The 72,089-nt window shown below is 35.2% G+C and overlaps 3 protein-coding genes across 5 annotated transcripts in view; 1 reads left to right on the top strand and 2 right to left on the bottom strand.

Moving 5' to 3' along the window:
• Nucleotides 1-198, bottom strand: part of LOC120133777 (formin-like protein 14) — a 15,144-nt gene extending 14,946 nt beyond the window's left edge. The window contains 2 exon segments of the mRNA XM_039150295.1: nucleotides 1-31; nucleotides 126-198. The exon segment at nucleotides 1-31 is cut by the window's left edge and continues 673 nt beyond it. Coding sequence (XP_039006226.1) covers nucleotides 1-31; nucleotides 126-198 — 104 coding nt within the window.
• Nucleotides 199-25,338: 25,140 nt separating this feature from the next.
• Nucleotides 25,339-37,793, top strand: LOC120133805 (ATP-dependent DNA helicase Q-like 2). 3 transcript variants are annotated; one of them, XM_039150324.1, is made up of 21 exons: nucleotides 25,339-25,708; nucleotides 25,811-26,028; nucleotides 26,145-26,291; nucleotides 26,393-26,608; nucleotides 27,211-27,315; nucleotides 27,426-27,530; nucleotides 27,624-27,746; nucleotides 28,282-28,370; nucleotides 29,782-29,818; nucleotides 29,898-29,931; nucleotides 30,689-30,741; nucleotides 30,817-30,894; nucleotides 30,966-31,031; nucleotides 33,697-33,763; nucleotides 33,837-33,890; nucleotides 35,153-35,260; nucleotides 36,011-36,075; nucleotides 36,816-36,894; nucleotides 37,064-37,281; nucleotides 37,410-37,548; nucleotides 37,606-37,793. In XM_039150324.1, the coding sequence occupies exons 1-21, from the start codon at nucleotides 25,645-25,647 to the stop codon at nucleotides 37,683-37,685; spliced, it is 2,145 nt and encodes a 714-aa protein (XP_039006255.1). In that variant the 5' UTR covers nucleotides 25,339-25,644; the 3' UTR covers nucleotides 37,686-37,793. The 3 variants fall into 3 exon arrangements, with proteins under 3 accessions (XP_039006255.1, XP_039006253.1, XP_039006254.1); XM_039150322.1 differs by having other exon boundaries at nucleotides 25,347-25,708; nucleotides 37,410-37,494; nucleotides 37,558-37,792; XM_039150323.1 differs by lacking the exon at nucleotides 25,339-25,708 and having other exon boundaries at nucleotides 25,891-26,028; nucleotides 26,158-26,291; nucleotides 37,410-37,494; nucleotides 37,558-37,792.
• Nucleotides 37,794-62,480: 24,687 nt separating this feature from the next.
• LOC120133804 (CLP protease regulatory subunit CLPX1, mitochondrial-like) overlaps nucleotides 62,481-72,089 on the bottom strand; it is a 21,794-nt gene continuing 12,185 nt past the window's right edge. Inside the window, exons 2-16 of the mRNA XM_039150321.1 lie at nucleotides 68,243-69,038; nucleotides 68,101-68,162; nucleotides 67,878-67,972; nucleotides 67,704-67,783; nucleotides 67,236-67,286; nucleotides 66,541-66,615; nucleotides 66,331-66,408; nucleotides 65,283-65,339; nucleotides 64,959-65,029; nucleotides 64,762-64,861; nucleotides 64,534-64,638; nucleotides 63,710-63,772; nucleotides 63,411-63,533; nucleotides 62,968-63,129; nucleotides 62,481-62,797 (exon numbers count right to left, since the gene is read on the bottom strand). Coding sequence (XP_039006252.1) covers nucleotides 62,669-62,797; nucleotides 62,968-63,129; nucleotides 63,411-63,533; nucleotides 63,710-63,772; nucleotides 64,534-64,638; nucleotides 64,762-64,861; nucleotides 64,959-65,029; nucleotides 65,283-65,339; nucleotides 66,331-66,408; nucleotides 66,541-66,615; nucleotides 67,236-67,286; nucleotides 67,704-67,783; nucleotides 67,878-67,972; nucleotides 68,101-68,162; nucleotides 68,243-69,019 — 2,028 coding nt within the window. The 5' untranslated portion in view covers nucleotides 69,020-69,038 and the 3' untranslated portion in view covers nucleotides 62,481-62,668. The remainder of the gene's footprint in view (nucleotides 62,798-62,967; nucleotides 63,130-63,410; nucleotides 63,534-63,709; nucleotides 63,773-64,533; nucleotides 64,639-64,761; nucleotides 64,862-64,958; nucleotides 65,030-65,282; nucleotides 65,340-66,330; nucleotides 66,409-66,540; nucleotides 66,616-67,235; nucleotides 67,287-67,703; nucleotides 67,784-67,877; nucleotides 67,973-68,100; nucleotides 68,163-68,242; nucleotides 69,039-72,089) is intronic.

Below are 72,089 nucleotides of genomic sequence, written 5' to 3' on the forward strand. Positions count from 1 at the left end.
AAGACTTCAGTGGAGAAGCACGAATCAAAAACTACAATAATTTAGATTGAATTCATTCAATAATCAGGGAAAAACAAAGAAGCTAAGAATTGAACAAGTTGAGGTTAAAGAGTTCGAGCAACTACCGTATACTCTTTCAACAAATTCAAGCAATCCATCCGGGGGTCTCCTATAAAAGAATCTACTCAGAAGGGTCATATCCGCAGCTCCAATTTCACCCAATGAGCTAAAAACCCTGAAAACAAGAAGAAGAAGAACCCGCCATATCGTTCCAATTTGCTGCCACGTGCTTGCAATTTTACAGAGAAAAAACAAAGGCGAAATAAAAGGAAAAAGAAAACATAAGCAATTACTTAAAACAATTCCATCAGACAAAATAAAAAATAATGAAGAGTAGAGAGACGCTCAAAGGCATCGATTTGAAATAGTATAACCAACTAATTATTCCTAATAACAGATAACAGGAGAAAAATAGTTATGGGTTGAGGTCGGGAACACACCAGTAATTACAGGAAACGCAGATACGTTTGAGATTTGGTGAAAGCGAGTTCCGAGACTCCACTTCCGCTTTTTTATTTTCAAATCTTACAAGCCTTCTTCCATTTTTTAACTACAAATATTTGATTTTGTTTCTATTTCTTATTCCCAATAAGTTAACGGGCACGTAATTACAAATCTATCCTGTCCACGTCTCCCATGTCGTTACGCCCTAACCAAACCTTAAAGGAACGATTGGTTTACGAAATTTAAGATTATATTTGAAAGTAACATTACTAGAATGTAATATTACTATGAGAATATTGTATTACCTTATTTGGTATGCTTATAAAGAATGTAAGATTACAGTATTTGGTTGGAGGAATATAAGATTACTTAGATACATATTTTACTAAATTATCCTTGTGATATTTTTTAAGTTAAAAGTTAATATTAATTTATAAATATTTGAATAAAAATTCATAAAAATATTTTAATCGTTATACTATCTAACTTTTGAGGAGAAATTACATTTAATATATAATTAATATAATTATTATATTAATTTTATATTTTTAAATAATATTTATAAGTATCATATTTATTTATATAAAATATAATATAATATAAAAAATAATATTATGGTAGTAAAATATTATTTTAAATAATTATATTTTTACAATAATACTAGTTTTTCATCCCATAAAATTATAAATAGTAAAATATTGAATATTAAAAATATAAAATATTTAAAATTCTCAAAATTATTAATATTTTAGTAAATCAAACTCTTTGTATATTATTATTATTTTTATAATTTTGAGTAAAGTATAAAAAATAAAAATTTAAAACGATCATTATAAAAAGAATTCATTAGTTTAAGGGTATTCTTGTCCAAATTGGTAGGAATGTAAGATTACCTAAGGTGACGTTTGGTTCGTTGAAATCCTTAGAATTAGGGGAAATTGGAATCCAATTCCACTACTTTCTCATGTTTTGTTCAAGTTTTCAAAGAGAAATTGGAATTCAATTCTATCAAGTGATGGAAAGTAAATTTCATCCATAACATGATAGAATTGGAATCCTCTGGAGGATGGAATGTGAAATTTGATCATACTACCCTCATCAATCTTTTAGTATTCGGGTCGAATTTTTTAAAAAAAAAATCGGGATTGTGTCGCATTTTTTTATTTTTAATTTTGGGTTCGAGTTCGGGTCAGGGTTTTTTAAGTATAATATTCATGTCGGGTTCGGGTCGGGTTTTTTTAAAAACAATTTGGGATCATGTTGGGTTTTTTAAAAAAAAAATCAGGGTTCGGTCGGATTTTTTAAGTGTGATATTCGGGTTGGCCTTTTTTAAGTGTGATATTTGGGTTGGATCGGGATTTTTAAAGTGTGCTATTCGGGTGGAGTTCGGGTTTAGGGTGAAAAATATCCGACCTGAAAAAATATATTATTTTACCTTATATATTTAAGAATAATTACAATAATACCCCTCTATATAATTTTTTTCCCAATTAAGTCACTGTTTTTATTGAATAAAAAATATTTTTTTATTATTTTGGGTCGGGTCGAGTTTCTAATTCATATATTCGGGTCAGGTGAAATTTTATTTTGGCTGGGTCGGGTCTCGAGTGGAGGTTCCCTTGTTATCAAGTCGGATGGATAAAAAACATGACCCATGGCCATCCCTAATTGGGATGATTTTAACTTATGATGTTTATTAATATGTGTAGATGCTCGGTTTCGTCCGGGGACTCCTTTCGAGTTCTAGATCCAGTACGAGTTACAGTGTGGATCAGTGAGAGCCCAAATGAGCCCAAGACTGTTGGAGGCCCATCTCAAGACCAATGGACAGCAGCTGTGTGTAGAAAAAAGAGATGGACGTTGGCTTTTAGCAGTTGAAATAATCAAATAGTGGGGAATTAACTACCAGAAACGTGGGACATTTAACCACTGAAAATGAGAGCATTAGGGGGGCTACCGGGGATTAACCAGAGTGGGGGAACCATCACAAATTAAAGGGAGGGAGAAGGAAAAGAGAGGAGAATCAGAGACCATTTTTTTCCATTCATTACTTTGCTTGATACGACAGAGTAGCAAATACTGAATAGAGAGTGTAAACAATATTCTTTTCCCTTGTATAAAAAATCAAACAATGTAAAGACATCTTTTTTAGAAGGAAGCATTATAACAAGCAACACACCATTTTCTTTAGCAATCCAACAACAGAAGCAATCCAAGCAGTCCATAAACAGGTTATTATTATTTTTTTCCTTTCTAAATAATAAGCAATATCACATATTTTGAATCAAATAAAAGTAAAGTAGAAATAGGCTGTTAGATTTACCTTTTCACATGATCTCGTCGGCGGAGAAGGAGCTTGGGATTATGAGTTTAAGGTTAATTTGGGGTTAGTATTAATTCAATCTTGGAGGTTTTTCATGTAGATAGAGGTCTTATTTTGAGTGTAGAGGCTCGGTTTTGGGTTCGGCTGAAGGAATGAGCAGGTTCGGGAGAGTAACAGTGGAGTTGGGGTCACTGGCCTCTCATCGGAGTTTAATGATAAGGCCGATTCAAGGCATTTTGAGCGGTGGAGGGAGTGTTGTGTTTGGGTTCTAGTTGAACTTTTGTTAGAAGCGTGAATAATGTGAGGTTTTGTTCCTGTAGTGATTCGGTTTTAGGCGTTTTCGGTGAGGGTTTGTGGTGGTTCGGGTAAGGATAGCTACTTCCGAGGGTGGCCGGTGTTGTTCTGTTGGATTTTGAAGTGATGGTGGTCGTCGAACAGGGTGGCAGGCGAAGAGAGTTTCGTAACTCTCTATTGTAGGGAGAATGGAAGAGAAACGGCTGAGGGGGAGAGAGTTGGCTTAATGCAAAGGAAATTAGGGTTTATTTTTTCCTTAAATTAAATATATTGTATGTTCAAAACGGCGGCGCTTCATAAGTTAAGGAATTCATCGAATGATCCTTTAGGTTTCAAAAGCTCGTATTATGGTCCCTAAATTGATTTCTGAATTTGTTGTTTATAGCTCTTAAGTTGATGCGTGTTCCATTATAGTCCTAGATTTGGTTAATTTTAATTTTTACTTATTTACACATTGAACATGCAGTTTCAGAAACTTGGTGTTTTAACCCTATGTATGTGTATGGTTCTTTTTTTTTCCTTTTTCACTTACAAGGCTCATAATGTTATTTTGTTACATTTTAATCCTTTGTCTTTTAATAGACAAATTACAATCTTGGTGCTTGGAATATTATTTCTTTTGTGTCATGACTCAATGTTTGTACAGTTTGTTACTTTAGCCTCAGATTTGCAGTTCCCTTTTAATTTGGTCACACATCTTTAGGACCATTTGTTTTTCACCATTTTTTACAATAACATGCTATTTACCTCATTTATGTTTTAATCTTAAATTAATGTTCATTACGTTTTAATCCATATTTAAGTTTTTTATGTGTATGTATGTATAGTTATTTAGGGTTTGTTTCGAATGTATGCTTAATATGGTTGAATGATGATGATATGAATACATGTACACATATGTTGTTCATTAATTAGATATCATTATATATATATATATATATTAATTTTTGTTTAATTAATTTTTACATTACATTATTTTGCATAATATGCATGATAGCCTCACTTGCATAACTCGACATATTCATAATTGGATTAAGGGTAATATATTTTTAATTTAAAATTGTTGAAGTGGGCAGTCATAACTGATTTGAGGTTCGCTTTTAATGATTTTAAAATAAAAGTGTATCCCGAAAGTGAAACAAAAAAATTGATTCGTCACCTAAAATTTGGGAACGAGAGAAAAATAAATGTTTGTTTATTTAAATATATCGAGAAAATGTTGTTATATCTTTAAGATTTGGTCTTGATATTTGTAAATAATCGAACATTCTTTATCTTTCTAAAATGACTTGGTAATTTTAATTTAATTTGTTTGAGTGTTTTTGAATGTTTTAAATTTACATTTTTATTTTATGGGATCAAAAATCAAAATAAATTCGAATTTGTAAAGTTCATTGCAAAGACGTTAATTAATCGACTAGGTACCGATTTAGGGCGTTGTGGGGGTGCTAATCATTCCCCACACGTAACCGACTCCCGAACTCGGATTTTGGTAACGCATACCTCAATTTGTTGTTTTAATTAAAATTAATTTTTATTTAAAATGACAAAGCATTTTTGGGTGCCCAATCACACCCTAATCAAATATTGGTGGCGACTCTTCGAACCGTATTTTTCTATCGTAAAGGAAATTCAAATTTTTTCGAAACGAGAGGTCTTTTAAATCGCATATGTTTTTAAAATAAAAAGAGACAATTAAGAATTAATGTGGTTTTCAAAATCTCATTTTTTTTCTCACCTTTAAGAAAAAATCGTTTCGACAGCTTGGCGACTCCACTAGGGACCTTTTTTAGAGAGTTAAGCCGATGGTCGATTAATTAATTGTCTTTGCAATTGAAAATTACAAATTCGTTTTAATTTGATTTTTGGTCCCTTGTTTGGTTTTTAATAAGTTTAGTTTGTATTTTGATTTTCTTTTAACTTAATTCGATTAACAATTAAATAGTTGTACTAATTTGTTTGCTAATGATTTCAGATTAATTGTGTGAATTTAAGAAATTTTGAGTGTTTTTATTGTGTTTTTTCGCTTTTCCTCACACACTGCACAGTTGCATTTTCATGACATGAGCTAAAACCCCGCTCCGTCCTAATTAAGTAGGAGTGAGAGACTATGCCCTCGTGTGGTTTTCACCTCCGCATGGGATAGTGGATCGCTCCTGGAGCTCACGCCTTATGGTCCTCGTGATGGTAATCACCTCCGCATGGACATAAGGAGGTGTTTTCCCTCGAAATTGAACTCGATCCCCTAAAGCCTGTGATGGGCCAGGATTGAGGGTTCGACAGCCCAAGGGGGCACCGACAAGGACAATTCGAGAACCTTTTGCTTTAGAACCTAACCCGGCATATAGTGAACGTAGAGCCTGAACTTAGGTTGAACTAAACCCGAACCTTAAGAATCCCGTGAGGAGGGTACATAAGGAAAAGTTTTTTTTTTGAGTTATTTATTTTCGTTTTTCGAATAAATGCATGCGAACTAGATATTATGCGGTTAGGTTTATTTTTTGAATAAGCATGCGAATTAGATATCATGCGGTTAGGATTTATTTTTGTGAATAACAAAGCAGAGGGGTAGATATCATGTTGGGTAGGATCTGATAAAGCATGATTGGGTAGCCAGCATGTGGGTAGGATTCTTGAACAAATTATTATCCCGACTTAATTACTTTATGTTTGCTAACCGATCTCTTGTTGTCTTTGCCTTGTTTCTTTTCTGTTTTGCATTGCATGATCCTTTACATGGTGTTGATTTGGGATCGATGTCCATATAGAAGGCCAGTAATATGGAACGAACGGTTCAGAAAGAGGTTGAAGACAATGCAGATGTTTTGAGGTGGTCGGAACAGTCCCAACTGACCAATGGAGATAGCGTGATGCTTGGATATGTGTCGAAGTTATTTGGTTATACTCACATCAACGTGCGTCCGAATGATCTAAGTGAGTTAAAGGAGATATGGGGAAGATGGACAGTAGCCGATAAGGAGATGTTTTATCAGTTGTACGGCGATATTCCTTATCTTCTGGATGATCCTATTGATCGAAATCTGTTTAGAGCATTGGCACAGTTCTGGAACCCAACTTATAGTTGTTTCACATTTGGTAGAGTGGATCTGACACCAACAATAGAGGAGTATCAAGCTTTGGTCCGTTGTTCGAGGTCCCAGATGGATAGAGTATATACCAAGCTGCCAGTCACTCATTCGTTTAAGAATAAATTACTATTGATGACCGGAATGAGTGAAGATTGTGTAGTTAGAAACATCAAGAAGAAGGGAGACAGTGAGTGCATCTCTTGGTCTGCTTTGAAAGAAGTAATTGCTCATCATCCTGATAAGAGAAAGAAGCTTGACTTGTTTGCTTTAGGGATTTATGGGCTTGTTATTTTTCCAAAGGTACTAGGATATGTAGACGTATTAGTCGTTGACCTGTTTGAAAGATTAGACAAGCACGTGGATCCTGTTCCAGCCATTTTAGCTGAGACGTTCTAGTCTTTGAGTTCTTGTAGGCGCGAGGGAGAATGACGCTTTATAGGATGTGTGCTTTTGCTGCTAATGTGGATTTTGAGTCATTTCAAACATGTTGAAAGAGCACCAGGGCGAGTGTTTCTAGAGGGGTTTTCGCCTTTGAAAGATTTTCTTTCTAAAAAATGGCCTGGGGGCTTCACCGAAGAAAAATGGATGATCATCTTCAAGGATATCAGAGATGGAGATATTTTATGGCGAGCTTCGTGGAATACCTCTTTGGATATACTTTACCGATGTGGAGAGCGAGATTGGGTTCTTTTGCCAGGTATATGGGGTTCTATTGGGTATGCACCGCTACTAGTTTCCAGACAGTATGGATCGAGGCAGTTCATTCCAGCCACGTGGGACTTAGTAGGATCGGATTTTGTATTCAAAGGAGATCAGTATAAGGGTAAAGTTAAAGGGGTTGATGAGGCCTGGAAGCAAACTCGTCGTGTGAATCTGTTTACTTATGATCTCGAGTTATCTCAAGAGTAGGAGCAGTGGAGAAGCGGTCGAGTAAACGATAACATCTCGATAGTGAATCCTGAAAATATTCAGCCGGTGGAGGAACAGTTGAGAGTGGTGCCATCTCCATTAGAGTTAGCCAAGCGCGATTTCGAAGCAAAACGGAGACAATGGAGAACGACTTTGCAGAAACTAGAAGATGAAGTGTATCAAAAGGGATTGGAGATTGACATTCAGAAGAGTAGAGCAGATCGAATTGAAAAAGTAGAGAAGCAACTTCGGCTAGACTTTGATGATCTTCGGTCAACTTATCAGCGAATGGTAAAAGCTCAGGCAGGTTCTAGCTCGAGTAAATATGTCGAATTGAGGCAAGAGGTGGCGAGCCTCAAAAGAGTAGTCGAAGAGAGTCAAGAAGAGCTCAAGCAAAGCAGACACCAAGTGAAGATTTTATCAAAAGAAAAGGATTCTTTAGAGCAGCAGTTACAAAAGAGTCAAGCCTATAATGAGAAGTTGAAGGAGAAAATTTCAAGTTTAGAGACCGTATTACGACGATACCGAAATAGGGAAGGTAGCTCAAGCCATGGGGAAGTTGAAAGTCTGAAAAAACAAGTGAGTGAGCTTGAAGCCATGGTTCAAAATTTTCAAAGGAAGCAAGTGAGCTATCGATAGTTCCTTATGAGGGGGATATACAATGGCGTTTTCGATGGGAGCGAGCTCAGGCGAGAGTTAAGCAAAGAGAAGACCTTATTGCTTGCTACTTAGGACACGCGCGGAGAATAGCTCAATATTTGGTCATTTTATCCGAGGAAGCTGCTGATGTGACTGAAGAACTTGATCTCGAGGCTGAAGAAAACCAAAAGATCGTGGAGTTGCTAGCACATGTACAGCAAATAGGAGAGATGGTGCAGATTTATTTGTGATATATTTCAACTTTGTAATTGAATGTCGTTCTAATATAAAGAGTTGTTCTAAGGAGTCGTTCCAGGATCAACACCCTGCATTTTGCATATGCATTTTTAATACATTTAAATTTTTGCATCGCATTTTATTCATTCATAATCATATAAATCATATTATTTAATAAACAATAATGTTAACAAAATAACTCTGTGATAGAGTAATACTGGAAAATCCCAAGCATATCTACAGAACCAGGAAGAAAGTTATGGAAGACAAACTTGCCCAAATTGAGAAGGCTCAGTTGGAGTTACAAGATAATATCAAGAAAATGCAAGAAGATATGATGAATGTCCAAAAGGAGATGTTTGCTAAGTTTGCGAGTATGTTGGAAGGAAGAAATCCAGAACATGAGAAAAGCCCTATGCCAGAAGGTGTAACTGAGGACCCACTTCATCATCCAGGGTTAACCCCTGAACAATCTCAGAACGTTCAAGTGACCCCTGTTCATGTCGGGAAGGTGCACATTAATCCAGTCAGTGCTTCTGTTAACGTACAGCCTGGATCTAGTTCATATCAGGAAGAACATCAATATCAACAAGTTTCGGACCATGATGAAGAAGCCAAGAAGGACCAAAACAATCTGTTGGAAGAGAAATAGAAGCAGTTAGAAAGAGAGGTCAGAGCCATGAAGGAAGATACCAGTGTCTATGGATTTGACGCAAAGGAGTTAAGTCTAGTTCCTGATCTGGTCTTGCCTCCAAAGTTTAAAGTTCATGACTTTGAGAAGTTTGATGGTACTAGGTGTCCCTCTGCGTATATCACGATGTTTTTTAGGAAGATGACCGGATACATAGGGGACGATCAATTGTTGATACACTGCTTTCAGGAAAGCTTAACTGGCTCGGCAATCCGGTGGTATAACCAGCTGAGTAGAGCTAATATTAAATCGTGGAAAGACTTGGCTAAGTCCTTTCTTGAGCAATACAAACATGTAAAAGATGTTAGACCTAACAAGATGATGTTGCAAGGAATGGAAAAGAAGTCTAACGAGAGTTTTAGACAATATGCTCAAAGATGGAGAGATGTAGCAGTGCAAGTCCACCGCCATTGGAAGAGGAGGAAACAAATTTGCTTTTGTCAACACCTTAAAGGCTCCTTTTTTCTCACATCTTATCAGTAATCCTTATCGAAGTTTTGCTGATGTAGTTACGACGGGAGAAATGATTGAAATGGCTGTTAAGAGTGGGAAACTCGAGGGAGGAGAGTCTAGTAAGAGGCCACCAACGAGGAAAAAGGAAAACGAAGTCAGTAATGTAAGGCAGTACGATTCTAATAACATCACTGTTTCCCGTCCTCAAGGAGTAGGGTCGTCAACACAAAATGACAATAGACAAGGGGAAAGGGACCAGAGGAGAGAGATGCCTCAATTTGATCCAATTTCGATGACTTGTAAGGAATTGTTTCAGATTTTGTATGATCGACATGTGATTTCACCGTATCACGTGACACCAATGCAACCTCCTTTTCCCAAATGGTATGATGCTAGTGCTCAGTGTGAGTACCATGCAGGGAACCCTGGGCATTCCATTGAGAACTGTACTGCTTTTAAGAAGGTTGTCCAAGCTTTGAGAAAGAGGAATGTCATCAACTTTGGTGATAGTGAGCAGCCGAATATAGCTCAGAATCCGTTGCCAAGCCATGCAGGGGCAGGAGTTAACGCGATTACTGAAGAGAAATGAAAGAGAATTGTAAAGAATGTTAGTGAGGTGGTATCACCCATGAGTTGGGTGTGGTGCCAGATGGTCAAGGTAGGATTGTTGAAGCCCAGTTTAATGGGTGAACAGTTTAACAGTGGAGAGGTATGTCTGTATCATAACAGTGAAGGACACAGTATTCAGCAATGTTCTGACTTCCTATCTTTGGTACAAGACATGATGGACAATAAAGAAATTGAGTTCTTTAGTGAGATTTCTGAAGAAGAGGAAGCGGAAGTTTGCTCTTCAGAAGGATCGTCTAAAGGGGTATACAATGCCAGTTGTCCCCTAATTATTACTCCCAAAAATCGAGTTGCTGAGAAGGTAGCCCCGAAAGTGGTTATTACACCTCCATCTCCATTCCGATATCGGGATAATAAACAAGTACCTTGGAGATATGATTGCCAGATGGGAGATGCAACAAAAGAGAATGATGAAGTCGATGAGGTAGGAAACTTTACCAGAAGTGGTAGGTGTTATTCTCTTAATCCACCTAAAGAGTCTGAGAAGAAGGTTGCAGTTGATAAGGGGAAAAGGTTGATGTGTAGATAAAAAAAGATGAGCATGTTATCAATGAACCAGTAACCGAGAGTGAAGCGGTAGAATTTTTGAAGTTTCTGAAGCACAGTGAATATAGTGTTGTGGAACAGTTACACAAGTTGCCAGCCCGTATTTCTGCTTTATCATTACTTTTGAGTTCAGAGGCCCATAGGAATGCTCTGTTAAAGGTTTTGAACCAGACTTTTGTTTCGAAAGAGTTACCCATTGAAAAGTTGGACCGGTTAGTTTCCAATATACAAGCTGATAATTTTTTATCTTTTTCTGATGATAAGATCCCTTCTGGGATGATTGGTAGTCAGAAGGCTTTGCATATCACAGTTAAGTGTAAAGGGCATGTGTTGTCCCGGGTTTTGGTTGATAATGGTTCAGCTTTGAATGTGATGCCCTTAGTGACTCTAAAGAAGCTTCCATTAGATAGTACACTTATGAGAACCTGTCAAAGTGTGGTTCGAGCTTTCGATGGGACTAAAAGAGAAGTGTTGGGCAAGATTGATGTTCCTCTGAATATTGGTCCAGCAACTTATAAAGTGGAATTTCTCGTAATGGACATTATGCCTACGTACAATTATTTATTAGGAAGGCCTTGGATTCATCAGGTCGGTGCAGTTCCGTCCACATTGCACCAGAGACTGAAATTTGTGATTGATGGAAGGTTGGTATGTATTCATGCTGAAGAGGACATTATTGCTTCTCTTTCTACTACTGCTCCGTATATTGAAGTGGATGAGCAAGCGGTCGAGTGTTCTTTCAGGTCGTTGGAGTTTGTCAATACTACCTTTGTGGCTGAAGGTAGGAAGATACCAAAGCCTAGACTGTCAAATTGTACCAAAATGGGACTCAAGCTGACCCTTGGAAGAGGTGCAAAAGTTGAGAAAGGGTTAGGAAGTCAGTTACAAGGACCAGTGAATCTAATATGCCTTGTTACTAAAAGAGATCGATTTGGTTTAGGGTATCAGCCAACTCCGAGGGATAAGCTGAGGGGAATTAAGAAGGGTCAGGAAATGAGAAAGGCCATATTGGCTGGTGAAGACCTTAGCTGGGAACCCATGATCTTCCCGCCGTTGAGCAACATTTTCATATCTGGGGGACATATGTTTCAAGGGAATTCAAGGAACACCGAGGTGATGGTTGAGAATGCCTTGGGAGATTTAGGCATTAATGTTATAACTGATGGTGAGTTTGAGGAAATGAGAGCTATGGGCATTTATCCTGCACCGCCGGGCTTCGTGTTGAACAATTGGACCGCGGAAGAACTGCCTGTAGTTTACAAATCTTTTACAGAGTAATGCACTGGAACTTTATCCCTGTTGTTCATACCCTGGGGCAATAGGTGATTTTATATAAAGGGTTAAGCTGTTTGTTTTTTCTTGCTTTCAATAAAAGATGCATTCTGCTAGTTCCAAATGGCAAACATTCTCCTATGCATTTCATTCATTCATTCTTTGTTGTATATATGTATGTATTTATTTATTTCTATTTATTTATATGGGAAAAGATCCTCTCATATGTATATATGTATATATATCTTCTCTTTCATTATTTTTTTAGGAGCTCATATATCAATAATATGAATGCTAATGACTCTGACCCGGAGATTGATTTCGAGAAGCCTATATGTCAAGGGGAAATTGAGGATTGTGATGATGATGAGAGATGCGAACTACCTTCTGAATTGCTGAAAATGGTGGAGAATGAAGATAAACAGATTCTGCCTCATAAAGAGTCTACTGAGATTTTGAATTTGGGGACAGATGAGGATAAGAGAGAAGTAAAGATTGGTACCACTCTGTCAGTTGGAGGTCGACATGATTTGATAGAATTGCTTCAAGAATACAAGGATGTGTTTGCTTGGTCTTACGAAGATATGACAGGTTTAGATACAGAGTTGGTTGTTCACAAACTGCCAATAAAGCCTGAATATAAACCGGTACAACAAAAACTGAGAAGAATGAGACCCGAGATGCTGCTCAAGATTAAAAAGGAAGTAAAGAAACAATTTGATGCCGGGTTTCTTAAAGTGGCCAAATATCCTGAATGAGTGGCGAATATTATCACAGTACCGAAGAATTATGGGAAAGTTCGAATGTGTGTTGACTACAGTGATCTCAACCGAGCTAGTCCAAAAGATAATTTTCCTTTGCCACATATAGACACGCTAGTGGATAATAATGCTGGAAATTCTTTGTTCTCTTTTATGGATGGTTTCTCTGGCTACAATCAAATCAAGATGAACCCTGAAGATATAGAAAAAAACAACGTTCGTTACCATGTGGGGAACGTTTTGTTATAAAGTAATACCGTTTGGATTGAAAAACGCCGGGACAACATATCAAAGGGCCATGGTGACGTTATTTCACGACATGATGCATAAAGAGATAGAAGTTTATGTCGATGATATGATTGTCAAAGCCAAGACAGAGGAAGAACATATTGGGAATTTGAGAAAGCTTTTTAAAAGACTAAGAAGATGACAGTTAAAACTCAACCCAAATAAATGTACTTTTGGGGTGACATCTGGGAAGTTGTTGGGTTTCGTAGTAAGCCAAAAAGGAATTGAAATAGACCCAGATAAAGTAAAGGCTATTCAAGACTTGTCACCCCCACAAACACAAAAAGAAGTCAGAGGATTTTTGGGGAGATTGAATTATATAGCTCGGTTTATTTCATAGCTGACGGAAAAGTGTGATCCCATATTCCACCTTCTTCGCAAGAATAACTCAGGGGAATGGAGTGAGGATTGTCAAAAAGCTTTTGAAGCAGTAAAAAGATATTTGTCGAGCACTCCAATCTTGGCGCCACCTATTTCAGGCAAACCATTGATTCTGTATTTGTCGGTTTATGAAAATTCAATGGGGTGTGTGCTGGGGAAACGTGACCAAACTGAGAAGAAAGAAAGGGCTATCTATTATCTCAGCAAGAAGTTCACTGAATGTGAGACAAGATACTCACCCATTGAAAAGTTGTGTTACGCTTTAGTATGGGCTACCCGAAGGCTTAGGCAATATATGTTGTATCATATTACTTGGCTTATATCGAAGCTTGATCCCTTGAAATATTTAATGGGTGTGCCTGCATTATCTGAAGATTAGCTCGTTGACAGATCTTATTGTCCGATTTTTACATCCAGTATGTAAACCAGACGACAATTAAAGGAAGTGCTATATCAGAATTCATTGCAAGCAGGGCTTCGAAAGAATATGAGTCGTTGAGCTTTGATTTCCCATATGAGGATTTAATGTCTATTTCGGTGGAAGAAGCAGTGGCGTCCACTAGCAAATATTGGAAGTTGAACTTCGATGGTGCTTCAAATGCCATGGGACATGGAATCGGGGCAATTTTGGTCTCACCAGAAGGAGAGCATTATCCTTTTACTAGTCGGCTTAATTTTGATTGTACAAACAATATGGCCGAGTATGAAGCTTGTGTTCTGGGTCTTAGAGCTGCTGTTGATCGCAAAATAAAAATGCTCAAAGTGTATGGGGATTCAGCTTTGGTAATTTACCAACTCAAGGGAGAATGGGAGACAAAAGATCCTAAGCTTGTAGAATGCCGTAAGTTAGTTATGGAACTTGTTGAAGAATTTGAAGAAGTAACTTTCAATTACCTCCCCAGAGAAGAGAATCAAATGGCAGATGCCTTAGCCACACTAGCAGCGGCGTTTAAGATGAATGAGCATTCAAATATGATGCCCATTGAAATGAAGGCTTATGAGTATCCATCCCATTGTTTTAATATTGAAGAGGAAGAAGATGGAAACCAATGGTATTATGATATCTTGCAATATATAAGGTATCAGAGTTATCCAGAATAGGCCACTGAGAATGATAAGAGAACCATTAGAAGAATGGCATCAGGGTATGTACTTGATGGTGAGACTCTATACAAGAAAAGCATGGATCAGGTCTTGTTAAGATGTGTGGACGCGAAAGAAGCCAAATTGATTCTTGAAGAAGTACATGAGGGAATATGTGGTACCAATGCTAATGGGCATGCTATGGCTAGACAGATTATGAGATTTGGGTATTATTGGTCAACTATGGAAACATACTGTATCAATTATGCCCGAAAATGTCATAAGTGTCAGATTTATGGAGATAGGATACATACTCCTCCTCATCCGTTGCACGTAATGACAGCTCCGTGGCCATTCTTAATGTGGGGCATGGATGTTATTGGAAAAATTTCGCCCAAAGCTTCAAATGGTCATCGCTTCATTCTGGTAGCCATAGATTATTTCACCAAGTGGGTAGAAGCGGCTTCTTACGCAAATGTTACCCAGTCTACAATATGCAGATTCTTAAAAAAGGAGATCATTTGTAGATATGGTTTACCAGAGAGGATTATCTCCGATAATGTGTTGAATTTAAACAATAAGATGATGGATTCGGTCTGTAAACAATTCAAAATAAAGCATCATAATTCCACCACTTATCGCCCAAAGATGAATGTGGCAATAGAGGCGACCAATAAGAACATCAAAAGGCTCATAGAGAAAATGACTGAAACCTATAAGGATTGGCATGAGAAGTTACCCTTTGCTCTGTTTGCTTATCGAACTTCAGTACGGACTTCAACTGGGGCAACTCCGTTTTCTCTGGTATATGGGATGGAAGCTGTCTTACCTATTGAGGTGGAAATTCCCTCACTTCGGATTTTGTCAGAAGTGAAGCTCGATGAGGCAGAATGGGTCCAAGCTAGGTATGACCAATTGAATCTGATTGAAGAAAAAAGATTGAAAGCTATTTGTCATGGTCAGATGTACTAAAAACGTATGATACATGCATATGGTAAGAAAGTTCGCCTTCGAGAATTCCATGAGGGAGATTTGGTGCTTAAAAGGATTTTGCCTATTCAAAAGGATTTCAGAGGAAAATGGATGCCCAATTGGGAATGACCTTATATTGTCAAGGAGGCCTTTTCTGGGGGAGCTCTAGTCCTAACTGAAATGGACGGATCAGAATTACCATATCCAGTGAATTCCGACGCTGTTAAGAGATATTTCGCTTGAAGAAAAAATAAAAGAGAAAATGAAAAAATGAAAAAATGAAAATAATAATAATAAAAATGAGAAGAAGAAAAAGAAGAAATGAAAAATGAAAAAAAGAAAAATGATGGAAAAAACGAAAAGAAAAAAAAGAGAAAATGGAAAATGGAAGAAAAATGAAAGAGAAAAACAAAAAGAGAAAAATGGAAAAAAGAGAAATAAAAGGAGGGTTCAAGACGAAAACCTGAAAAGGGCATCTTAGAACCAAAGGAGGGTACAAGACCAAAACCCGAAAAGGGCGTCTTAGAACCAAAGGAGGTCTCAAGTTGAAAACTCGCAAAGGGCGACTTGACTTGAGTTTGAAATTCAGAATTCATGCATAGTGGAGGTTCTGAATCAATTTTGGAAGTGGAAAGAGCTCCTGATATGGATAGTAACAATGAAAGTTGGTGATCATGGATGAGACTAAAGATTAATGAGTCTCGATTGAAATGACCAAGAGAAATTGAATGCACATGAGATTCAATACTGGTTTAGGGCATCTAATGATAGAGATTTGGGAGTTTAGAAGTAGCTTCATACTCTTAAGCATCACAATTTTGGAGATCTTTTTGACAGAAGCTACACTCGAGACATTCTAACGGCGTGCCAGTTCAAAAACATTTGCATTATTGATATTTGAAGACGCCTACTCTTTTGTTCTTTTACTGTTTCTAGTTAAAAGTTTGCCATTTAGTTGCCTAAAATTCTCTGTATTTATATAAATAAAGTGATGTCTTTCCTTGTTCGTTTCCCTTTTGTAAGCATCTTATTTTGAAAAGTTAAAACATATAGCTTAACTTGAAGTACATAAGATCATTTTGTATTATTGTGCAAAAGGTTTTGGAAAATGCAGGTATTCTGAAGTTGACAATGGTTTAAACATGTAAGCTTGCGTGGCTACGGGAAGCTAAAACCTTGGAATTCATAGAAAATCTCAGCCATGATAAGAAGACCCAAAGAGATTATCATTGGTCAAGAAGTTAGTCATGGATACTGGCGGGTTTCAAGAAAGAAAGAAGTCAAGGTCATGTTAAGCCGAGAGATATGGAATTGAGATTGTCAACTGGAGTGAACTGGTCAAATGTTCTATACCCAAGATAAAGACGAGTTCCATTGAGATCAAAAGGAGATAGAGTTCATTCGAAGAAGAAAATGCATCAAATTGCATATTTGCATACATTTAGGCATGAATAGGATCATGGCACTCATAATTGCATGATGACTTAAGCATTTGCAGGTTTCCCAATGATAGTTGAAGATTGAAGATATTGAAGCATCGAGATGAAGATAACTGGTCTTGAGATTTTGACAAGAATGATGTTCATACTAAAATTGAGTCAAAGCAGATTCAAATATCCAATGGCTTTCAGACAAGTTTGACATTCAAAATAAGTCAATTTTAAGTCTTCACGAAAGAGCAGTAAAGCAACTAAATCTATAAGCTTTCACGGAAGAGTAGTTAAGCAAACTCGTTTGTTGAAGTTTGAGTCCTATACTCTCTGAAGGAATAGGGAGCGGACAAGTTCGTTGAAGATTGAGTCCTATACTCTCTGAATGAATAGAGAGCGGACAAGTTTGTTGAAGATTGCTCGAGTTCTATACTCTCTGAAGGAATAGAGAGCGGACCCATTTTATGAAGATTGTTCGAGTTCTATACTCCCTGAACGAATAGGGAGTGGACCCGTTTATTGAAGATTGTTCGAGTTCTATACTCTCTGAAGGAATAGAGAGCGGACCCATTTTATGAAGATTGTTCGAGTTCTATACTCCTTGAACGGATAGGGAGCGGACCCGTTTATTGAAGATTGTTCGAGTTCTATACTCTCTGAAGGAATAGAGAGCGAACCCGTTTTATGAAGATTGTTCAAGTTCTATACTCCCTGAACGGATAGGGAGCGGACCCATTTTATGAAGATTGTTCGAGTTCTATACTCCCTGAACGGATAGGGAGCAGACCCGTTTATTGAAGATTGTTCGAGTTCTATACTCTCTGAAGGAATAGAGAGCGGACCCGTTTTATGAAGATTGTTCGAGTTCTATACTCCCTGAACGGATAGAGAGCGAACCCGCTTTATTAAGATTGTTCGAGTTCTATACTCCCTGAACGGATAGGGAGCGGATTCATTTTATGAAGATTGTTCGAGTTCTATACTCCCTGAACGAATAGGGAGCTTTATTGAAGATTGATCGAGTATTATACTCCCTGAAGGAATAGGGGGCAGACTTATCATTTGAAGATTTTTCAAGTTTCATTTATCCCGAAGTAATAATGGAGTGCTTTAATCTTTTGAAGTTCATAGAACCAGACAAACTCGATCATCTTTTGATCTTTGTTCTATTTTCGTTACACGACAATGAACAAAGAGGGGCAGTTGTAGATGCTCGGTTTCGTCCGGGGACTCCGTTCGAGTTCTAGATCCAGTACGAGTTACAGTGTGGATCAGTGAGAGCCCAAATGAGCCCAAGACTGTTGGAGGCCCATCTCAAGACCAATGGACATCAGCTGTGTGTAGAAAAAAGAGATGGACGTTGGCTTTTAGCAGTTGAAATAATCAAATAGTGGGGAATTAACTATCAGAAACGTGGGACATTTAACCACTGAAAATGAGAGCATTAGGGGGGCTACCGGGGATTAACCAGAGTGGGGGAACCATCACAAATTACAGGGAGGGAGAAGGAAAAGAGAGGATAATCGGAGACCATTTTTTTCTCCATTCATTGCTTTGCTTGATACGACAGAGTAGCAAATACTGAATAGAGAGTGTAAACAATATTCTTTTCCCTTGTATAAAAAATCAAACAATGTAAAGACATCTTTTTTAGAATGAAGCATTATAACAAGCAACACACCATTTTCTTTAGCAATCCAACAACAGAAGCAATCCAAGCAGTCCATAAACAGGTTATTATTATTTTTTTTCTTTCTAAATAATAAGCAATATCACATGTTTTGAATCAAATAAAAGTAAAGTAGAAATAGGCTGTTAGAGTTACCTTTTCACATGATCTCGTCGGTGGAGAAAGAGCTTGGGATTATGAGTTCAAGGTTAATTTAGGGTTAGCATTAATTCAATATTGGAGGTTTTTCATGTAGATAGAGGTCTTATTTTGAGTGTAGAGGCTCGATTTTGGGTTCGGCTGAAGGAATGAGCAGGTTCGGGAGAGTAATGGTGGAGTTGGGGTCACTGGCCTCTCATCGGAGTTTAATTATAAGGCCGATTCAAGGCATTTTGAGCGGTGGGGGGAGTGTTGTGTTTGGGTTCTAGTTGAACTTTTGTTAGAAGCGTGAAGAAGGTGAGGTTTTGTTCCTGTAGTGATTCGGTTTTAGGCGTTTTCGGTGAGGGTTTGTGGTGGTTCGGGTAAGGATAGCTACTTCCGAGGGTGGCCGGTGTTGTTCTGTTGGATTTTGAAGTGATGGTGGTCGTCGAACAAGGTGGCAGGCGAAGAGAGTTTCGTAACTCTCTATTGTAGGGAGAATGGAAGAGAAACGGCTGAGGGGGAGAGAGTTGGCTTAATGCAAAGGAAATTTGGGTTTATTTTTGCCTTAAATTAAATATATGGTATGTTCAAAACGGCGACGCTTCATAAGTTAAGGAATTCATCGAATGATCCTTTAGGTTTCAAAAGCTCGTATTCTGGTCCCTAAATTGATTTCTGAATTTGCTATTTATAGCTCTTAAGTTGTTGCGTGTTCCATTATAGTCCTAGATTTGGTTAATTTTAATTTTTACTTATTTACACATTGAACATGCAGTTTCAGAAACTTACAAGGCTCATAATGTTATTTTGTTACATTTTAATCCTTTGTCTTTTAATAGACAAATTACAATCTTGGTGCTTGGAATATTATTTTTTTTGTGTCATGACTCAATGTTTGTACAGTTTGTTACTTTAGCCTCAGATTTGCAGTTCCCTTTTAATTTGGTCACACATCTTTAGGACCATTTGTTTTTCACCATTTTTTACAATAACATGCTATTTACCTCATTTATGTTTTAATCTTAAATTAATTTTCATTACGTTTTAATCCATATTTAAGTTTTTTATGTGTATGTATGTATAGTTATTTAGGGTTCATTTCGAATGTATGCTTCATATGGTTGAATGATGATGATATGAATACATGTACACATATGTTGTTCATTAATTAGATATCATTTTTTTATATATATATTAATTTTTGTTTAATTAATTTTTACATGATATTATTTTGCATAATATGCATGATAGCCTCACTTGCATAACTCGACATATTCATAATTGGATTAAGGGTAATATATTTTTAATTTAAAATTGTTGAAGTGGGCAGTCATAACTGATTTGAGGTTCGCTTTTAATGATTTTAAAATAAAAGTGTATTGTAACACCCCCAACCCGTATCCGACCTGGATACGAGTCCGAAGTGTCACATTGACTTTTCAAACATTTATTCGTATAAAATAGTGAGTAATTTAAAACTTTTGTACATGTAACTTATTCAAAACATTTACAAAATATATCAGAGTTCATACAATTTATATCTTTAGACTACATGCCAACTACACTCTATATACAATACATATATTTTCTGATCTGACATTTGGTAAGGAGAACTGACCTGTCTTGCTTCGCATTACTCTTTACTCTTCTCGAAACCTACGTGTGAAACAATCACACGCTAAGTCATTGACTTAGTGAGGCATATAAAACATATAATATTTCATATAACATAAATCATACATAAACATATACCATCATTATCATTAAGAAACACACATAACATCATACGGTTCATGTAACACATTTCAAACCACTTATAAACCCATCGTATACATATCACATTCAATATGCTTGTTTAATCACTTTATTAGCCCATGTACACTAGTGAGAACTTAAGGTATGTGAGTACATTGAGGTTGTGCACTATTATGCTGTCACTACAGCTCATATAAATGTCCCGAAGGACTAGTCCATAGATTCCGAAGAACCTAGGTAATCAGTCCATATGTCCCGAAGAACATAGGTAAACATCCATATGTCCCAAAGAACATAGGTAAACAGTCCATATGTCCCAAAGAATATAAGTAAACAGTCCATATGTCCCGAAGAACATAGGTAAACAGTCCATATGTCCCGAAGAACATAGGTAAACCCTCGACCCTTGGCATGCCAACTATACCCCTAGCTCTCATATCACATAACATGGGCATTATCATTTATAACAGTTCACATTACTTATTCATATTCTTTCTCTTATAAACACATATCTTTTCTTTTCAGTCACGTATCACATGTACGTGTAATCATTGATCTCATAATCACATGTTCCTTCTTTTCTATCACATACCACATGTATGTGTAAACATATATCTAATATCATATGTTGCATGTAATCACATAGATCGTATCATATAACTTCTTTCACATATACATGAAATCACTTAGTCTATTTTCATGTAATTCTGTTCACTTCTCATATGATTTTATATTCATATCTCACATAGCTCACTATCATATTTTCATATCATATATCTTATAATAGATTTTATATCATCATTTGTTTCCTTTCTACCTATTCATAATCACATAACATATACAAAGCATATCATTATCTTTAGTCATACATACATACAATCAATGTAATACAGATAATCACATGTTCCTTCTTTTCTATCACATACCACATGTATGTGTAAACATATATCTAATATCATATATTGCATTTTCATGTAAGCATGTAAATCCTGTAACATATAAACATACATCCATTTCTATGTACTAATGCACACAGAGTAATCACATATATACCATAACATGTCAACACATATAAATCATACACATATATACTTCTATTTATGAATTCATGCATTTTACTATGGAAATAGACTTGTCGCAAGTCTTATTTCCATTTAACATCATATAATACTAATATGCACTCACCTGGCCTCATTAGTCCATTCCAATCTCTTATCTTCCTTTTTTATCGATCTTACTTGTCAATGATTCCGGAACTCGTTTAGGCTCTGAATCTACATAATTATACATTTTAAGACAATTATTAGATACTTACACCTTGTAATTTGATACTGGCAACTTAAACGAACTTATTAAACCAATATGCACATTTTTCCTTTAGGGGGAATCGGTTCCCTACTATGGGGGTATCGATTTCCTAATGACATTCTGGAAATGTTGTTCGTTTGAAGGGGTATCGGTTCCCCTTGAATGGGTACCGATTCCCTTTGCCCAGAAATCATATTTTCAACCCGAAAATTACTTCATTTCCACTCAAACACTTCATATATTATCCCCTTTTCATTCTTAACTCTAGTACACATACTTAAACCAATCTATATTCATTTATTTCATCTTAAACCTCAAAATCCTATCTTCCATATGAGATTCAAAAATCATACCAAATTTTCAATGTGTTCTAATTCCAATTCTAACACTTCATACTTCTTAATTAGATTGATGACAAGTCAAATTCATCCATAAAACTTCAACAACCATACCATATCAAAATTTCATCTTAAAACTCATATTGCAAATTCCTTCATAATTCCTTTATCTTATTGTTTAAATCCCATATAAGCTTTCCTTAAGCTTATTTAATACCCAAAGAATCAAAACTAAGCTTAAAACTTAAGAATTAACCAACTGAAATTAAACTTACCTTTGCCTTGCTCTCCCACGTAAGAATAAGAAGAAAGGAGCAGAGAACTCTGGATGCTTCTCAAATTTCCCACGTTTATATTACCTAAAAAAAATTATAAAAATCTTTCTGGTCAAATGACCATAATACCCTTAATTTCCTTTAATAATTACTAAATAACCTTCAATATATATTCAAATAATCATTGAATTCTTTCATTCTTCTACTTTAGTCACCAAATTCTGAAACTTTACAATTTGGTCACTAACCCGGTATTGCGGATGTTACATGTATCCCGAAAGTGAAACAAAAAAATTGATTCGTCACCTAAAATTTGGGAACGAGATAAAAAGAAATGTTCGTTTATTTAAATATATCGAGAAAAAGTTGTTATATCTTTAAGATCTGGTCTCGATATTTGTAAATAATCGAACATTCTTTATCTTTCTAAAATGACTTGGTAATTTTAATTTAATTTGTTTGAGTGTTTTTGAATGTTTTAAATTTACATTTTTATTTTATGGGATCAAAAATCAAAATAAATTCGAATTTGTAAAGTTCATTGCAAAGACGTTAATTAATCGACTAAGTACCGATTTAGGGCGTTGTGGGGGTGCTAATCCTTCCCCACACGTAACCGACTCCCGAACTCGAATTTTGGTAACGCAGACCTCAATTTGTTATTTTAATTAAAATTAATTTTTATTTAAAATGACAAAGCATTTTTGGGTGCCCAATCACACCCTAATCAAAGATCGGTGGCGACTCTTCAAACCGTATTTTTCGATCGTAAAGGAAATTCAAATTTTTTCGAAATGAGAGGTCTTTTAAATCGCATATGTTTTTAAAATAAAAAGAGACAATTAAGAATTAATGTGGTTTTCAAAATCTCATTTTTTTTCTCACCTTTAAGAAAAAATCGTTTCGACAATATGATTTTAATAATTTATTGAAATGAATAATCAATCAATAAAATGAAAATTTCATATTTTTTAATTTTTTATAATATATTCCTAATGTAAGTTATAAAACAAACTAAAATTAAGCAAAAAAAAAAAACAATAAGAACAATTCTGTCATTTTACATTACTGAAATCAAATTAATCTGACATGTCTGCGAACCAAACAGAATATTAAATTGGATTCCAATTCAATTTCCTACCAACCAAACAAGTTTCAGATTTAGATTCTAATTCCTTCACAAGTTCCAATTCCCTAAGAAACATTTCAACGAACCAAACGCCACCTAAAAATTTAGAGGTAATGACATTCCCACCATTTTAACCAAAAAATTATACTATTGGAAAAAGAATATTCCCGATAATGTAAGATTTCATAAACCAAACGTGGTAATACAATTCCGGAAAAAATATTCTTCTTGGTAATATAAGATTCCAAGAACCAAACGCATCCTAAGACATATCTATAATATTTACTATAACAACACTATATTTATCAATATAATTAGACCAAAAAATATTTTTCAAAGTAACTTTATCTAAAAAATTCCAAAGGACGAGATAAGTCAAAATTTTTAATTTATATATTAGGTTAATAATTTATTTTTGAGTAACTTCATATGACATTTATTTATTTCTGAATTAATCCATGATATCTGATCTATTGACCGATTAATCTTGTTCGGGTACTACAGAGGCGGGAACGACCCTCCCAACCCAGTTTGCTCCATTCGCAAACGTCAAGAGTTGAGCCTATGACCTTGCTTAATGGACATAGTGCATCATCCCACTAGACTAACTGATTATTGATACAAATGGTCCCAACTATAAGATATTACTTTATTGATAAAGGGATAAGTTCAAAGTGTCATATTCAAAATAACAATATAAAATATTAAAAACAATCATGAAGTATACAAATGGCCCCGATTATAGGATATTACTTTATTGAGTCCCTCAATTATTAAAAATTATAAAATAGTCTCCCGATTATAGATAGCCACTTTGTTGAATCTATCGACTATTAAAAGTTATAGTCACCCAATTATTCATTATGTTTCAAATTTGTTATTTTCTATTAAAAAATTAACAATCTGGATTAGACGTTAACCTACTGACCAAGATATGATAAAAAAAGATCTCATAATCCCAAACGACTATCACGTCTCAGTCAATATGTTAACATCCAACTTAGACTACCGTTATTTTTTTAATAGAAAATGACGAATTTAAAACATAATGAATAATTGGATGATTATTTTAAAATTTTAATAATTGAAAACTCCCTACAAAATAGTATCCTAAAACCGAGATCATTTGTGTACTTTGTACTAAAAACAAACACTAATTATTTATTTGATGGATTAAAAAGAAAATTAAAACAATAAAATAATGAATTTTTTTCACTAGTGTAGCGTAGGAATGACGAAAATTTTAAAAGAATATGTATTTTTTTTCATTCATTGTTTAGCAGAGTTAAAAATTGAGATGAAAGAAAATTAAACTCTAATAAAATATATTTTAAAGTAATTCATATCTTCTTTCATCTTCCCTATCAAATTAGAATGTATTGTTTTTATTTGATTTAAATGAGCAAAAAAAAAAAAACATGAACAACAAAAGTTTTAAATAATTTTTTAAAAATATATGGACTAACCGTGACAAAGTAGATGTTCTTTGATATTGGATCAAGCCATGGATTTACGAACAAGCAAGTGAAGGAAAACAGAAAAATAACATGTAGTGGTGAGATTATTTTAAGAAAACTACTAATAAATACTGATAATATGAAATATGATATCAACCATGAATATGACGATAATGTGTTTGATAGCTTCAAATTATATAAAATTATGACTAAATCCACTGAAAATGTAAATATGAATCATTAAAATTATTATTATATTAATTAAAAATGAGATGCGTCATTGTTTCTATTAGTAATCAAAATTGATTTAGTTATTAGTAATTTGATTGATATTAAAATGTTTCATTAATGACTAAATTGATAATTTTTATTTATGAATAATAATAGGTAATTGATCTTAAAATTGTTTAAAAATTGAATTTTAATTTAATTGGTATTATTTGTTGGCCGACCGTAGGTTGAAATAGGTTTAAGCCTTTCCAATTTAAGAAGACTCGTTTATATTCAGAATTGAAGCTCTAGTTTTGCCATCCCAATTTTAACTGTCTAAAATTGTAATTCGTGAAAATTTTCTTCTATTTTTATTGCGGTAAAGATTTGTGCACTGCTCCTTCGCTCGTTGCTTCTATTTTCTTTGTACTTTCCTATCAATCGATTGACGAGGTATATTTTTATAAATCTGAATGCAGTTTCGTTATCGAAGGGTATAAGTTGCCCACCTTCTGTTTGTGTTTTTACCTACGTCATTTTGCAACTATATCTTAGTGGAATGCTTTTTCTTTCGTTTCTGTTACGGAAATCTCCAGATTTGGGGATAATCTGACCTAATTTATGTTAATTGAAGTTTGATGCTAGAAGTGCGAAGTGCTCCTTTTTCCTTCTTGCTAGTCTGCCTTACATGCAAACATATAAATTAAAAAGGCATTGGGAACTAGTTTCTAGTGTCTCCATCTAAAGACCCTGTTTCTAGTGATATAGACCCCAAACGAGCACCACCTGTTGAAGGGGGACGGGGAAAGCTAAAGGCCCTTGCCAAGTTTATTTATTTTTATTATTTATTTCTGGAGCAAAAAATGGATTCAGAGGTAATAGCAGAGGAGCTGCAAAACATTGAGATTGAGATTCATGATGTTGAAGGTGATGATTAATCAATTAGCGTGAAAGCAATTATTCATGTCTTTGTTTGTGGCATTATGGATGAGCGTGTTGCTTAATTGAGTAATTTCAATATTGCCCCAGACGAAATCCGGGAGTTATTGGCGAGGCAAGAGAAATTGTACGAGAGGCGATCGGAACTGCAAGATTTGCTGGGAACATGCCCTATAAATGTCAAGGATGTCTCGGCAACGACCACCATGCAAGAAGATTGGTCAGGGCCATTTGAATGGGATTCTCAAGCCGATGATATTAGGTTAAATGTTTTCGGCATATCTTCATATCGCCCAAATCAGCGAGAGGTAGGTTGCTTAATTCCATTATGTTTGGTAACCTTTTTTTGTTCTTTTCTTCTGGGATATGATGTCGTTTTCCTGAAAGTAAAGATGGGATTGTACTTAATGTAATGGTTTTGCAGATCATAAATGCAGTGATGAGTGGAAGAGATGTTCTGGTGATAATGGCTGCAGGTGGTGGCAAGAGCTTTTGCTACCAGCTTCCTGCTATCCTTCGTCCAGGAATTGCTATTGTAGTCAGTCCTTTGCTCTCTTTAATACAAGATCAGGTATTTTCTTTTTTCCTTCTTTAATTAGTTTTGAATATCAGATACCGCTTATTTGTTTTTTCCTCCCTTCAAATGCTTGCTAAGTATTAACAACAATTCAGGTAATGGGTTTGGTTGCCTCTGGCATTCCAGCAAATATGCTCACATCGACCACAAGTAAGGAAGATGAGAAGTCCATATACAAGGCCCTGGAGAAAGGTGAAGAAGACTTAAAATTATTATATGTCACACCTGAAAAAGTATCCAAAAGCAAGAGATTTATGTCCAAACTTGAAAAATGCCATCATGCTGGTCGTCTCTCTCTAATTTCCATTGATGTCAGTCTTACTTTTCTCTATTTCTTCTTTTGTCTCCGTTTTGATGTATATATCTTTGTTCTTTTATTCGTTTGCTTATTTTGATTTCTTATTCTTTCTTAACATTTCTTATATTTTAAGCATGCATGATTCCTTTTTACTGATATTGTTATGAATTTAAATATAACTATTGGATTATTAGAGCTGTGAGGGCTATATAATATACTGAAATTGGCACTTAACTAGTTTCTTCTGGATTTGAACCTATCTTTATGAGAATAGGAAGTAGCTGAGGTTATGAACCAATATGAACATTGTACTATACTTTTGTTAGTTTGTATATTTAATTCTATTAGACAGTCTAGGTTCGATACATATAAATTGTACAAGTTCTTTCAAAACTTGTAGGACTGTTGGTTGTACATTGTAAGCATAATTTGATAGAAAGTGGCATGCATCAAACAACTTTAATTTTACTAAACCTCAGGCTAAACTATTTATAATAACATGTATTTTTGTATGTATGTATGTATCATTGTTATTATTATTTTGTTTTGGTGACTTCGATCATTAAATTTATATTTTGCATCACCTTATGTACTTTTATGTTGGTTATTTCACAGGAGGCTCATTGCTGTAGTCAATGGGGTCATGATTTTCGCCCTGATTACAAAAATCTTGGTATACTCAAAACTCAGTTTCCAAATGTACCTGTTGTAGCTTTAACCGTATGTGGTTCTTTGTCCCTTAACATTTGCATGCTTTTTATATTTGCTGTTTTCTTAGCTGCAATTTTTCGGCTAAATATATGATCTTACTTTTTAAATATATTTTACAGGCAACTGCTACAATGAAAGTCCAGAATGATCTGATTGGGATGCTGCATATTCCAAAATGCGTAAAGTTTGTCAGCACCGTCAACCGGCCAAATCTATTTTATATGGTAACTTGTACAATTATTAGTAATTTCCATTTCATTGTTAAGAGTTCCTATCTGAACTTTGTTATTAGATAAAAGATTTTTCTTAAATTGCAGGTCCGAGAGAAGTCATCTGTTGGAAAGATGGTTATTGATGAAATAGCTAAATATATAAAAGAATCCTATCCAAATAAGGAATCTGGCATAGTTTATTGCTTTTCCAGAAAAGAATGTGAGCAGGTATGAGTTTTTTTCACACTTGAGTTGCCTCACACAACCTCAAACACATAAAATAACATTTCATTTCTTTTACTGTTTGCCATTATTTTCCTCATTCTAGGGGCATCCTAGTTGTAGGTTGTTCGCCGGCAAGAAAGTTGTGCTTAGTTCAGTTCCAAGTTAACATTATAGAGAGATGTATAGAAACACTAACCTTTATGTGGTTATAAATGCTCTTGGCATCATGCCATCATATACTACTCAACTTATTTCCTTCTATGCTACAATCTCCACAATCATTTAGTACCTGTTAGTATGTTATTTGCCTTGTCATTCTGCATCCTCAAACATCTTAAATGTCCATTCTAATTCTTGTTTTTATAACCACTGTACTATGTTCAAATGCTCTAGCTGTATCATGAATTAAAACAATAAATATCTGTTGGTTGTCATGTTATTAAGTCTAACTTATAAGATATCAGTATCTAGTTTCTAGATTTACAATGAGTGCATAGGCATGTACTATATATTCATTTCACTCTGTCAAGAACTGTAGGTTGCAAGTGAGTTACGTGAGAGGGGAATATCAGCTGATTATTACCATGCTGACATGGATGTAACTGCTCGTGAGAAAGTTCACATGCGGTGAGCTCAACTGTTCTAACTTCTAATTCTTGCTCAGAGTAAACAGTTTCTTGCTAGATTTGCACCTCATACACGGAAGTGATTAATCACTCCAGTATAAATTATAAAATATGTATATATTATATTAAAGGACGTGCCACATTTGTGACAACTATACTGGTTTATATTTGATGCACAGGGTGAGTAAGTGTTATACACTATCAATGATCATAAGATGACACATTGTTTCTAAAACTAAAGTGCTCAAGCCCTTAAAATTAATTTTTAATAACTTTATTTAGTTATTATTAAATTTTAATTAAATTTGTTATTTCAGTCATCAAATGTGTAGCTCCTGAAACAGCCAAGTATTCTTCACCTTTTACCATAGAGGGAGATGAACATCCCTCGTACTCCTTAAAATTAAATTTTAATAACTGTATCTAGGTTTAATTAAATTTTAATTAAAATTATTATTTCAGTCATCAAATCCGTAGCTCCTGAAACGGAAGAGTATTCTTCACCTTTTGCCACAGAGGAAGATGAACATTCATCATTCTCTCCCTCCAGTTATATTGCAGAAAATATCAATAACATAAACCAAGCATGCTCCAAACTGATTGAATTTAGGTACTTATATTTAAACCTAAAATACCGGTTATACCTTAAAGCTTGTTCTATAGAAGTAAAATTCTAATGGATGTAAAATAAGCTAAAGAATCTTAATTAGCCTAAACAATGTAAAGATAGTAATCAAACCCGTAAAACATAAAATAAAATTGTTAATAACTTTATACACTATCAATGATCATAAGATGACACATTGTTTCTAAAACTAAAGTGCTCAAAGCCCTTGAAATTAATTTTTATAACTTTATTTAGTTATTATTAAATTTTAATTAAAATTGTTATCTCAGTCATCAAATGTGTAGCTCCTGAAACAGGCAGGTATTCTTCACCTTTTACCATAGAGGGAGATGAACATCCCTCATACTCCTTGAAATTAAATTTTAATAACTTTATCTAGGTTTAATTAAATTTTAATTAAAATTATTATTTCAGTCATCAAATCTGTAGCTCCTGAAACGGAAGAGTATTCTTCACCTTTTGCCATAGAGGAAGATGAACATCCATCATTCTCTCCCTCCAGTTATAATGCAGAAAATATCAATAACATAAACCTAGCATGCTCCAAACTGATTGAATTTAGGTACTTATATTTAAACCTAAAATAACGGTTTTACCTTAATGCTTGCTCTGTAGAAGTAAAATTCTATGGATGTAAAATAAGCTAAAGACTCTTAATTATCCTAAACAATGTAAAGATTATAATCAAACCCATAAAATATAAAATAAAATCCTAGATAAGTTAAATTTTTGAACCCACATATTTTCATTTTTATCAGCCTCTTACATGTGTTTCATGATGTAGATGGAGCAAAAACAAATTGCAGGTCATTGTTGGTACAGTAAGTGTATCATCCACATTTTTCCAGATATCTTTTTGATTCTCAGTTTTCAGTTATTATATCTTCACTTCTATGCTAGGTTGCATTTGGAATGGGAATCAACAAACCTGATGGTAAGTATGATTAATGGTACTTACTGGAGAAAGAAAGGTGTATTAGGCATCCTGATGTGCATTGATATGGTCACGTAACTTGCAGAAGTTAGCTTTTTCAGTTTTTACGTGTATTTCTTAATTGAATATGGCAATTACCATTACAGTTTTCTGAAGGGTTAAAACAACATTTGGTCCCTGAATTTTGACAACTCTTCCCAACTTGGTCATTGAACTTTCTTTTTGGTCCACATTAGTCTCGAAACTTGGCAACTTTTCCCAATTTGGTCCTTAAACTTGGATTCCCCTTTAATCCTTAACAGTATCCAAGTTTAGTGACCAAGTTGGGAGAAGTTGTAAATTTTTGGCACTAATGTGGACCAAAAAGAAGTTCATTGATCAATTTGGGAAAAGCTTCCAAGTTCAAGGACTAATGTGGGCCAAAAGAGTTCAGGGGCCACGTTAGGAAAAGTTGCCAAGTTTAGGGACTCAATGTTGTTTTATCCTTTTTCTGGAAATCCCTCTTACTGAAACATCCTTAGCAATATATCTTGGCAGTCTCCATATTTTATAGACAAAGCTGATAACCATATATTTTGAAAGATAAAACTAGTAGGAACTTAGAAAAGCATTTGTTGTCATTCCTCTCTTTATTTTCCCTTCTTTTCTAATGTCTAGCCAACAAGCTTCCTAATAGGTGTATGCTATTAAGTATAATTTATACCTGCTTCTTTTATATCTAACACTTGTTTACTATTTGATACTTTACTGCTTGTAGTTAGGTTTGTAATCCATCATAGCCTGAGTAAATCAATGGAAACATATTACCAGGTTTTTGGCCTTTCCTCTGTGAACTTTTTCCTTCATAAATTCTCTCTTTTTTCTTTCTAACATAATTTGCTATAGGAAAGTGGCCGAGCTGGTAGAGATGGACTCCTGTCTGAGTGTTTGCTCTTTTTTAGGCCTGCTGATGTTCCTAGACAGGTAATGTTTTTTTTTTTTAATTGTCATGTTTGCTCTAGACATTGTATTGATTGTGGTCTTTATTTGAACAGAGTGCTATGGTCTTCCATGAAAACTCTGGATTGCAGAACCTTTATGACATAGTTCGATATTGTCAGGTATAATCATCTGTTTTGGATCTGTCATGTATGTATACATATGTTCTGAAGTGGGTCAATAGGGATGCTTGCTGTTTACACATTAGGGAGTTTGGAAGAATGAGTTTAATAATCATACATAATAGATCTGTTTTGCACTTTGTACCTTATTTGTTGCTTACTCATTAATTTTGGTGGAATTAATGGGTAAAATGGAAGGAATACCATGTTTAAGATAAAGAAGCACCCATGTGGCAATTTTTTCTCTCACAAGTGGGTTCAATGAATCCTACAAATCCTTATGCTTTATAGAGCATAGAACAATGATGTCAAAGAATAAAAGGAAAAAAAGTGCTTCATAGCTTTCCAGGCGAGTGTCTTTTGCTCCAGTCTAAGATGTTAGAAAAGCTATCTTCAGTTAGCTTAGCAATTTCCTATCACCTCCCCCCCGGGTGATTTTGAAAGTTAAAATGCCATTTTTAGTCTTGATTTTCATTATTATAAACCGTGCTACTGATTTCATTATTATAAACTCTGCTACTGATTTGTTTAGGTTATAACTTACAACCAAACATCTCTTTTTTTTCTTTTAATTCTTTTTTCCCTCTTCTAAAACATATTTTTATTGTTTAAAAACAGAGAAGTTGTTCTGTTATAGGTTTAAAAAACAGTCTGTTCTATCCCTGCATGAGGGTATTCCGTGTTTTCAAATGTACTGGGTGTTTTATTTATTTAATGAAATATGAGGTACTCTTTTCTTCATTCCAATGTTCGTTAACATACTTGTTAGTATGTGGACGAATACGAATGGAGTTTTTAATGAGACCTCCAATTTTTATAAAATAAAAAAAACAGAGAAGTTCTTTGTTATAGGTTTTAAAAAAAAGTCTGTTCTATCTGTTATTTAAACTTTGTCTTGTCATTCGTTTCATTATTATTTTTTCTTTTCTGTCTGTCTCCATCATGTGATGAGAGCAGTTAATTGGGAAGCGGATGAATTTGCCAAACTTGGGATTGGTTAATTGGAGGGGTTTTACTTGTGCTGTTGTTTTTGCTGTATTGGGATTAACTGGCAACTTTGGTCATTGTATTTGTTTGCATCTGGTTGTGTAATTTTGGAGTCAGTTTTTGTGTAGGGAAAAATCATATGCGTGTAGGTAGTGCTTTTTAGCACAATATTGAGTGGGCTGCCAAAGGTTTTTGGTGGTAATGTGTTCTTATTGTACTTGGTATTTATGCAATAAAACTTCTAAGGCACTCTTTTCCTCCTTCCAATGTCCGTTGAGTCTTTGTTGCCTGACGGATATGAGGGGGGTTTTTAATGAGGCCTTCCTTTTTATAAAAAAAAAATCTGTCTCTGGCATGAAAGTTTGTGTTTGTAGAAAGTAGATGATCGGTGAAAATGAAGTAAGTTTTATAATTTTATTCACCATTTTCTGATTCGAATAGGTCTGATTACAAAGCTTTATATAAGAGTTATTTACAAGAGTTCTAGCAAAACTAAACTATTTTAGCTTTATCCTTATCTACAAAGTAGGCTAGAATTAGTGTTAGACTAAAACACTAATATTTTGAAGATAAAACCTAATCTTTATCCTAAAGAATTATCACATAACTTACAGTGTTAGCCGCCTTGCATGTTTGAAAACTGTAATTAAACACTTGGAGAAGGTGGAAATTCAAATTTGTTGGATCCTATACTGATTTGTAAATGAAATAATAAATAGATGACTGTGCCAAGTAAATACAATGGAATATCCTTAATTTTACTGCAACAGCTGGCTTAATTACCTGTGTTTTATTTCGTAATAAATTAATGAATGAATTGTTATTAGACTTTAGCAATAACTTGATTTTTTTTTTATAAAAGTTGGAGGTCTCATTAAAAACTCCCTTCGTATTCTTCCACATACTAAGAAGTATGTTGAAGAACATTGGAAGGAAGAAAAGAGTGCCCCATAATTTATTAAATAAAACACCCAGTACATGTGAAAACACCGAATACCCTCATACGGGAATATACACCATTACAAAAACCATATCACCTAAAAATCTACCATCGTCAACCAAAAAGTCCCAAAGACAATAACCCGATTTCTAAAATACACCTCAAGCAAAAGGAAGAAAAACAACGCAAAAGAACATAACAGAACAGAAAACCAACACTTGCAACCATTAAAACTTGAATTTATAGAATGAACTATATTAAAATTTACCATCCTTGTTATTATTTATTATTATTTACACATTATATATATAAAAATTGCAGATCTTTATTTATATACATGTGTCTTATTTTTCTCGGGTGAGAGGTTTTCTAAAGCCTCGTGCTATATAGAGATCTTAGTGCTTTGAGTGTGCCTACTGCCCTTGACAACACTGGGTTAGAAGAGGGAAGACCTGGTTTAAGATGGAAAAGATACCAATATAACAATTTCTTTCACTCAAAATGGGTTTGGTAACTCCTACAAATGCTTATGCTTTTAGGGTTTAGAAGAATCAATGTTTTATTTCTATCATTGATTTCTCCGGCTGTTAGTTTCAGTGCCATTAGGTGTTCCACAGTTTTTGTTTAAGGATTGGTACTTTTTGCATTTCAATTTGATTGTGTTACTGTTAGTCTGCATGCGAAAGATCCTTTATTTCAAGAGAGCTGTTAAGTGTAACATTTTTCTTCTTATTGTAGTCTAAAAGACAATGTCGCCGAAGTGCCTTTTTCCGGCATTTTGCTGAGCCATTACAAGAGTGCAATGGTATTATGCGTTTACTTTGTATTATTTTTATCCCAATTTTAGTCAATATAATGATAATTCCATATTGTGTTAGGGATGTGTGACAACTGTGCATTCTCAAGTGAGATTAGGGAAGTGGATGCTTCGGGTATGTTTATTTGACTTGTATTTATCCAAGTTACTTTTTTTGTATTTAAAATTTATATTTTAAGTAATGTTCTCTTCACCTTTCTTTTCAACTCAATTATTTACAAGTCACTTTCTGCTGTTCTAGCTCAGCCATCTCGTTTTGGTTTTATCCTCTTCCTTTAATTACATTTTGTGGCTAAACTTTTCTGTGGCGTGAGATTTTTGTATTCCCTACACAACTAGTCAAAATTTTGTGTCTTGCCTGTATTATTTCGGGGTGAAAAGCAAATATATTTTATGGAAGAAAAATATCTCAACATCCATTATTCTCCAATAATATATGTCTGTAGACTTTTCAATGAAGTCCAGTTAAGTTTTTTTTTCTTATTTAGTTTTGTTATATAAGAGGATTGTCTTCATTTTAGTTTCTTGAACAGATTGTTGATTTCCTAGACTTTTCGGGTCCAGGAGTTGGCTACTGATCTTATTTTTTTAATTCCCTAATTAGCCAGCTACATGGTGATGTAGTTTAAAATGGAAGTCAGACTTTTCATTTGAGAAAAATTAAAGGAAATGAAACACATTCTCTTTACAGATGTCAATTATCATTTGATTTACCTCTAGGTACTTGGATTTTTCTCTTTCCTCCATGTTTCCCCCTTCCTCCCTTCTCTTATATTGTAGATATTAGGGTTTCTTAGAAAAAAAAGAAATAGACAAAGAATAGGGAGAACTGAAAAAAGAACCGGGGAAATCTCACCTAGGGTTTTATTTGCAATTACACCAAATACATTTTGGATACTTCCAAACGTTTGCAAATTGTGTTTTACAATATGTCAGAACAACATGTTGTATGTGATAAAATATATATATACTCGTATTTTTATGCAAGATAACTACATGATAAATGCTCAAGGTTGCATGTTGATTATCAGTCATAAATAGTCTCATGAGTCCATGTTAAAGCTTGCACACTGGAACCAGTTTTTATACTTTTTATACCCTTCCATCACTGTCATCACTAGAACTTTAATAGGGGTAGAAGTAGAGAGGTCGAAGAAGGAACAGTTTATTCAAGGTGAGAACAAGTGATTAACAATTTAAAATTCTAGACATAAGGGAGATCGTGTTTTTACTCTTGTTCCATTTTTCAATTTTTTTTAGAGAAAACCGAAAGTTTTACATATATTGAACTCATTTAAATTGTAAAATATTTGTTGTATTATTTATTTGGCATGGATTAATAAATAGTATTTTGCTTCATATGATCATTCTTTGCAGGTCATGCAAAACTTGTGATTTCTCTGCTGCAAGCTATGCAAGATGTAGATCAAAGAATGACAATGTTGCAGTTGGTGGACAGATTGAAAAATAAGCAAAGGCAACTAGGTTAATCCATCTTTTCTTGTACTACATCCAATAAGCGTGGTTAGGGTAAATCTATATGCCATTAGATGCCAATATATACTTGCATAGTTGCATTTCTATTTATAATTTCTGCCATGCGTTAAACTTGTTGCTTTCTATATTGTAAGGTATAAGAGAAGCAAAAGGATGAGTTTTGTATGTGTGTGAGGAGAGCATAACATTCAATGGGGTAAAATATAAGCATGAAATTATAACCATTAGAGGGTGGTAGGTAATGTATTCCCCTCTATCGGTGCATGAAAACATTGGCACTGCTTAAAATTATAACCTCTAGAGAGTGGTGGGCATGTATTGCTCTCTCTTGGTGCATGGAAATAATGGCAATCTTAAGAGACATATATCATGTATTACACGGTTAAGAAAAACTCAGAGCATGATTTGCGATTTGGTTATTCATAGAAGCATTTATGCCTCCCAAGAGTACCCTCAAAATTCATGAAGCTAAGAATATTGTATTAACATGTTCTTTGCCATTGAAACTTATACTTTTTGTCGGTAGTGTTTGGTATGTATATTCTCCATAATATTATCTCTAATGTCATATTCGACATGTGGTCTACATAAATCTGCTTCTCTATGTGAAATATTAAAGTCATATTTCTTTTATTCTCTCATATTCATTATCATTAAGTTAAAGTAAGTTCTTGGCAGTTCCCATTTATTGTATTGTAGCCACATAAACATATCTATTATTTTATATGTATTTACCAGATTTTGAACTAAAGAGGGAAGAGATGGAACAGCTCGTAGTACAGCTTATAATAAACCGTGTCTTGGTAAGAATCACTTAGTTTGTGGACCATGAATCTAGTGTGACTCATGATTATGCATCTAGTTGGCTACTGATCTTATTTTGTAATGTGTGTTGGTGGCTAAGATATTTTTGAAATTTTATACTTACAATTCTGCATGATATAAACTTTATTAGTTATTTGTCGAACATACTTCACTGCTGAAATTGCTCATTTCTGTCCGGAGTTAATGCTTGAGGCATGCTGAATTACATTAGGAAATCATGTGCTGTATGATTTAAATGTAAGCTACTGTACCTTCAAATGTGTGCAAAATGACTGACGTAAAATGTAGGTTAGGCAGTCATTATTTCAGTATCTTGAGTTTATCATGGCTAAAACACAAAGGTCTCTCAAGAGGGTATTAAAGGAATGATCACTTAAGTAGAATTAATATTGCACTTTATAATTGGAACTACTCGGGCACACACACACACACGTGTGCTTCACTTTTATTGCATTTCTAGTAATTATGAAGCGACATTTTCATGCTCAACTTATATGGGGCGAAAAAGGAATAGACAATAACGTATATTAAATATAAACATTGTTATTAGGAAGAAAACGTGCCAATCGTCACCATAATTAATAGTCATCGTCAGATAGTTTTCAATGTAGGGAATTTTGGGTGCTTCTATGGTTCTGAATGTCAAGACTTTGCTTTTAAATGCGATTTTATGATTTTGGTCTGTTTTTACTTCTGTTTGCTGCTTTCAATCATGCAGAAGGAAGAATTTCAACATACAGCTTATGCTACAAATGCTTATGTTAAAGTAGGGCCAACAGCAAACCTAGTCATGCAAGGTCTGAGTGCATCTCTTCTAGAATGCATGCTGTTCATTTTCTGCCTACAGTTTTACACTTGAATATAGCAGGCATTATATTCCATCCCGGACATGTGGTCTTTTGTCCATTTTGTGTAGATCTTATTCATTTGATTGAATACTATATATCTTTACAATTGAGCATGCAGGGAAAAAAATCATTAAGATGGAACTTGGTAGCATATTGAACGGTATGGATGATATGCGGAAATCCATTAAACATGGTGTCACATCGGGTTTGGAGTCTAAGCTAGATGAGCTGAGGAAGGAACTCGCATCTCACGATGAGGGAATATTCCCTCATTCCGTGTTGTCTGGCCAACAGATCAGCAGCATAAGTGCCAATCTACCAAAATCAATTGAAGAGGCAAGTCAGAAAATTTCTCAACTCTTTTCTTGCATACATCCTATGCTTACCAATTGGTAGAACAAACCTCGTTTTAAGCATCATGTTCCAATTCTGGTAACTTTGTGTGTGTTTGTTGTTTCTGGCAGTTAGAAAAGATTATTGGGAAGTTAAAGACAGAAAAGTATGGGGAGAGAATTCTTGAAGAAGTAAAAAAGTATGGTAATGCAGAGCATCCAAATAACGACGAGTCGAATAAAGAACAAAGCACTGAAGAAGAGGGACATCGTCACAGAGAGCATCCAAATAATAATGAGTTGAAGGAAGAAGAAAGCCCTGAAGAAGACGGACATACTAGAAAGAAGCTGAAGACCGACAAACAAGTTATTATGGTGGACAGCAGTAATGATGAAGCTGAAGCGTGAACACCCTTAAACTGCATCTATCCCTTGTCTACGCCCATATTTTCCCATGCATTTCAGGGCTTTTACCAATATGCTCCAACCTTTTTACTTGTTTTGGCTGATAGAAGGGAATAGATAACCTTTGCTAATTTCACTGATTATCTATTTCTTTAACCTAAAATTACATTTTTGTCCTCTCTTATATAAATTACAATTTTCATTTTCTACGAAACATATTTTTTCGATAGTTTCTAATTTATTTTGTTTCTAGTCAAATACATTGATAAAATAGATAACAATAAGGAAAAGAAATTCCGTTCGCATACAAATAACAGGTTTCAACATCATAATATCAAGGTTTAACGTAAAATTATCGTAAAAATAAATGTAAAATTATCGTAAAAGTAAATGTAAAATTATCGTAAAATTAAATGTTTAAATTATACGTAAAATTAACTTTAGGTATATTATTTTTCGTTAAAAATAAATGTATAATATTTTTTTTGTACTTTTAGGTATCTATCTTGTAAATGATATTAAAAAAATCGTTATGCGTTACGTATTATATTTATATATTTTTAAAATTTTATTTAAAAAACTTGGAAATATTATTAATTAAAAACCCTAAAATTTTCTAAAATTCTAAAAAAAAAACTTTGAAATCCTAAAATCCCTCGTTCCAACTCCATTACTGGCCATCATCGGTTGCCTCCATAATCATTGAACGGCCACCAAGCCGTCGTCGAACTTCCACTGTCAATAATTTTTCTTGTCGTCGTCTAAATCTCCCTAAATCTATAAATTTAAAAAAATTAAATTTCTAAATATATTACCCAAATCCCTAATCTTAATCTCAAATACCCATCGTGGATCGTGTCTTAAATTGTGAAATTATTGCTGTAATTTCAAAATTGAGGTGTGAATATTGGATTTCCTTTACGATCAAAAAATACGGTTCGAAGAGTCGCCACCAATATTTGATTAGGGTGTGATTGGGCACCCAAAAATATTTGCTATTTTAAATAAAAAAATTAATTTTAATTAAAACAACAAGTTAAGGTATGCGTTACCAAAATCGAGTTCGGGAATCGGTTACGTGTGGGGAAGGATTAGCACCCCCACAGCGCCCTAAATCAGTAGTTAGTCGATTAATTAATGTCTTTGCAATGAACTTTACAACTTCGAATTTAATTTGATTTTTGATCCCATAAAACGAAAATGTAAATTTAAAAAACATTTAGAAGCACTCAAATAAATTAAATTAAAATTACCGAGTCGTTTTATAAAGATAAAGAATGTTCGATTATTTACAAATATCGAGATCAGATCTTAAAAGTTATAACAACATTTTCTCGATAAATTTAAATAGCCGAATATTTCTTTTTCTTCCATTCCCAAATTTTAAAGTGATAAATCACTTTCTTAAGTGTCACTAATAGGATACACTTTTAATTTAAAATCGTTAGAAGCGGACCTCTAATCAGTTAAGACAGCCCACTTAAAACAAATTTAAATTAAAAGGGTACTACCCTTAATCCAATTATGTTGTATGGTCAAGTTGTGCACATGAGGCTAACATGCTTATAAAAAAAAATACACCATGCTAGAAATAATATATACATGTATACATATATCATAATCGTTCAAACACCTATTTAGTATACTTTCGAATCTAACTGTAATCTGATCCTACATGTATATGCACGAAAGAAAATCTTAAACATGGACTAAGGCAAAAAAAGACAGATTTAAGGTCAACATCACAAACTAAGTAAACTGAAAGATAACATGTGTGAAAATCTCAAACATCATGCACTACAAACGTAATAAAGCCAAAGGAATACCAAGTGTCGAAACGGTTTTTCCTTAGAGGTGAAAAAATGAGATTTTAAAAACCACATGAATTCTTAACTATCCTCTTTCAAATAATTTTTAATTTAAAAAACAAATGCGGTTTAAAAGACCTCTCGTTTCGAAAAATTTTGGATTTTCTTTACGATCGAAAAAATACGGTTCGAAGAGTCGCCACCAATCTTTGATTAGGGTGTGATTGGGCACCCAAAAACGTTTCGTCATTTTAAATAAAAATTAATTTTAATTAAAACAACAAATTGAGGTATGCGTTACCAAAATCCGAGTCCGGGAGTCGGTTACGTGTGGGGAAGGATTAGCACCCCCACAACGCCCTAAATTGGTACATAATCGATTAATTAACGTCTTTGCAATGAACTTTATAAATTCGAATTTGATCTAATTTTTGATCCCGTAAAACAACAAAAAAATGAATTTTATAATATTAAAAAATACTCAAAATAATTAAATTAAAATTACCAAGTCGTTTTAGAAAGATAAAGAATGTTCGATTATTTACAAATATCGAGACCAAATCTTAAAGATATAACAACCTTTTCTCGATATATTTAAATAAACGAACATTTCTTTTTCTCTCGTTCCCAAATTTTAGGTGACGAATCAATTTTTAGGTTTCACTTTCGGGATACACTTTTATTTTAAAATTATTAAAAGCGGACCTCAAATCAGTTATGACTGCCCACTTAAAATAATTTTAAATTAAAAGTGTATTACCCTTAATCCAATTATGTATTATGTCGAGTTATGCAAATGAGGTTACCATGCGAATAGTACAAAAAAGGATGTCATGCCAAAATTAATTAAACAAAATTAAAAATATCATACAACATGACAAAAAAATATATACATATATTTTGATTAAAAATTAAAAATTATGCATATTAACATGTAATGTACAAATGTGACTCAAATATAAAAACAAAAACATAACATGCTAAACTAAAAATTTAAAAAGTGTATATACATATTAAAACTAAGACTGAATTTAACTAAATGTAAAATTCGACATACAAAAAAAATAATTAAAAAAAAAAATAAAAACAGGGACCTAAATAAAAAATTCGCATAAATATAAAGTATTTAAACACAAATAACCCAAAAAAAAATTACAACTAACACAAAAATTAGGAAAACTACGAAATCAGGCCAACTACAAAATGGCAGAATTCGAAAGCAATCCTGAATGTGACTAAAGTGTAATAAAAGCTAAATATTGACTAAACACTACTCTAAAGTTAAAATGGCTAATACTAATTAACCCTAAAATATTAATATAAAACCTAACTAAAACTTAAACCTAAGCTAAATACACCTAAAATAACAATCAGCCGCTTATACCCATCTCCTTCTTCCCCTCTTCTATTCTTCATCGCTTCCATGGTCGAGAGCCCTTATTCAAACCTATTATCGCCACCGCATGGCCACCAGACCTTGGTGGTCACCTCTCCTCTGGCCACAAGACTCAAACAACCAAGGTAACAGAATCCCATCACTCTCCTTACTCCTTTTCTTTATTTTGTTTCGAATTTTTTTTTTGTTTCATAGAACTAATATCAACCCTTTTTATTAGACGATATAATCCCTAATCAAGATGAAATTGAATTTACGAGACTTTAACTGCCTTCACAACCCAGGTAAATCTCTAATTTCTCCCTATTTTCTATTTTGGTTTCGAAAGAAAGAAGAAGAAGAAAAAAACAGAAAACAAAATAAATGCTAGAAAGATTTAAGAATGAAAACAAAAACAAAACCTTTTCAAATGCCTTCTCTTTTGTGTATCACTTGATTTTGCCTTTGTTGTTGGGTTTTAATGGAAATGATGTATTGCCTTCATTTTCTGTTGTTGATGAACTCCTCTCGTTTGTTGTTTTCTTCACTTTTGCTTCAAAAATAAACACACGCACACCTAACACTACTAGGAGTCGAAAAGAATCTGAGGAACACCTCAAAATTAGTTTTCATTGCTTTCGAATAAGAACGGAAAAATCCCTGTTACACTAATTGATTCTTGAATACAGGGGAGAAAGAATTCCTTTACGCACACTGTTCTCTTTTTGTTTCTTCTATTGTTTTCAAAAACAAATTAAAATTTCTCTTCCCCCAATGGTCTCTCTGTTCCCAATTAATCCCCTTGTTGTCTCTCTTTTTTCTTTTTTTTTGTTCTGTCTCCCTTTTCCAGTAGTTAATCCCCCCTTCTCTGTATGATTTCTGATGGTTAATGCCTCCCAAAAACTGACCATTTACAGTTTTTTAATTCCCCACTATCTAATTATTCCAACTGCTAAAAACCAACCTGGATCTCTTTCTTTTTCTGCATCAAACTGTTGTCAATTGGTCTTGAGCTGGACCTTCATCCGGTTTGGGCTCATCTGGGCTCTCATTGCTTCGGGTCTGCTCCGACTTGGCCCCGGACAGAAACGAGCATCTACAGCTGCCCCTCTTTGCTCATTGTCGTGTAACGAGAATAGAACAAAGATCAAAAGATGATCGAATTTGTCCGGTCATGAGAACTTCAAAAGATTAAACCACTCAATATTACATCGGGATAAGCGAGACTTGAAAAATCTTCAAATGACGAGTATGTTCCCTATTCCTTCAGGAAGTATAAGACTCGAACAATCTTCATAAAATGTGTCTGCTCTCTATTCATTCAGAGAGTATAAGACTTGAACAATCTTCAACAAACGTGTCTGCTCCCTATTCGTTCAGGGAGTATAAGACTCGAATAATCTTCAACAAACGGGTCCGCTCCCTATTCCTTCAGAGAGTATAAGACTCGATCTTCAATAAACGTGTTCGCTCCCTATTCCTTCAGAGAGTATAGGACTCAATCTTCAACGAACTTGTCCGCTCCCTATTCCTTCAGAGAGTATAGGACTCAATCTTCAACGAATTTGTCCGCTCCCTATTCCTTCAGAGAGTATAGGACTCAATCTTCAACGAACTTGTCCGCCCCTTTCCTTCAGAGAGTATAGGACAATCTTCACGAACTTGTCCGCTCCTATTCCTTCAGAGAGTATAGGACTCAATCTTCAACGAACTTGTCCGCTCCCTATTCATTCAGAGAGTATAGGACTCAATCTTCAACGAACTTGTCCGCTCCCTATTCATTCAGAGTATAGACTCAATCTTCAACGACGAATTGCTTCACTACTCTCGTGAAGGCTTATAGATTTGCTTCAAAGGTCAAACCTGAAAATCAAACATTATTCATCATGAATGTATATTTGAAAAATATTATACTAAAAAATTTAGAATTTGATAAAATTTCTGAAAATCCATCTCCATCGTGAAAACTTGTCTGGAGCCATTGGATATTTGAATCTGCTTTGACTCAATTTTCGTATAAACATCATTCTTGTCCAAATCTCAAGACCAGTTATCTTCATCTCGATGCTTTCATATCTTCAATCTTCAACTATCCCTGGGAAACCTGTAGATATTTAAGCCATCATGCGATTATGAATGCCATGATTCTACTCATGCCTAAAATGTATGCAAATATGCAATTCAATGTGTTTTCTTCTTTGAAGGAACTCTATCTCCTTTTGATATCGATGGAACTCGGCTTCATCTTGGGCACAGAACGTTTGAGCAGTTCACCCCAGTTGACAATCTCAATTCCATATCTCTCTACTTAACATGACCCTGACTCCTTTCTTTCTTGAAACCCGCCAGTATCCATGACCAACTTCTCGACAAACAACAATCTCTTAGGGTAATCTTTTAATGGCTGAAATTTTCTACGAACTCCAAAGTTTTAGCTTCCCGTAGCCACACAAGCCTACATGTTTAAACCATTGTCAACTTCAGAATACCTGCATTTTCCAAAACCTTTTCACAATACAAAAATGATCTCATGTACCTCAAGTTAAGCTTTATGTTTTAACTTTTCAAAATAAGATGCTTACAAAAGGGAAACGAACAAGAAAATACATCTCTTTATTTATACAATGCAAAGAATTTTTAGGTAATTTTATGGCAAACTTTTAACTGGAAACAGTAAAAGAACAAAAGAGTAGGCATCTTCAAATATCAATAATGCAAATACTTTTGAACTGGCACGCCGTTAGAATGTCTTGAGTGTAGCTTGTCAAAAAGATTTCCAAAATTGTGATGCTTAAGAGTATGAAGCTGCTTCTAAACTCCCAAATCTCTATCGTTGGATGCCCTAAACCAGTATTGAATCTCATGTGCATTCAATTTCTCTCCTGGTTGTTTCAATCGAGACTCAATAATCTTTAATCTCATCCTTGATCATCAACTGTCATTGTTACTACCTATATCAGGAGTTCTTTCCACTTCCAAAATTGATTTAGAACGTTCCACCATGCACGAATTCTGAATTTCAAACTCAACTCAAGTCGCCCTTTGCGGGTTTTCAACTTGAGGCCTCCTTTGGTTCCAAGACGCCCTTTTCGGGTTTTCATCTTGAACCCTCCTTTTATTTCTTTTTTTTTTCACTTTTCATTTTTTCTTTCACTTTCCATTTTTTCTTCTTCTTCTTCTTCTTTTTTTTTGTTTTTTCCATAATTTTTTCATTTTTTCTCATTTTTTTCTCTTTTTTATTTCTTCTCTTTTATTTATTCTTTAAGCAAAATATCTCTTAACAGCGTCGGAATTCACTGGATATGGTAATTCTGATCCGTCCATTTCAGTTAGGACTAGAGCTCCCCCAGAAAAGGCCTTCTTGACAACATAAGGTCCTTCCCAATTGGGCATCCATTTTCCTCTGAAATCCTTCTGAATAGGCAAAATCCTTTTAAGCACTAAATCTCCCTCATGGAATTCTCGAAGGCGAACTTTCTTACCATGTGCCCGTATCATACGTTTTTGGTACATCTGACCATGACAAATAGCTTTCAATCTCTTTTATTCAATCAAATTCAACTGGTCATACCTAGCTTGGACCCATTCTGCCTCATCAAGCTTTACCTCTGACAAAATCCGAAGTGAGGGAATTTCCACCTCAATAGGTAAGACAGCTTCCATCCCATAAACCAAAGAAAACAGAGTTGCCACAGTTGAAGTCCGTATTGAAGTTCGATAAGCAAACAGAGCAAAGGGAAACTTCTCATGCCAATCCTTATAGGTCTCAGTCATTTTCTCTATGAGCCTTTTGATGTTCTTATTGGCCGCCTCTACTGCCCCATTCATCTTTGGGCGATAAGTGGTGGAATTATGATGCTTATTTTGAACTGTTTACAGACCGAGTCCATCATCTTATTATTTAAATTCAACGCATTATCGGAGATATCCTCTCGGGCAAACCATATCTACAAATGATCTCCTTCTTCAAGAATTTACATATTGTAGACTGGGTAACATTTGCGTAAGAAGCTGCTTCTACCACTTGGTGAAATAATCTATGGCTACCAGAATGAAGCGATGACCATTTGAAGCTTTGAGCGAAATTTGTCCAATAACATCCATGCCCCCATTGAGAATGGCCGGAGCTGTCATTACGTGCAACGGACGAGGAGGAGTAGTATCCTATCTCCATAAATCTGACACTTGTGACATTTTCGGGCATAATTGATACAGTCTGTTTCCATAGTTGACCAATAATACCCAAATCTCATAATCTGCCTAGCCATAACATGCCCATTAGCATGGGTACCACATATTCCCTCATGCACTTCTTCAAGAATCAATTTGGCTTCTTTCGCGTCCACACATCTTAACAAGACCTGACCAGACTTTTCTTGTATAGAGTCTCACCATCAAGCACATACCTGATGCCATTCTTCTAATGGTTCTCTTATCATTCTCAGTGGCCTGTTCTGGATAACTCTGATACTTATATATGCAAGATATCATAATACCAGGGGTTTCCATCTTCTTCCTCTTCGATATTAAAACAATGGGCTGGATACTCATAAGCCTTCATTTCAATGGGCATCATATTTGAATATTCGTTCATCTTAAATGCTGCTGCCAGGTGGCTAAGGATCTGCCATTTGATTCTCTTCTCTGGGGAGGTAATTGAAAGTTACTTCTTCAAATTCTTCAACAAGTTCCATAACCAACTACGGTATTCTACAAGCTTAGGATCTTTGTCTCCCATTCTCCCTGAGTTGGTAAATTACCAAAGCTGAATCACCATACACTTTGAGCATTTTATTTTGCGATCAACAGCATCTCAAGACCCAGAACACAGCTTCATACTACTCGGCCATATTGTTTGTACAATCAAAATTAAGCCGACTGGTAAAAGGATAATGCTCTCCTTCTGGTGATACCAAAATCGCCCCGATTCCATGTCCCAAGGCATTTGAAGCACCATCGAAGTTCAACTTCCAATATTTGCTAGTGGATGCAACTGCTTCTTCTACCGAAATAGCCATTAAATCTTCATCTGGGAAATCAAAACTCAACGACTCATATCTTTTCCGAAGCCCTGCTTGCAATGAATTCCGCTATGCACTTCCTTAATTGCCGTCTGGTTTACATACTGGATGTCAAACTCGGATAATAAGATCTGCCAACGAGCTAATCTTCCAGATAATGCAGGCACACCCATTAGATATTTCAAGGGATCAAGCTTGGATATAAGCCAAGTAGTATGATACAACATATATTGCCTAAGCCTTCGGGTAGCCCATACTAAAGCGCAACATAACTTTTCAATGGGTGAGTATCTTGTCTCACATTCAGTGAACTTCTTGCTGAGATAATAGATAGCCCTTTCTTTCTTCTCAGTTTGGTCACGTTGCCCCAGCACACACCCCACTGAATTTTCATAAACTGACAAATAAAGAATCAAGGGTTTGCCTGAGATGGGTGGCGCTAAGATTGGAGTGCTCGACAAATATCTTTTCACTGCTTCAAAAGCTCTTTGACAATCCTCACTCCATTCTCCTGAATTATTCTTGCGAAGAAGGCGAAATATGGGATCACACTTTTCTGTCAGCTGTGAAATAAACCGAGCTCTATAATTTAATCTCCCCAAAAATCCTCTGACTTCTTTTTGTGTTCGTGGGGGTGGCAAGTTTTGAATAGCCTTTACTTTATCTGGGTCTATTTCAATTCCTTTTCGGCTCACTACAAATCCCAACAGCTTCCCAGATGTCACCCCAAAAGTGCATTTATTTGGGTTGAGTTTTAGCTGGCATCTTCTTAGTCTTTTAAAAAGTTTTCTCAAATTCACAATATGTTCTTCCTCTGTCTTGGCATTGACTATCATATCATCGACATAAACTTCTATCTCTTTATGCATCATGTCGTGAAATAACGTCACCATGGCCCTTTGATATGTTGCCCCTACATTCTTCAGTCCAAACGGCATTACTTTATAGCAAAACGTTCCCCACATGGTAACAAATGTCGTTTTTTCCATATCTTCAGGGTTCATCTTAATTTGATTATAGCCAGAGAAACCATCCATAAAAGAGAACAAAGAATTTCCAGCAGTATTATCCACTAGAGTGTCTATATGTGGCAAAGGAAAATTATCTTTTGGACTAGCTCGGTTGAGATCCCTGTAGTCAACACACATTCGAACTTTCCCATCCTTCTTCGGTACTGGGACAATATTAGCTACCCATTCAGGATATTTGGCCACTTTATGAAACCCGGAATCAAATTGTTTTTTCACTTCCTCTTTAATCTTGAGCAGCATCTCAGGTCTCATTCTTCTCAGTTTTTGTTGTACCGGTTTACATTCAGGTTTTATTGGTAGTTTGTGAACAACCAATTCTGTATCCAAACCTGGCATATCTTTGTATGACCAAGCAAACACATCCTTGTATTCTTGAAGCAGTTCTATCAAATCTTGTCGACCTCCAACTGACAGAGTGGTACCAATCTTTACTTCCCTCTTATTCTCATCTGTCCCCAAATTCAAAATCTCAGTAGACTCTTTATGAGGCAGAATCTGCTTATCTTCATTCTCCACCATTTTCAGCAATTCAGAAGGTAGTTCACATCCCTCATCATCATCACAATCCTCGATTTCTCCTTGACATATAGACTTCTCGAAATCAATCTCCGGGTCAGAGTCATTTGCATTCATATTATTGATATTTGAGCTCCTGAAAAAATAATGAAAGAGAAGATATATATACATATATACATATGAGAGGATCTTTTCCCATATAAATAAATAGAAAGAAATAAATACATACATATATACAACAAAGAATGAATGAATGAAATGCATGGGAAAATGTTTGCCATTTGGAACTAACAGAATGCATCTTTTATTGAAAGCAAGAAAAAACAAACAGCTTAACCCTTTACATAAATCACCTATTGCCCCAGGGTATGAACAACAGGGAGAAAGTTCCAGTGCATTACTCTGTAAAAGATTTGTAAACTACAGGCAGTTCTTCTGCAGTCCAATTGTTCAACACGAAGCCCGGCGGTGCAGGATAAACGCCCATAGCTCTCATTTCCTCGGATTCATCATCAGTTATAACATTAATGCCTAAATCTCCCAAGGCATTCTCAACCATCGTCTCAGTGTTCCTTGAATTCCCTTGAAACATATGCCCCCCAGACATGAAAATGCTACTCAACGGGAAGGTCATGGTTCCAACTAAGGTCTTCACCAGCCAATCTGGCCTTTCTGATTTCTTGGCCCTTCTTAATTCCCCTCATCTTATCCCTCGAAGTTGGCTGATATCCTAACCAAATCGATCTTTTTTAGTAGGGGCATATGGGATTCACCGGTCCTTGCAACTGTCGGCCTAAACCCTTTCCAACTTTTGCTCCTCTTCCAAGAGTCAATTTAAGCCCCATCTTGGTACTGTTTGACAATCGAGGCTTTGGTATCTTCTTGCCTTCGGCCACAAACGTAGCATTGACAAACTCCAACGATCTGAAAGAACACTCGACGGCTTGCTCATCAACTTCAATATACGGAGCAATAGTAGAAACAGAAGCAATAATGTCCTCTTCAGCATGAATACATACCAACCTTCCATCAATCACAAATTTCAGTCTCTGGTGTAATGTGGACGGAACTGCACCGGCCTGATGAATCCAAGGCCTTCCCAACAAACAATTGTACGTAGGCATAATGTCCATTACGAGAAATTCTACTTCATAAGTTGCTGGACCAATATTCAGAGAAACATCAATCTTGCCCAATACTTCTCTTTTAGTCCCATCGAAAGCTCGAACCACACTTTGACAGGTTCTCATAAGTGTACTATCTAATGGAAGCTTCTTTAGAGTCACTAAGGGCATCACATTCAAAGCTGAACCATTATCAACCAAGACCCGGGACAACACATACCCTTTACATTTAACTGTAATGTGCAAAGCCTTCTGATTACCCATCATCCCAGAAGGGATTTCATCCTCAGAAAAAGATAAAAAATTATCAACTTGTACATTAGAAACTAACCGATCCAACTTTTCAATGGGCAACTCTTTCGGAACAAAAGTCTGGTTCAAAACCTTTAACAGAGCATTCCTATGGGCCTCTGAACTCAAAAGTAATGATAAAACAGAAATACGGGCATGCAACTTGTGTAACTGTTCCACAACACTGTATTCACTGTGTTTCAGAAACTTCAAAAATTCTACCGCTTCACTCTCGGTTACTGGTTCATTGATAACAGGCTTATCCTCTTCTATCTGCACATCAACTTTTTTCCCCTTATCAACTACAACCTTCTTCTCAAACTCTTTAGGTGGATTAAGAGAATAACACCTACCGCTTCTAGTAAAGCGTCCCACCTCATCTACTTCCTCATTCTCTTTTGTTACATCTCCCATCTGGCAATCATATCTCCAAGGCACTTGTTTATTATCCCGATATGGGAATGGAAATGGAGGTGTAATAACCACTTTCGGGGGCTACCTTCTCAGCAACTCAATTTTTGGGTGTAATAATTAGGGGACAACTGGCATTGTATACCCCTTTAGACGATCCTTCTGAAGCGCAAACTTCCGCTTCCTCTTCTTCAGCAATCTCTCTAAAGAACTCAATTTCTTTACTGTCCATCATGTATTGTACCAAAGATAGGAAGTCAGGACATTGCTGAATATTGTGTCCTTCACTGTTATGATACTGACACACCTCTCCACTGTTAAACTGTTCACCCATCAAACTAGGCTTCAACAATCCTACCTTGACCATCTGGTACCACACCCAACTCATAGGTGATACCACCTCACTAACATTCCTTACAATCCTCTTTCCTTTCTCTTCAGTAATCGCGTTAACTCCTGCCCCTGCATGGCTTGGCAACGGATTCTGAGCTATATTCGGCTGCTCACTGTCACCAAAGTTGATGACATTCCTCGTTCTCAAAGCTTGGACAACCTTCTTAAAAGCAGTACAATTCTCAATGGAATGTCTGGGGTTCCCTGCATGGTACTCACACTGAGCACTAGGATCATACCATTTGGGAAAAGGAGGTTACATTGGTGTCACGTGATATGGTGAAACCACATGCCGATCATACAAAATCTGAAACAATTCCTTATAAGTCATCGGAATTGGATCAAATTGAGGCCTCTCTCTCATCTGGTCCCTTGCCCCTTGTATATTATCATTTTGTGTTGACGACCCTGCTCCTTGAGGACGGGAAACAGTGATGTTATTAGAATCGTACTGCCTCACATTACTGACTTCGTTTTTCTTTTTTCCTCGTTGGTGGCCTCTTACTAGACTCTCCTCCCTCGAGCTTCCCACTCTTAACAGCCATTTCAATCATTTCTCCCGCCGTAACTACATCAGTAAAACTTCGATAAGGATTACCGATAAGATGCGAGAAAAAAGGAGCCTTTAAGGTGTTGACAAAAAGCATATTTGTTTCCTCCTCTTCCAATGGCGGGTGGACTTGCACTGCTACATCTCTCCATCTTTGAGCATATTGTCTAAAACTCTCGTTAGACTTCTTTTCCATTCCTTGTAACATCATCCTGTTAGGTCTAACATCTTTTACATGTTTGTATTGCTCAAGAAAGGACTTAGCCAAGTCTTTCCACGATTTAATATTAGCTCTACTCAGCTGGTTATACCATCGGATTGCCGAGCCAGTTAAGCTTTCCTGAAAGTAGTGTATCAACAATTGATCGTCCCCTATGTATCCGGTCATCTTCCTACAAAACATTGTGATATGTGCAGAGGGGCACCTGGTACCATCAAACTTCTCAAATTCAGGAACTTTAAACTTTGGAGGCAAGACCAGATCAGGAACTAGACTTAACTCCTTTGCGTCAAATCCATAGACACTAGTATCTTCCTTCATGGCTCTGACCTCTCTTTCTAACTGCTTCCATTTCTCTTCCAACAGATTGTTTTGGTCCTTCTTGGCTTCTTCATCAAGGTCCAGAACTTGATGACATTGATGTTCTTCCTGATACAAACTAGATCCAGGCTGTACGTTAACAGAAGCACCGACTGGATTAATGTGCACCTTCCCGACATGAACAGGGGTCACTTGAACATTCTGAGATTGTTCTGGGTTACCCTGGATGATGAAGTGGGTCTTCAGTTACACCTTCTGGCATAGGGCTTTTCCCATGTTCTGGATTTCTTCCATCCAACATACTCGCAAACTTGGCAAACATCTCCTTTTGGGCATTCATCATATCTTCTTGCATTTTCTTGATATTATCTTGTAACTCCGACTGAGCCTTCTCAATTTGGGCAAGTTTGTCTTCCATAACTTTCTTCCTGGTTCTGTAGATATGCTTGGGATTTTCCAGTATTACTCTGTCACAGAGTCATTTTGTTATCGCTGATATTTATTAATGAATATGACAATATGATGAATGAATAAAATGCGATGCAAAAATTAAATGCATTAAAAATGGCATATGCAAAATGCAGGTGTTGATCCTGGAACGACTCCTTAGAACAACTCTTATTTAGAACGACGTTCAATTACAAAGTTGAAACATATCACAAATAAATCTGCACTCTCTCCTATTTCTTGTACGTGTGCTAGTAACTCTACAATCTTCTAGTTTTCTTCAGCCTCAGGATCCAGTTCTTCAGTCATCAGCAGCTTCCTCGGATAAAGACCAATATTGAGCTATTCCCGTGTTCTAGGTAACAAGCAATAAAGTCCTCTCTTTGCTTGACTCTCGCCTGAGCTCGCTCCCATCGAAAACGCCACTGTATATCCCCCTCATAAGGAACTATCGATAACTCACTTGCTTGCCTCTGAAAATCTTGAACCATGGCTTCAAGCTCAATCACTTGTTTTTTCAGACTTTCAACTTCTCCTCTGGAGCTACTTTCCTTGTTTCGATATCGTCGTAATGCAGTCTCTAAACTTAAATTTTCTCCTTCAACTTTTCATTCTGGGCTTGACTCTTTTGTAACCGCTGCTCTAAAGAATCCTTTTCTTTCGATAAAATTTTCACTTGGTGCCTGCTTTGCTTGAGCTCTTCTTGACTCTCTCCTACTACTCTTTTGAGGCTCGCCACCTCTTGCCTCAATTCGACAGACTTACTCGAGCAAGAACCTACTTGAGCTTTTACCATTCGCTGATAAGTTGACCGAAGATCGTCAAAGTCTAGCCAAAGTTGCTTCTCTACTTTTTCAATTCGATATGCTCTACTCTTCTGAATGTCAATCTCCAATCCCTTTTGATACACTTCATCTTCCAGTTTCTGCAAAGTCATTATCCATTGTCTCCGTTCTGCTTCGAAATCGCGCTTGGCTAACTCTAATGGAGATGGCACCACTCTCAACTGTTCCTCCACTGGCTGAATATTTTCAGGATTCCCATCGGATTGTCATTACTCGACCGCTTCTCCACTGCTGTACTCTTGAGATAACTCGAGATCATAATGAACAATTCACACGACGAGTTTGCTTCTAAGCCTCAGCAACCCCTTTAACTTTAACCTTATACTGATCTCCTTTGAATGCAAAATCCGATCCTACCAAGTCCCACGTGGCTGGGATGAACTGCCTCGATCCATACTGTCTGGAAACTAGTAGCAGTGCATACCCAACAGAACCCCATATACCTGGCAAAGGAACCCAATCTCGCTCTCCACATCGGTAAAGTATATTCGAAGAGGTATTCCACGAAGCTCGCCATAAAACATCTCCATCTCTGATATCCTTGAAGATGACCATCCATTTTTCTTCAGTAAAACCCCCAGGCCACTCTTTAGAAAGAAAATCTTTCAAAGGCGAAAACCCCTCTAGAAACACTCGTCCTGGTGCTCTTCAACATGTTAAATGATTCAGAATCCACACTAGCAGCAAAGGCGCACATCCTATAAAGTGTCATTCTCCCTCGCGCCTACAAGAACTCAAAGACCGGAACGCTCAGCTAGAATAGCTGGAACAGGATCCACGTGCTTGTCTAATCTTTCAAACATGTCAACAACTGATACGTTCTACATATCCTAGCACTTTTGGAAAAATAACAGCCCGTAAATCCCTAAAGCAAACAGTCAAGCTTCTTTCTCTTATCAGGATGATGAGCAATTACTTCTTTCAGAACAGCCAAGATGCACTCACTGTCTCCCTTCTTCTTAATGTTTCTGACTACCCAATCTTCACTCATTCCGGTCATCATAGTAATTTTTCTTAATGAAGGTGACTGGCAACTTGGTATATTCTATCTATCTGGGACCTCGGACAACGGACCGATGCTTGATACTCCCTATGTTGGTGTCAGATCTACTCTACCAAATGTGAAACAGCTATAAGCCGGGTTCCAGAACTGTGCCAATGCTCTAAACAGATTTCGATCAATAGAAAATCCAGAAGATAAGGAATATCGCCGTACAACTGATAAACATCTCCTATCGGCTACTGTCCATCTTCCCCATATCTCTTTAGCTCACTTAGATCATTCTGACGCACGTTGATGTGAGTATAACCAATAACTCCGACACGTATCCAGGCATCACGTGTCCCCATTGGTCAGTTGGGACGTTCCGACCACCTCAAAACATCTGCATTGTCTTCAACATCTTTCTGAGCCGTTCGTTCCATATTACTGGCCTTCTATATGGACATCGATCCCAATCAACACCATGTAATGGACAATGCAATGCAAAACAAAAGAAACAAGGCAAAAACAACAAAAGATCGGTTAGTAAACATGAAGCAATTAATTCAGGATAATAATTTGTTCAAAAATCCTACCCACATATGTTGACTACCCCATCATGCTTTATCAGATCCTACCCAATATATCTACCCCATGCTTTGTTATCCACAAAAAGAATCCTAACCTCATGATATCTATTCGCATGCTTATTCAGAAAATAAACCTAACCGCATGATATCTAGTTCGCATGCTTGAAAAATAAACCTAACCGCATGATATCTAGTTTCGCAATTTATTCGAAAAATGAAAATAAATGACTCAAAAAAGCTTTTCCTTGTGTACCTCCTCACGGATTCTTAAGATTCGGGTTTGGTTCAACCTAAGTTCAGGCTCTACGTTCACTATATGCTGGGTTAGGTTCTAAAGTAATAGGTTCTCGAATTGTCCTTGTCGGTGCCCATTGGGCTGCCGAACCCTCAATCCTGGCCCATCACAGGCTTTAGGGGATCGAGTTCAATTTCGAGGGAACACACCTCTTATGTCCATGCGGAGGTGATTACCATCACGAGGACCATAAGGCGTGAGCTCCAGAGCGATCCACTATCCCATGCGGAGGTGAAAACCACACGAGGGCATAGTCTCTCACTCCTACTTAAATAGGACGGAGTGGGGTTTTTAGCTCATGTTATGACAATGCAGCTGTGCAGTGTGTGAGGAAAGCGAAAAAACAAACAATAAAAACACTCAAAATCAATTCCCAAAACACACAATTATTCGAAATCATTAGCAAACAATCAGTACCACTATTTAATTGTCAATCAAATTAAATTAAAGAAATCAAAATACAAACAAACTTATTAAAAACCAAACAAGGGATCAAAAATCAAATTAAAACGAATTTGTAATTTTCAATTGCAAAGACAATAATTAATCGACTATCGGCTTGACTCTCTAAAAAAAAGGTCCCCAGCAGAGTCGCCAAGCTGTCGAAACGATTTTTCCTTAGAGGTGAAAAAATGAGATTTTAAAAACCACATGAATTCTTAATTATCCTCTTTCAAATGATTTTTAATTTAAAAAACAAATGCGGTTTAAAGACCTCTCGTTTCGAAAAATTTGGATTTTCTTTACGATCGAAAAAAACGGTTCGAAGAGTCGCCACCAATATTTGATTAGGGTGTGATTGGGCACCCAAAAACGTTTCGTCATTTTAAATAAAAATTAATTTTAATTAAAACAACAAATTGAGGTATGCGTTACCAAAATCCGAGTCCGAGAGTCAGTTACGTGTGGGGAAGGATTAGCACCCCCACAACGCCCTAAATTGGTACCTAATCGATTAATTAACGTCTTTGCAATGAACTTTATAAATTCGAATTTGATCTAATTTTTGATCCCGTAAAACAACAAAAAAATGAATTTAATATTCAAAAATACTCAAATAATTAAATTAAAACTACCAAGTCGTTTTAGAAAGATAAAGAATGTTCGATTATTTACAAAATCGAGACCAGATCTTAAGATTAACAACCTTTTCTCGATATTAAATAAACGAATTTCTTTTTCTCTCGTTCCCAAATTTTAGGTGACGAATCAATTTTAGGTTTCACTTTCGGGATACACTTTTATTTTAAAATTATTAAAAGCGGACCTCATCAGTTATGACTGCCCACTTTTTTAAATTAAAGTGTATTACCCTTATCCAATATGTATTATGTCGAGTTATGCAAATGAGGTTACCATGCGAATAGTACAAAAAAGGATGTCATGCCAAAATTAATTAAACAAAATTAAAAATATCATACAACATGACAAAAAAATATATACATATATTTTGATTAAAAATTAAAAATTATGCATATTAACATGTAATGTACAAATGTGACTCAAATATAAAAACAAAAACATAACATGCTAAACTAAAAATTTAAAAAGTGTATATACATATTAAAACTAAGACTGAATTTAACTAATGTAAAATTCGACATACAAAAAAAAATAATTAAAAAAAATAAAAACAGGGACCTAAATAAAAAATTCGCATAAATATAAAGTATTTAAACACATAACCCAAAAAAAATTACAACTAACACAAAAATTAGGAAAACTACGAAATCAGGCCAACTACAAAATGGCAGAATTCGAAAGCAATCCTGAATGTGACTAAAGTGTAAATAAAAGCTAAACATATGTGGACTAAACACTAATTTTACTCTAAAGTTACAATGGCTAACACTAATTAACCCTAAAATATTAATATAAAACCTAACTAAAACTTAAACCTAAGCTAAATACACCTAAATAACAATCAGCCGCTTATACCCATCTCCTTCTCCCTCTTCTATTCTTCATCGCTTCCATGGTCGAGAGCCCTTATTCAAACCTGTTATCGCCACCGCATGGCCACCAGACCTTGGTGGTCACCTCTCCTCTGGCCACAAGACTCAAACAACCAAGGTAACGAATCCCATCACTCTCCTTACTCCTTTCTTTATTTGTTTCGAATTTTTTTTTGTTTCATAGAACTAATATCACCCTTTTTATTAGACGATATAACCCTAATCAAGATGAAATTGAATTTACGAGACTTTAACTGCCTTCACAACCCAGGTAAATCTCTAATTTCTCCCTATTTTCTATTTTGGTTTCGAAAGAAAGAAGAAGAAGAAAAAAACAGAAAACAAAATAAATGCTAGAAAGATTTAAGAATGAAAACAAAAACAAAACCTTTTCAAATGCCTTCTCTTTTGTGTATCACTTGATTTTGCCTTTGTTGTTGGGTTGTTAATGGAAATGATGTATTGCCTTCATTTTCTGTTGTTGATGAACTCCTCTCGTTTGTTGTTTTTCTTCACTTTTGCTTCAAAAAATAAACACACGCACACCTAACACATACTAGGAGTCGAAAAGAATCTGAGGAACACCTCAAAATTAGTTTTCATTGCTTTCGAATAAGAACGGAAAAATCCTGTTACACTAATTGATTCTTGAATACAGGGGAGAAGAATTCCTTTACGCACACTGTTCTCTTTTTGTTTCTTCTATTGTTTTCAAAAACAAATAAAAATTTCTCTTCCCCCAATGGTCTCTCTGTTCCCAATTAATCCCCTTGTTGTCTCTCTTTTTTCTTTTTTTTTGTTCTGTCTCCCTTTTCCAGTAGTTAATCCCCCCTTCTCTGTATGATTTCTGATGGTTAATGCCTCCCAAAAACTGACCATTTACAGTTTTTTAATTCCCCACTATCTAATTATTCCAACTGCTAAAAACCAACCTGGATCTCTTTCTTTTTCTGCATCAAACTGTTGTCAATTGGTCTTGAGCTGGACCTTCATCCGGTTTGGGCTCATCTGGGCTCTCATTGCTTCGGGTCTGCTCCGACTTGGCCCCGGACAGAAACGAGCATCTACACCAAGGATTAAAATAAAACAAAGAAAAATTACATATCAAATGTAAAAATAACATGAATATAACCCTAACACGACATTGAACCAAAATGACATGCGCAGAAAAATATAAAAGTGAAATTAAAAAGTGCAGGAAATATGAATTAGGGACTAACACACATGAAACCGAAAATTTGAATGGCCCAGAAAGAAAATAACCCACACGGGTAACTAATACCCCAAAACGCCGCCGTTTTAATAGTCTTATATATTTAAAATCTAGGGTAAAAATGAAACCCCAACTTCATTTGCTTTCTTTAATTTACCCCAGTCGCAATCTCTCATACCTCCCTCTCTCCCTGCCTCTCTTCTTCTTCTCCAAAACCCGTTCAACCTAAACCCCTAGTCAACAATAACGTCGCTTCTCTCCTTGAACCACCATCGCCGTGACACTCACCATACCGTTGTGGATCTCAATGGTTACCTCACAACGCCACCGCTCCGATTGGCATCGAATCAACCCGAGAAGCTTGGTCTAACAACCCTAAACAAGACGACAACACTAACCTGGCTCACTCGTCCTCTACTATTCCTTTGGCTCGACCGAGAACCACAAAGCTTCAAGATTCAAACCATCGTATCGTGGCAACCCTTTGACGACGAGAGGCTTCGCTTTTGCTCCAGCGACAGTGACGGTGGCTCATCCAAACGGGGTAAGGTTTCTCTATTTTTACTCTTTTTCTGCCTGGTTTTTTAATGTTGGTTCTCTAGTTGTTATTGATTTTGGCTCGAACGGGTTGTATCTTTACTGCTGATGGTTAATAACTGATAATATTTTTGGTTATGTTTTGTTGCTCCCTGATTTTTATTTCCCTCTTCGATCATGAATGTTTTGGTTGAATTGTTTAAAAGCTAGTGCTGTAATTTGTAATTGCAAAAGTAAAAAAAAAATCCTCTTCATTGAGATGACCAAAATGGGGGAAGGCCAAAACCCTCTTTTACATGCCTTTTCCTCCCTCGACTGGTAGGAACAGAAGAATCCTTCCTACCCCCTAAACCCTTTTTTTTGTTAAAAAATCTTTTTCCTTTCTTTTCTATCCTCTGTGTAATCTCCCCCCAAAAAAAACTCCCTCGTTCCCCCTGTTAACTGTTTCTTTTCCCACGTTTTTGTTGGTTAACTGCTAATAGAAACCGATCCTTTACGGTTTTATTGACTGCTCAAAATATCTCTCTCTATTGCTAACGGTTCCCTCCACGTTTTGGTGCTGCCTTGCGTGTCCTTATGCTCCAATAACTCTTCTCATGTGTTTTGGTGAGCTGGAATGGTCTTGAAGGTGCTCCAACACGTTACCCACTTGTGCTATATTTTAATTCCCTTGCTGTCATATTTTGTGAGTGGGATTTGTCTTCTAGTGCTCCACTAAACACTTCAGCATGGGGCAGATTCTTGTGTTCCTATATGTGCAAAGAATAAACAAGTAATTCAATTATATTAAACCCTTATAATTTGTTTACTTACTGCGTGAATGTCCTTGTGCTTTGTGAACCATGATGCATGCTTATTAACATTAAACTACAATAATAACACGTGAAAGTGCTGGATGCAAAGTTGAATGCAAAGACTTACACAAATGATATCCTAATACGTGAAAAGCATGACAAGTCTTTTTATTTTACATGAACAAACACGTATGCATGAATGCTAAGATGACAAACATTAATGAGCTAACAAATAATTATATATGAATGCAAATGAAGCACACGAATGCTATGTATACTGCCATGAATGTGAATGCACGTGAGTCAACAAAATAAATAATAACATGCTGTTATGATAAATGCTAATGCAAGTATATATAGTTATAATAACAAGATGCACGTGCTAAACAAGATGTTGTTCCAACGTGTATATTGTGCAAGTGAATGGAAAACAAAGATCTATTGAAAATTCGTAAATCCCGTATTAATTTTCCAGCTTGCACAGTCTTCATTTATCTGAGCATATCTCGAGCTACTGATATCGGATTGATACGGTTCAAAGTGCGTTGGAAAGATAAGAGATAGAAGATTAAATGTTAAGAAGACTTTATCATCCAAATATACTCGTAACATGTTCAAAATTGGTGATCAACATGGATGACGTGCACTGTTTGTAATTTGGGGCTTGATTTGTGCTTGGTGTACCTTGGCCTGTAAGATGATAACATAAATAACGTTAACATTATTATTAATAATAAAATATAATAATAATAATAATAATAATATCCGGACAAAACGGGTGTCTACAATGATATCATCCAAACACTTTATTTTAAACAAATATATAATTCATTTTTATGAAAATCTATTTTCTAAAAACAAACGGAATGAAATAAACGATTTTCACATTCCTTGTGGCTACGATGTTGTTTGCTTAGTATTGTACATCGTCCGCGACCCAATAGTTGCAGCCTTGTTAGTAGCACAAGTGTGAGTCTCAAGAATGAATGTAATAGTGCAAAATGATCGAAATTATTTAATATATAGATGGGGACTATACTTAATGAATATAAAGAAAGATCATCCTTCTAGAGTCCTCTGAATTCTATTGAACCTGAGGCACTGAAAATATTTATTTTCAATCTGTGGCTGCTTTTATATTTATGTATGTTGCTCGTATTTCAAAAAATTGATTAATTTAGAATGATTACAAAATAATATATATTCGAAATTCTCACAACCAATTAACAATGAACGTACTGTAGATGCTCGTTTTTATCCGAGTCTAGGTCGGAGCAGGCCCGAAGCAAACCAATTACAGGCCCCATTCAAGCCCAATGGACAACAGATATATGCACAAGAAGAGAGCAGTTTGAGGGTCGGTTTTTAGCAGTTTTGCTTTTTAGGAAATAACCACCCATCATCAGTAAAAGGAGATTAACCATTGGAAACGTGGGGGATTAGGGATCAACCATCAGACACCATTACAGGGGGGAACGACTGAAAACAAAAAAAAGGGAGAGACATCATAAAAACACAACAGGGGACTCTCGGTGGAGGAACCAGAAACCAACACAAAAATTCGCCAACAGATATAAAACAAAGTAGCCATTCGAAACAGAAATCATCAACAACAGGGGAGGAAAACATTTGTAACGGAGGGTATTCGGGGATATCAAATAACAAAAAAAAGAAGATTTGTAAAGGGCTTTGGATCTTTACCTTGTTTTCGATAAACCAAAGCAATCAATGTAAGGGTTCCTACCCATTTTTCGGAAAGAAAACAACAAGGAAATATCCAATTTTCAGAAGGTATTCTGTTTCTTTTTTATATTCAAATTGTTTTGCATGTAAATTTATGTGAGTAAATAGAATAGAAATAGAGAGATAAGGAAGCATTTATCTTAGAAGAGGAGAGTTTAAAGACCCTTAGCTTGTGAACTATTGGAGGTCGTTTGGCTTGCTCAGTCGTCGTTGGTGTCCGGGGTTTTGAGTTTGAAGGCTCGGTTTTGTGTGGTGGTCTAGTTTGTTTTAGGTTTTGGTCTTACAGTGAGGTTGGTTTTTGGTCACCGGCTTGCGGTGGGCGGTTGAGGTTGTGAGACCCTTGGAAGCTCTCGTTGGGGCTGTCTGCGTCGGGAGAGAGTGAAAGAAGAAGAGAAACGGCTGGGGGTTTTTTAAGCTAAGATGAGAATGAATTAGGGCTATGAAATTTACCCTAGTATCCCATATATTTGTACGCCAAAACGGTGTCGTTCCAGAGGGTCAAAACGGCAGCGTGTTGTTCTCAGGGGAAGATGAACCGCGTTTTAGAAGTTGGGGTAATAGCTATATAGGTCCTCGTAGCTTTGAACCGTGTCGTCTTGATCCCTAAGTCGAGCTTTACTGGTATATTAATGTTGTCTCTTAATTTTCTCCGTGTTTCACTTCAGTCCAGTGTTGTGTTGGGGCTATTTTCTTACTGTTTTTACATTTGATATGTAATTTTGGGAACTTGCATTTTGGTCCTATGTAGCACTTGGGTTATATTAGGTTTGAGGTGCCTAGAAATGAAATTTTTATGGAAAAGTCATGCTGTTTATTTTCTTTACACTTTGGACCTATGGCATGTTCGTTTAGTTTATTGTTAGATTTACATTTTTGCATGCCTATCTTTATTTTATTTTATTTTGGTCCTTCATGGTAATTTTGAATATGAAATCGAGTTATTAATAGTATGTTTTATTGTATAATTCTAATGTATGTCAATGTCGTTGTATGCATGTATGTACCATATCACCATACTTTATTTTAGGCTTAAGTCCATTATATTTATGTTTGTTTTTCTTTAAGTCTTTGTTTTAATTTTTAATTAGTATGTTTAATTTTATGTGTATTTGAATTTAGTCATTACATTTATGTATATATATATATACTTTTTTAATTTATAGTTTAACATGTTATGATTTTGCTTTTATATTTAGGTCACGTGTATGCCTAAGATGTTAATATGCATGGTTTATGATTTTTATTTAAAATATGTGTACATATTTTTTTTGTATGTTACGTTGTATGATATTTTTAATGTTTTTTAATTAATTTTGGCATGACATCATTTTTGCATAATTTGCATGATAGCCTCACTTGAATAACTCGACATATTCATAATTGGATTAAGGGTAATATATTTTAAATTTAAGATTGTTTTAAGTGGGCAGTCATAACTGATTTGAGGTCCGCTTTTAATGATTTTAAAATAAAAGTGTATCCTGAAAGTGAAACCGAAAAATTGATTCGTCACCTAAAATTTGGGAACGAGAGAAAAAGAAATGTTCGATTATTTAAATATATTGAGAAAAGGTTGTTATATCTTTAAGATCTGGTCTCGATATTTGTAAATAATCGAACATTATTTATCTTTCTAAAACGACTCGGTAATTTTAATTTAATTTATTTGAGTGTTTTTGAATGTTTTAAATTTACATCTTTGTTTTATGGGATCAAAAATCAAATTAAAATCGAATTTGTAAAGTTCATTGCAAAGACATTAATTAATCGACTAGGTATCGTTTTAGGGCGTTGTGGGGGTGCTAATCCTTCCCTGCACGTAATCGACTCCCGAACTCGGATTTTGGTAACGCATACCTTAACTTGTTGTTTTAATTAAAATTATTATTTTTATTTAAAATGACAACATTTTTGGGTGCTCAATCACACCCTAATCAAGGATTGGTGGCGACTCTTCGAACTGTTTTTTTTATCATAAAGGAAATCTAAAATTTTTCGAAACGAGTGATTTTTAAATCGCATTTGTTTTTAAATTAAATTAATTGAAAGAGGTAAATTAAAAATTAATGTGGTTTTCAAAATCTCACCTTTTTTTGACCTGTTGAGGGAAAAATCGTTTCGACACGTACACTCATCCTATGAATGCTATTGCTCAACCCAAAATCTCTAGAGAAAATAATATTCACTTTAATTATTGAGGTCCCTTTAACGCTCCCTTTGACTCAAAATTAAATAAGTTTAATTCAAATTTTCAAATAACTTTATATGCTAAAATGTTATGATGTGTTATTTTCTTTAAATAAACGTGATAAATAAATAAAAGCTTATTGTCCTTTAATGAAAATGTTACAATAAATTACAATGTATGTATTGAACAAAAATTTTACATCAGATGCCGTTGCTTCTTCTTTAAGATGCTACATTGTTATTTTCCTTTTCCTTTTCTTGTATCTCTCTATTCAACTATGGCACCAAAATTTATGCTGTTATACAAGATAAATGGACCTATGAATGAATGATACTTTTACAAATAAAAATTATTTTTACCACTGTACAGCAACAGCTTTCCTGGGAAAATTGCTACAAGCTCATGGCTCTCGATGAAACCTCCGATTCTCCTTCCGCCTGCTGCTGTCCTGGAAGGTTTTCCTGAAAACAAGTACACGCAACAATCATGGTCATCAAATAATGTTGTGATTATGTAAAACTGATTTACCACTCAACCAGCAAGTGCCAATGAAGTCAAATATACCATATAAATGAATAGCACACAGCACACTGATATATGATCAAAAGAGGTAGATGCTATTACAGGCTAAAACTTACAATAGAATCCTTCAACTTGGCTTTGACAAAGTAATGCTCCAATGCGCCGTCCCCACGAAGAACCTTCCCTCCACATCCAGGGATATCTGTTGAACCCACTGATTCCTCGTCAACCACAACAGCATCTACTTTATTGTGTCCAATTTTTACATCTGGAATCTGAAACATACATGCATCAAATGCTTCACAACATGAAACTTTTAATTTCATAAGGATATATCTATGCCCCATGTTGCTTGGACTCTATTTTTTTCAAAGTATATGTGTCCGATATGTGGATATGAGACATGACTTCCAAGGATTCTCCAAATACATGGAAAAACTTACAAAAGTCCAACCATACCCATATCCGACATCCGTGCAAGAGTCCAAGAAACATAATCTATACTAAACTCATATGCTTGTTTGAAATTCATTCAAAACTTAGGGGCCTCAAATACCTCATACATCGCTTCAGTGAGAATGCTTTCCAGTATAGCTCTTAAACCCCTGGCACCTGTATTCTTAGCCATTGCCTTCTTAGCAATTAATCTCAATGCTTTTGGTGTAAAATTTAGCTTCACCTGAAATTAGATAATGATTAAAGAGTTAACTTATACTTGGAGGTTATATCCCCATATCCATGTTTTAGAAACGAGTGTCAGACACGGTTACTTTAAGAAAAAAGAAGAATCCAAGCAACATAGTCAAATAAAAAGGATAAGAGCAGAAGGAATTACAACAGGCATAGATAACTTACATTGTTCATGCTAAATAACTTCTTGTACTGCTTTCCAAGAGCATTTTTTGGTTCTGTAAGCACCTGCATCAAATTTTTTCTCAACAATTAGTAATATAAAAAGAGTACCTTGTTAAGGAGTAGCCAAATAAAGACCCATTGAATTTGATCATTCTTACTTGAGGAAAATAAAGGCTACTTAACGAATTCAATCGTTCCCATTTAAGGAACTTTTTGTCATTTAGTTGCATTAACTTTTTCTTCTAAAAATTTATTTTCCCTTTTCCTAATATATTAATGTAAAATACTTACTAAAAGAATCAAGAAAACATCTATTCCATATTTAGTATTTAGTAGAATACCAAACAATTTTTTCAGTAACAATAATACTTAATTTTTTCAGACAAAAACTCAGTGTTTAGTTCCCCCCCCCCCTATTATTATTATTATTTTTTGATTCGAAGTGGTTATCCCTTGATAAAGAGAAGGAATACAATCCCTATGCAACATTTACAAGTATACAAGCATATTTGGGCCAGTAACTGTCAACAAAAAATAAAATTGCAAGCCTGGAAATTCGCCCATAATTTAGTCCATAAATATATATATTTATTAGAAGATAATTGATTTAATGAATTTATCTTTTATAAATAAAACAAAACTCAATTTACTAATATGTGGGTAAGAACTGCTTGTTCCAGCTAAAATTCAAGAACAACTTTATCACAACCAAAATCATAGTGTTACATCTATCACCTATAATGTACTTCCCATAGGTATCAAGTGGTGCCAATTTCACTTTGTACACTCGCACGCCAATTTAAGGAAGTGCTATGAAATGTTACCTGCACAAGTTGCTCCTCAGTTAAAGCTGACAAAGTAACTAGGATTGGAAAGCGTCCTATAAACTCTGGTATGAGGCCATATGCAATAAGATCGAAACTCTCAACCTGAAATGCAAATGTGACTTAAAGATCTAAGTGAAACTTTACGTAATTGATGTTCTTTGATATAAACGTTATTTGTGTTGTCTTATCATTAGAAAGAAAGTAGGAAACAATTTTTATTCTCACTGATTCAAGCAAAGACGATGTCACTGCAGCATTGGTTACCCACGAGGTCCTCATATTAGCACGAACAGGTGCTCCAAAACCAATTGAAGAATCTTGCTGTCTGGTTTACACCAACAAATAATTAAACGCCTTAAAATATAGAATGCAAGACATTTGGAAGAGAATTTCTTTTTAGTACATTATTAGTAAGAGTTTACCTCTCGGAAATTGTTTTGTCAAGATCAACAAATGCTCCACTACAAATGAAAAGGATGTCTTTTGTGTCTATCTGCATATGATTTACATCCCATTTAAGGGTAGTTGCAAAAGTTCTCTCTATTAAATAATGGAGCTAAGGAACCATCCTAAATTCATAAATAAAACCGTAAAAGAAATTTCATGCCATTAAAATTTGAAACAGTCTGTCCCATATAGCAGAGAAAAATATGATAATAGTTGCTGAACTGAAAAAGCATACAGTAGGTTGTAGATGCACAAGATAACATGCTCATCATGAGTGACATGATAAATCAAAAGAATACCAGTATACTGCCAGTCCGAGGATGCTTCCTTGCTCCCTTCTCTGGAACATTTACAATCTGCCCAAAGTAATATTTATCAACTGCGAGGCAGCTAGAAAGGATGCTGCTTAAAACCTCAAAGTAGGTCTCATACAAAATCAAGTTTGGAAAAGACTAAAGAGAGACAAAACAAAAAATATTGGAAATTTATGTAGATTATATCATGTTGCATATCCTGATTGCGACTTCCAAATATAAATATTTCATTCATTAAATCTTCCACAGACTAAGAAGTTGATGCATTACAGGTTCTTAAGTTAAACTGAATTTCTATATAAAATTAGCACATATATGTTACATTAATTGGCTCTCAACCAAAGAGCTAGACAGCTAAACGAAATGAACAGAAAAAAAAAACAAATAAAAAATGATATTTTATGTTATTTTCCCATTTCCTTTCAATGATAGGGGAAAAAGTACAATACCATTACAGAAAATATTACTAGTTAATACTGTCAAACTTAAGAGTTCAACACGAATATAGCCTATAGGTTTTCTAGAATCTATAAGATTTAGTCTACTACATTTTTAAAACAATAGTTACTAATTTGGGCTTCATCTTAAATCTCTTCTCCAGATTAAACCTTTTCCAAACATTTACTTTCATAATTAATCATGCCCCCGTTCCAAGAAAGCAAACAATTATTCTTCAGCTGATAGTCTTGTTCAAATTATCGTTTTTCTGTTAGGAAATAACTAATTATCTCTCTACATATTGCTCAGAAATTATAACCAGTATCCCAGTTGTTCACTCAAACACCCAGATAATTATTAGACAAGCTACCAATGAACAAGGTGGAGAAGCTTAGAAACAGGGCAACCACTTAAGTGCTTTCACTGGAAAGCAATTTTGCAGGAAGTTAACAGGGCAACCAACATAAATATTCTCATATTAGATATAAGAAACGTGATGGTAGTCACATCTCATTGCATATATAAACTAATAAAAACACTATACCAATCTACAACCAAAGAACTTATTTTCTAAAGAACAACGACAATAACTCACAGTTCCCTCTAACATTTTCAGCAACGCTTGCTGAACACCCTCCCCAGAAACATCTCTGCTAATGTTTAAGCGCTCAGCCTGCAAAAGTAATTCAACATTTGAGAAAATTTTAGGTCTAAAAGATATCCTGGATTAAAACGTAAAACCAAAAATTTGAGTTGATTTAAAAAAAAAACGAAAGGGTAGATTAGAGCTGAAAAATTGCAGAACCTTCTTAGTTATCTTGTCAATTTCATCAATGTAAACTATTCCTTGTTGAGCTGCTTCTACATTGAACTCTGCAGCCTAGACGTACATAAAAAAGCAAATATATATTAGTGCTGATATGTGAATACATGACCTAGCCTGCACTCTTTCTCTTTTAGTGATTGTGCATGGATTTATACACACACACATATATACATAAATGTATAAAACTACTCATAAGGATAACTTGGAAAATAACTATCCCTCTTATAATATACTCTGTCTTAATTGTACCATCTTTCCTCTACATATATAGCTTCTAACATGGCTGGATTTTTGGTACAAATTTCTTTGCTTAATATTCTCTCTCCAAACATTCTTCTTATACAATTTTGAAGGAATGCCATCAATAGTTTTGGTTCACATTCATAACTCTTTAGTTCCAGCATGTTTGACTTTACACAAAGGCATTGAACAATTAGAAGAGTTGTGATACATAACAACTAGGGGTAAGAGATAGAAGGGAAGAAAATTCAATGTGTTTTAGTGAGAAATGGAGGTACCGATGTCTCATTGGTTGAAGCATATGCCTGGAAGGAGAAACTTGTCTTCCCCACTCCCTCATCATACTACTTACTAAAGATATTCTGAGTTCCACTAATGATATGATAATGAAAATCTGCCTATAAGTCCTATGATGCAAAGAATAAAGTTAATACCGTGAGTAGTTTGTACAATATTGATTCAACATCTTCACCAACATAACCAGCCTGCAAAAAGGAAGAATTTACCTCATTAAATAGAGCAGCCAAAGTTAAAAAGAATGTTTGCCTAACAAAAGTGGGACCTATTGTAAGAATAACTTCTAGGACCTCAGAGGTGTTCAGCAAAAGGCAGCAATTATTTCCCATGGTAAGATTTTGTTATGGCTAGGATGATACCTAACAGCTCATGTCATCAGATAAAATACTTCAACAAACTCAAGCTTGATTGTTGAAAGTTGCAACCATGATAATCCTATACATGATAATTAAGGAATATATTCGAGTCTTGGGGAGAATAGAGTGGTGAATAAGGGATCAGAGAGTGCCAGCTTCCCTTACTTAGCTCAGGGCCAATGTGTTTCAAATGTTCCAGAATATGTATTTTACACGATCTTCAAAGATTAAAGTGGATGATGGACTTGCCTGTGTCAAAGTTGTTGCATCGGCAATGACAAAAGGGACATTGACGAATCGAGCCAGAGTTTTTGCCAATAAAGTCTTTCCTGTCGTAGGATATGCACATGTATAAGTAAGGTAATCCAGTAAAGGAATTTCATGCATCCAACTAGGAACCTAGGAATAATGGAGAGTGTTTACCGGAGCCTGTTGGTCCGACCAGGAGCACATTGCTTTTCTCTAACTCCACATTTTCATTGTCCTCAAGTGCTTCGAAACTTGCTTCTACTCTTGACCTAGCATTCAAATTCGTGACCCAAGTTATCTAAAGACTGTGTTGTATATCAGTTTACCCTATGGAATACAATTAAGCTAAGATAATAAACACCAGTTTCAAAATTTCATAACAAGCATGGAAACTAACCCTTTCTCCAAGGAGGCGTGGTATATTCTTTTATAATGGTTATAAACGGCAACTGACAACACCTGTAATAATGGATTTACTGCAATATATGAGTATTTGGATTTCATTTATTTAGTTAGTCATAAATCTAAAAATTACGCACCTTCTTTGCCTTGTGCTGGCCAATAACGAACTTGTCAAGGCCTTTGCAAATCTCTTTCGGCGTAGGCAAATCCTTCCCCAACTTGGCCCCTCCCAACCATGTGCCATTGCCACTAGTGTTGCCTTCCTTGAGCCCATCATCTCTTAGGAAATTCACTCCGGGAGGAAAGGGTGGCCCAGGCGGAATTTGCACAGTGAGGCCATTCCCAGGAGGTGGTGGCGGCGTTGGCGGAGAATGCTCGGATCTAATATTGTCCCAAAACGATGTCCTAACGTTGTTGCGAGGAGTAGTAGGAGTAGGAGAAGCGGTTTTGGAATTGGATTTAATCTCCAAGAAAGTGCCCTGGAGAGGGTATACACGGTGGGGTCGAGAGTGGTAGGCGGTTCTACAAGTGGGGCAAAAATTAACGGTGGATTTACCGTTGCTGGAATTAGTGTCAGACGAATCTAAGGAAGTATGGGGGAGACCGAAATTGAAGTAATTGTGATTGGAGCAGCGCGGACAATTTATCTCGGCTTTGATCCTACGAGTAAGAGCAGAAGTGGCAGTGCTTTTGGTTTTGGATTTGCATTTGCTTCTATTCCTGTTAGTAGTAGCATCGTTTTTGGCATTGCCATCGTAATTGTCGCCGCCTCCGCCGTCTCCACCGCCGGTAGAAGAGAAACGATGTTGAATTCCACCTCCTAAACCAAAGGTCATCCTCCTCCAATGGGCCAAACAATTCAAATGCTCCATCACCACCAGCTTCCTCCATCTTTTCCACACTCCTCCAGACATATTTCTTTCCTTTTCGTTTCTTAGATTTGGGTAATAATATACAATGGATCTTTGTTTTCTTATTTATTATGATTAATAATAAAAAGAGGCAGTGAGAGGAAAGAGTTGCGCAATGATCGGGGATGAGTGTTCGGCTTGACGGTTGTTAGCTCTTTTCCATGTCGTCCTATGTTTCGCCCATTTTATCCTCTCTTTTTTTTTTTAATCTTTGACCCTTTCAACCAACCAATATTCAAAATGGTAAATAACTTACTCTCTGTGACTTAAATTATTAAATTTAAGTCATTATAACTTTAATTTATATTAAGTTTCGAAATAAAAAAATATAACAAATTAGACAAATTATTTCATCTACTAAAATATTACTATTTATACATATACATATATATATATATATATATATATATATATATATATATATCACTCCCTCATAACTTTCAAGAGACTTCTTAATATTTTTGGATTTTCTCCTTGCAAACCCATTGAGCTTGGAACCAAGCCCTCAAGACTTAGGATGCGGAATCTTTTACACCAACGTGGCTACTCCAAGTCACCAAGGGCATGGCTACTCCTAGCCACCAACAGAGACAACACAAAAAGATTTAAAAATATATCACACAAGAGACAGAGTATATATATCTATAAGTACTACATTCTCCTAAAATAACTTGAACCTTTTGGTTCACTAAGATTATCTGTATACATATTTTATTAAATTATCTGTGATATAGATTTTTTTAGCAAGTTAAACTTTAATATCAAACTATCAATATTTGAATGAAAGTTCATAAAAATATTTTAATTATTACACTATTTTAAGGAAAAAAAATACATTTAACATATAATTAATATGATAACTATATCAAACTTATATTTTTAAGTATTCTTCATAAGTATCATATTTATTTATATATAATATAATATAAAAAGTAATGTTATGATCTCGAGTGGATAAATATATTTTTTCATTATATAAGATTATACATTATTTAAAAAAATACATTTTCTACAATAATACCATTTTTCACTTCATAAAATTATAAATTGATTAATTTATTAAATACTTCATCCGTCTCATAATTTTGTGTCTTATATTGACTATGCACGTAGTTTAGAAGATAAATTTGACCAAGGGAAATGACAACATTATTTGTAACATCCTCAATACCGGGTTAGTGACTAAATTGTAAAGTCTCATAATTTGGTGGTTAAAATAAAATGAATGAATAGTATAAAGATTTACATGTAAATTATTGTGTAGGATGGAATTGAAAGGAATAAGGAATGGAATGACAATAAGTATGTATATACAAGGATACATGTGGGTGGAAGGGGAGAAAACACCCAAGACTTCCAGAGTTCTCTTCTTCTTCTTTCTTCCATGTGCGTGTGAACCAAAGCAAAGGTAAGATTTCTGATTATTGAGTTTCTTGTTAAATTTAATATTGGGTTTTGATTATTAGATGATAACTAATCTTAAGGAAAGCTTAAGTTATCTTAACATCAAAAGATGATGGAGTTAGGAGAGATTTAAGATTTGAAGTTCTTAAATGAAATCTTGGAATAGAGTTCATAACTAGAATTGAAAGTTAAATTTGACTTGTCATCAATCTAGTTAATATATACGAAGTGTTAGAAGTGGAATTCAAACATGTTGATTTATTGATGTAATTCTTAAATTACATATGAAGGATAGAATTTGGAGGTTTAAGATGAAATAAATGAGTATAAATTGGTTTAAGGATGTGTACTATAGTTAAGAATGAAAAGAGAATTAAACATGAAGGATTTAATCCAAAATGAATGAATTTTCGGGTTCAAAAAGAGGATTCTGGGCAGAGTGCATCGATGCATCAAGGTTAAAACCCAGAAAGTGTTTGAAGGTGTATCTATGCACAGGTAGTGCATCGATGCACTCTTTTAAAATAAAAAGATCGAATGCAATTAGTGCATCGATGCATAAGGCATGCATCGATGCATCCCATTAATAATAAAACATCGAATGCATTTTATGCACCGATGCACAAGTAGTGCATCGATGCATACCTCCATTAAAAGAGGAAATTGACATTTATCTTAATCTAAAGAGTGAACCATTAGAGTATATTAGCTATAATACTGATATAGATCCATGTGTGATTATGTATAATTCCTACATTGATTTTCATAGTACAATAGTTGTGAACATGCATATATGATAATTATTGTAATACATGCATAAGGCATATATATGTTCATGTAATTGGATAAATGATGTATATATATGAATAGATTCAAATACACATGTGATATGATATGTGATATGAGAACATGACATGAGCTACATGATCACAAGAGAAATGACATGAGCTACATGATCACAAGAGAAATGACATGAACTACATGATCACAAGAGAAATGACATGAGTACATGAACATATAAAATATAAGAATAATGCCCATAGTATATGATATGAGAGCTATAGGTGTAATTGGCATGCCAAGAGTCGAGGGTATAATAGTCATTCAGGACGTAGTCCTTCGGGATGTAGTGGTCCTACGGGACATATATGACAGTCCTTCGGGACGAATACTGAACTAAGGTTCGGTGCCCCATGAGGGAATTGATACGAGCTGTGGTGACAGTATTAGTGCACAACCTCAATGCACTCACATACCTCTATTCTCAATAATATACATGGGCAATTGAAATACAAAGTAAAGTGAAAGTGGTACAAAAAGGTAAGTTTTGTACATGCATGATATGATTATATATGTTATTGTGTAATAGATACATGCATATTGGAATGTCATGAAGGAAATGGTAAGAATACATATTCATGAAGATATTGTTGCATATTTATTTATTGCCTCACTAAGTCTATGACTTAGCGTGTAAGTGGTTTACACGTAGGTACCAAGAAATAAGAAGATTCAGAATAGAAGTGGCACGGACAACAACATTACTAAGAAATCAGATTAGAAGTAATTGACAAAGTAGGTATTTTGTTGTGTATAAAGTGTTGGTATGTAATAATTGGTTAATTACGAATGCTCTGATCGATTTTGTATTAAGTGGTCTCTTTTATGT

The sequence above is a fragment of the Hibiscus syriacus genome, unplaced genomic scaffold, assembly GCF_006381635.1.
Source record: "Hibiscus syriacus cultivar Baekdansim isolate YM2019G1 unplaced genomic scaffold, ASM638163v2 tig00110596_pilon, whole genome shotgun sequence".
In the NCBI taxonomy this organism is placed as follows: Eukaryota; Viridiplantae; Streptophyta; class Magnoliopsida; order Malvales; family Malvaceae; genus Hibiscus; species Hibiscus syriacus.

Bases quoted from the DNA above. Each gene is read 5' to 3' on its own strand.
- LOC120133805 (XM_039150324.1), top strand. From the start codon at position 25,645: ATGGATTCAGAGGTAATAGCAGAGGAGCTGCAAAACATTGAGATTGAG. The intron at 26,029-26,144 runs GTAGGTTGCTTA...ATGGTTTTGCAG, and splicing joins ATCGCCCAAATCAGCGAGAG to ATCATAAATGCAGTGATGAG. The intron at 28,371-29,781 runs GTGAGCTCAACT...TTCATGATGTAG, and splicing joins CGTGAGAAAGTTCACATGCG to ATGGAGCAAAAACAAATTGC.